Below are 65,555 nucleotides of genomic sequence, written 5' to 3'. Positions count from 1 at the left end.
CTTTACGGTGTTTGGTGTAGGCCAGTTGTGCACCGCGTCTACCTTGCCTTGGTCCATGGCGACCCCTCCTGGCGAAAGCACGTATCCAAGGAAGGTGAGCGTTGAGACGTGGAACAGGCTTTTCTCCGCATTCACGTAGAGTTGGTTGGCCTGCAGACGCTGTAGCACTAAACGCACCTGCTGGACGTGCTCCTCCATACTGTGGGAGTAAATGAGCAGATCGTCAATGTACACAATCAGAAACCGATTTATCATGTCATGGAAGAGTTCGTTCATAAAGGCTTGGAATACTGCGGGGGCGTTTGTGAGCCCGTAAGGCATCACCAGGTACTCGTAATGCCCTCTTGCCGTCAGGAAAGCCGTTTTCCATTCATCGCCCTCCCGGATGCGCACCAAGTTGTAAGCGCTACGGAGATCAAGCTTAGTGTATATGCTTGCCCCTCCTACCTGTTCCAAGGCCGCGGGGATGAGGGGCAGAGGGAACCGGTTCTTCACTGTGATCGCATTCAATGCCCGGTAATCGATACACGGACGGAGCCCTCCATCCTTCTTTCCCACGAAGAAGAAACTTGAAGCGGCCGGGGACGTGGAGGGGCGGATGATGCCCTGCTGCAGGGATTCCTCGACGTACCGGTTCATGGCCTCCTCCTCTGGTAGGGACAGCGCGTATATCCGACCCCTCGGCAGCGGTCCCTCTGGCAGCAGCTCGATAGCACAATCGCATGGTCGATGGGGAGCCAGCTCTGCGGCTTTTTGTTTGCTGAATACCTCCTGGAGTGTCTCGTAGCAGGGGGGTACTGCCTGGGTCTTTGTAGCCGTGGCTGCCTCCACCGAGGTGGCTCGGCAGGTGACGTTCAGACATCTGGACATACATTCAGGAGACCAGGTCAGTAACTCACCTTGTCTCCACGAAATCACAGGGTCATGGAGCACAAGCCACGGGTGTCCTAGGATCAGAGGCTCCCGGGGAGAGGACACTATGAAGAACCTTATGTCCTCCTCGTGCAGCGCTCCGACCCGCAGAGTGATGTTAGCCGTCTGGTGCATAATCATTCCGGTGCCCAGGGGCTGCCCATCCAAGGCGTTGATTCGGAGTGGAGGACGCACCGGGATGAGGGGCACAGATAAACGGTGAGCCAAGTGTTGGTCCATAAAATTCCCTGCCGCCCCCGAGTCCACCAACCCACGTACCTCCTGCTTCATTTTCCCCAACGATAAAACAGTAGGTAGGGTTAGTTGTTGACGTGACATGTTTAACACTGGAGACAGTCCTACCTTGGCGGAGGTGTAGGTCCAGCCATCCTTCTGACGGGGGGGTCGGAGTCGGCAGTTCCGAAGGAGATGTCCCGCCTCGCCACAATACAAGCACAACTGCTCCCTGATCCTCCTTATTCTCTCCGCTGGAGACAGGGGCAGGCGACCTAACTGCATCGGCTCCGGTCCCTCGTCGGCCAGAGGAGGTGTTACCGGAAAGGTGGGCTCTGATGGAAAACCGGCTCGCGGGGGTCGTCGGGACTCGAGGAGGTGTCCCACGCTAATGGATACTCGGATGTAATCGCCAAGCTGGGTGACATCCCCTCGGCACGCCAGTTCGGCCTGGAGTTCAGGACGGAGACCGCGACGGTAGATGGTCAGGAGTGCGGTCTCGCTCCACCCGCTGCCAGCGGCGAGGGTCCGGAACCTCAGGGCGTAATCTGACACCGTTTGCGAGCCCTGCCGGATTTCGCACAGCAAATCTCCCGTTGTTTTCCCGGTAATGGGGTGGTCAAACACCTCTTTAAACTGTGCTTGAAAATGTTGCTCAGACAGAAGTTCTGGGGCTCCCGCTGACCAGAGGGCCGTTGCCCAATCGAGGGCTCTTCCTGTTAACAGGGAGATGACGAAGTCGACTCTGTCCTTCTCCGTTTGGTAGTTTGCAGAGTGGTGGGCGATATACATCCCGCACTGCATGAGGAATCCCAGGCATTTGCCAGGAGAGCCATCATACTTTCCCGGCATAGCCATCGGGGCGGGTCCGGTGGATGCCGCAGGAATGGCGGGTTGAACCGCCGGTGTGGCGGACTGGCGTAGGAGCTGGCATAGCTCCTCAACTCGTTCCTCCTGCTGGGCGAGCCGAAGTTGGAGCTCCGATGGTTCCATTTGAATACGGGTGAGGTATTCTGTCACGTCTGGACCCTGGAAGGAGACTCGGACTCAGGATCAGAGCTTCCAATCTTTCTTTATTTTTAAAGGACAGATAGTAACTATGTTCCGGGACAAATCTAAGTGGGAATTCCGAAGACAGGCAGTAGGTCGGCAACGCGGGAGGCAACAGATGGTTCTGGTCCAGGGGAATAGGCAGGTTCGTGGTCAGAGGCAGGCGGAAGGTCGAGTCACAGGTTCTAAGGGGTTTAGGGGTAGATAATCAAAAAAGCGGTTCAGCAGAGAAGTGTACATTCAATACCTCACAACCTGCCCGCTGCGTCGGGCTGCTTTTATAGGTATTTCTCTCTCGCAGGTGTTTAGAATTCCGGTGATTGACTCCGGAGGACGCGTTCTTTGGCTCCCCCTAGTGGCCTCCTGCCGTCACGCTGGGGTTGAGACCTCACAATAGCATTGAATTTTGAAAAAAAAATCATAGCTTTGAAATTTGCAAAAAATAGTCACCACATGAAAATTACAAAAAGAAATTCCTGGCATTGAAATACCACCAAAAGAGCACAGGATTAAAACTTCGAAAAAAAAACAGAAAAATAGATCATGTCCTTGAATTAAAGAAGAAAAAAGTAATAACGTTGCAATTTCAAAAAACGTTACAGCCTTGAATTTAAAAAAAAATTCATAACATAAAATTTTTGACAAAACATCGAAGCATTGGCATTTTAAAAAAAATGTCATATAATTTAAATTTCCTCCAAAAAATAGCATTAAAATGAATAAGACAAATAATTACGGATTTAAATTTGTAGAAAAAAGTCCCATTCAAACTTCAAACTCAGGAATAAATCATTACGTCGGAAACAAATTGTTATTTTTACACAAATTCTAAGCACAGGTTGCTTAAGCAGCAAAATATTACGAGCAGGGATGAGATCACGTTCTGCATGCAGTTGGAGTCGAGCTTCTTTTTGGTGAGCGCATGCTTCTGTTTACTGGTTCCCAACCGGGACTGATTTAGTAATGAAGGCCATAAACAGGTGTGATCAGGCCGTAATCGGCTGATGAGGAGCTCTGGGCTGCGAACCTCCACGACAATGACCAAGAGGGACTGCAGGTTCATGGATGAGGTCATGTGTATCCAAACAGAGTTTAAGAGCTTCATCTGAATGCTGATGCACTAATGCACATGTGTGAGTGTGAGAATTTGTGAGTGAGGAAAAGTCAGAGAAAAGGAACGCCGATCCGGTGGCGCTCAAAGGCTTTTCCTTTCTATTTTTTTTCACCACAGACGTTAAGTGAGGAACTGACGTATTATACAATCCTATTTATCCGCGCCACTTATTGTAATATCCATTTGAGAGACAGCGAGTCTTACATGGAGAAGAAATGCACTCGTAAGATCTAGTTGAGTGAGACCAGAGGTTTAATAATACAATCTTTCCTTTTTACGAGACACAAAAAAATTCAGTTGTTTTTTTTAAAGACAAAGAAAATAATCGCACAAGTGCATGTTATTTTCCTATTTAATGTTTATTTTCTATCCAGATAAGATAGTCTTCATGCTGTTATTCCTTAATTACCTGTTTCTAGACAGGAACACATCATTTCCAGGAAAACAGTTTAAAACAATCAAATATGTAATGACACACATTACATTCCCAATCTCTCTAAAAATGGTTTCAACACGAGTTTAAAATTATACTAACGATTATCAAAACCTTTTACTCTAAGAAGGTATTTTCAGCAAAATGTACTAAAAGTGTTTAAGTGAGAAAGCTCATTGTATTGTAAAGGACTAGAAATAATGCTGAACTAGATTAACTCAGAATGGTACAGTTTCCTCAGTGTTAGAACATCCTGAACTTTATTCCATTGTTGTTCAATCCAACCTTTATCAAGGCAGACGGGGCTTCAGTCTATGACTCAAATAAGAGGTTCCTTTATTTTGAAAAAAAACCAAAAAGAATCTGACAAATGCACCTATTTAACATTTGATCAAATTCTGAACCGAGAGGAATCTGGAAAAGGGCCGCGATACGCAATGTTTTTAATTGCCATGGATTCTCAGCAGACGCCAAATTGCAGCAATTGACATGAGTTCAAAGGAGCCCGAGTACTTTGCACCTCATAAGCAGCGCTCGGGTCTGCGTTCTGGGGAGTTTTTCCTGAGCAGCGTGCCATATGACGCCACTTCCACTCTTTGGCAGCGCATCGCCCCGCAATCAGCGGCTGTTAAAAAGTTACAAAACTGAACCAGAAGTCGAACCAGAAGCTGAGCAGCATCTGGCACCGGCCTGCGTCTGGTGGAGATAAAGCAAAGAGAGTGGCAGGGGGAAGGCGTATTATATACTTTGGAAAGACTTGAACTGGTATCGTGAAAGATTAAAGTATCATGCGCTGCTTTTAAAAACAATTTCCTATATTTTTGAATGTTTAAAAAAAAAAGCCACACTGAAGTGCTGAAAGCCGCTCTGAGTTGGCACACACCTGCTGTGTGGATGAAGACCGGAGGACTAGATGAAAGAAATATGAAAACATCAGATCAGAACTACTGAGCTCCAGCTTTGACGTACAGGAAAACACCTTTCAGTTACCCCCCCCCCCCCCCCCTCCGCCAACACACACAGTCTCAATCCCTCCCTCTCTAGACTCTCCCTCCCTCCCTCTGTCCACCACACCAAACCCTCACCTATTTTTGGAAGATGATATGGGGGACCCAGATGTTCACGTCTCACTGGCCAATGGTGAGCGCGGAGGGGCCGGATTGGTGTGCACTCCCGATGCCCCTTCTTTTAAAAAGCTCCTCGCCTGCGACTCGGCAACTCAGCTCGCAGGAGGAACGAGCAGCATTGCTCACACCTGACTCGACCCGAGTGGCGCCCCCCGCCGCCCCCTCAGCACCGACGCCAACACGCAACCCTTTTCTTTCAATCTTCACTTATTTTCGTTTTCACTAAATATATACGTTGAGTCTTCGGAGGATCAGAGAAACGCGACCGGCCTGTGGGACCGAAGGTGTGGGACCATGTTGGGATTAAATAAGGTGGCTCTCCTGCTGTCTGTCCTGGCTTCAGTGGCCCTGGGCCAAGGTAAGTGAAGGGTGGAAATTAACTCATATCATTGCCATTTTTTATAAGAAGTGATGCTAGAAAAACAGGAAAAGGACTGTAAATGTAGACATTTTGGCAAAAACCCCCCACCAATTTGAACATGAATGTGGTTCAGAGTTGTGTCTTTGTGGTACGAACAGAGGGCCAGTGCGTGACTGCGCACACATGCGGACCACCTACACAACTGTTGGGTTGTCTGGTGGTGAGACCGCGTGATAAGGCTGTGCGTTGGGCATCGTGTGTTTGTGGGGGTGTTATTTTGTAGACCACCTCGGGTTGAATGAGCAGCACATTTTGGCACCGGGCTGATTGAAGGTTGAGAGGAGGAAGCTGGTGTAGTTTTAGAGCACAGAAAGCCCCGTCGACGAGGTTCAAAGGGCTGCAGGTGAATAGAGGAACACTGGAAGAAGAAGTCGGTGTCTGAGCGCACACAGTAGCAGTCAGAGGTCCATTGATTTGAATCAGAAAAAGTCCAAACGTCTGACCGGTGCTGTAGCGCTCCACTGACTTTTATCATCTCACAAAGAGCCGATTAAAACGGACTTTCTCTCTCAATTTAATTCACAGACTTTACTGCGGTTTTTAACTGTCAGCTGCCACGATACTCCAGTTCCTCCAGATAATCACAAACCCTTTAAAAGTCAACCCGCTCCTCCTGAGTGACAGTGGCAGGTTTTTTTTTCCAGAGCTGCTCCCCCATTAACAGAGTTTTTTCTCAAAAGAAGAGGAGCTCACGACATCTCGTCGGGCTGAGAGGCCTCAGAGTCGTAACTGTCTCGCAAAAGCTCCGCGCCATTTGCAGATGAGTAAATCACACACCGCTTTGGGAAGGAACGAAGACGGGACAGGCGAGGAGAGAATACCGGCCTTGAAAGTCATACGCTCTGTGCCGCGCTCCTTAAGCCGTGCATCCACATCTCGACGTACGTTGGTGCGTTGCGTCCTCGCCTCAACCCCCCTCAGGAAAATGACTCTCCCCACCTTTCTGCTCCATCACCCCCCCATCCCCTTGTTCTCCGTCGCTCCCCTCCACGCACCTAAGAGCTCATAGAACTGTTTTCCAGTTTGGACGCCCTCCAGTAACCAGAGAGCTTCCAATCCCCGTTGCACACCTGCCGGGGGAGAGCTAGGTGGCGTACGCGAGCAGCCGGGGTAGAGTCGAAGGGCAGTGGCTGGTTCTCCAGATGCTGACCGCCGTCTGCTCCAAACAGCGAGCTGTCTCGCCGGCTGAGTTTAATGGCCGAGACAGGGAGATTACAATGGATCAAAGGGAAAATTCCCCTTAATAACAACCTCCAAGCCAATTCACATTGCTCTTTTTTCTTTTCTTCTGTTTATTTGGACATTTAAGTATGAGTGAGCCAAGATATTATTTATTACAAGTCTAATGAGCTGTTTTCATTTGAGCTATTTGGAGCTACTGGCTCCGTACCTGTGCACAGGTGCAGAGGTTCACTGAAGGACATTCAGTCATTTTTGATGTAGAAATAATAATAAGTTGGGTTCTTAATAGCATCGGGTTTTGTAATACATTTATGATTGCTGAAATCGTGATGGATTTGCATCATTAGTTAATGTCAGGGGCAAAATTGCGGATTTAAATGAGCCACAGATGTTCGAGGATTCAGACTTTTGGGAACACCGGAGTAAAGAGAGAGAGAGCTGCAGAGAGGAAAAGCAGACTCCTCCGCAATCACACACACCTCTGGCGATGAATTGAGCCCAACACACAACAGCTTCCATACGGCACGGCAAACACACACACACAAATACATACACCCACGTCACAGAATTCAAGGGTGAAATACCGCTGACTGAAGCGCCAAATACTGTACAACACAAATTTACATCACGTCGAGAGGACCGGTGTGTTTTCAAATCTTCTCCCTTCTTGTGAGGATCTGGGAGATCTATTCAAGCGCTGTCTCTCAGCCAACATACACTCGGCCAAACCGTGCCGTACTTTAATCGGACTGAAACCCTTCTGGGTGAAACTCCATGAAGTCCTCTGTTTTTCCTCCATCTTCCTCTTCCTCTCCTCACCAGCTTATTTTATGACATTCTGGCAGTCAGAAAACGTCAGAAAAGTGCAGCCCGGTCGCCAGGAAAGTAGGATGTTGGCGTTGCCCGTCTCAGTCAGCTAAGTGAGTATAGATGAAAGTGGTGTGATGACGAACATATCAAGTAATAAAGTCAAATAAGAGTCCAAAGGGAATCAAACAGCAAAAGTAAATGTTAAGCATTAGTTAAATTAGAAAAGGGCAGTCGGTAGTTATTTGCGTTACGGTTGTTATTTTCTCACGTTACTTTATTACGTTATTTTGTTTCATTAATTTGTTATGTTACTTTGTTTTTTTACTCTGTCACGTTACTTCGTCTCGTTACTTCGTCTCGTTACTTCGTCTCGTTACTTCGTCTCGTTACTTCGTCACGTTACTTCGTCTCGTTACTTCGTCTCGTTACTTCGTCTCGTTACTTCGTCTCGTTACTTCGTCTCGTTACTTCGCTTCGTTACTTCGTTTCGTTACTTCGTTTCGTTACTTCGTTTCGTTACTTCGTTTCGTTACTTCGTCTCGTTACTTCGTCTCGTTACTTCGTCACGCTACTTCATCACGTTACTTCGTCACGTTACTTCGTTGCTTTGTCACGTTACTTTTCACGTTACTTTTTCACGTTACTTATTTGACATTTTCCGTTACTTTGTCGTGTAGTTACTTCATGCTGTGACAATTAATTCAACACAAACTCTGATCTTTTTTCTAGCTTTGACAAGTCATTTGTTGAGCCTTTTCTGCATACATGATAAGAGGCTGTACTCATGGAACTTTCTTCGGCTCGTCATGTATCCGTACCATGCAGAAAGATATAATGACAGCATTTTTGTTGTTTGTAAAGTGACACAAAGAGAGAGAGAGCGTTCTTTACAAAAGCCTTGATGATATTCCGGCTCACCTTTGTGTGTGCAGCCTGCCTGGCTGGATGTATAAGTACACAATGCGGTATTTCTGATCGAGCAACTGCGACGTAAATCGCGAAATCCAAAGATAGTCCTCTGAAATAAGAATTGCAGTTGTCACAACAGAGAGGGCAGGGATGACAATGAATGTCAAAGAGGCCACTGAAGGACCCAGAGTAATCCAGTGGCTCTATGGTCTGGGACTTGCCTCGTGGCTATATGTGGATCCGAGAGGCTAACCAGTCCGCCGATGCAGGTCTCCTCTCATACCTCAGGGCCGGTGCATTGTATCTTGTTACCGTGTCCACGGTTTATTGGTGTCACAGTGATGCTGGCTGAGGTTTATAATAAGGCTTCATGTCAAAGGTAGAACTTAGGGAGACAATCGATACATCTCCATGTGCATTCCACTACATTTGCTGTGAAAAGTCAACATTGTAAAGGACTTTATGTGAACAAAGCTCGAAAACCAAACCCAAGAAGGTGATACTGTCCTCAATAAACGGCCTCAGCCGATTCACCAAGTGCACCAAAACCACACATGCAACACATTGCATTCAAAGCCCTTCAGTGGCCAAAGAGGGTGTCGGGATGGAGGATCGATAGGTCAACTAACCATCGGACTCAAACAGGGTTGTTCCCTAACCACAACCACCTGCTTATTCACAGTGATGTCATCCCTGTGAAACCTTGGCAGGCCTTTGCCTAATAATGATTTGGATGGTTTGGTTTACTTTGTACTGTTTTTTGGATTATTAGTGAAAGTCTACAGCGTGCCCTGTGCTTTGGCATCAAGACCCCAAACTCCCCGAGCGTTTTATGTATTGCACTCTGTGAGACCAGGCTGGTTTATTACGGCTTATGACGATGAAGGTTCCCCAACCTGACTCATTTTCCAACGAGTCCTCCAAATTAAAAAATGTTTGTTCTCTTTGTTCTATGATGGAACATGAAAGCTTCTTTGGTTTGGGGGAATATCATGGTTTAAGTTTGAATAAGTATATATAGTTTGTTGCGGTCAGGCGAGCGTTGCCACCATAGTTACGGTAATAAACACGTGGAATACGGAATGTTTGTAGTCACTTTTTTAAAGAAAACTCCAACGTGGCCTCATGGTTAGAAACGGGCAAAAAAGCCTGCATTTCATTCCAGTTTGTTGTTGATCTGTTGTCCTAAACCACATTGCCTTCGTGCACCTGACGTCCTCCTTCACGAGGGATTTAGTAACTGGACTGTTGGTCTGTTGTTTTGGTGCTGAAACGATGGAGGTCAATCTCATTCGAACCCAAACCACGATGTTTCCTTTAACGTAACCAAGTTGTGTTCACTGCAAAACCCAACACAACCTTTAGTGAAGCACGTTCACAACTTAAAACTGATTCATTTTCACCCGTAATTTGTAACGGCCGGCAGAGACACTGTCACTCCATATATTCTGTGGAGGACTTGTTCACATTGTCTGTGAGAGGCCATATAAATAGAGCTGTGTCACAAAAAAACAAACCCACACAGAGCCCATGAACGAGGACAAAAGACGTGAAGTGTACCACTTTGAGGTGGATTATTGAGGAAATCATAAATTCTAACCTCGCTCCCTCTGGCTTGAAAAACGTGCTTCTTGATGAGGTGAATTTCCTCTCATACGTATGAAGCAGCGGCCCAATAAAATCCCCCAGCTTTTAAAATTCATAAAGTGCTAACATACCGCTCAGAAGCACAATAACGTCGGCGATTCCTCCACTGGAACCGGGCCAGTTCACACCGGCCTCAACTGAGCTCGGCTCACTACCCCCAACATGCCTTTTCACTTTCTAGAACTGTGATCACATGAAACTCTTAAGAATCATTCACTATTTAGTTTCCCTTGTCAAAACCTCTTGAAATGATAATAATGTAAAGTGTTGTTTAAAATAAACTTTCTTGGGAAAAAAAAAAGCTAATTAGCCTTTGGAATGTCTGTGTTAATTAAGTGAAACAAAGGGGTCATTTTTGTTCCCTCACCTCATAATTACCCAAAGAAATGTCCTCAGAGAGGAAAAACTGTCAAAATGTAATCAAATAATTCAAAAACTATTTGATTTACTAAACTAAACCTGCAAGCGGAGCCACATCTGCCCAGCAGGTCGGCGTGAGAACATGTGCTCCTGTTTACCCAACTATTCCAGCGGATGAGCGAATCGAAGCCAACGTGGACACCTATCAATGGTTTTTAAAGCCAGGAGCATAAAAAGCAACAAGCTGCAGCTATGAGGCTCAGCTGACCGTTGATGTTACCACTAAAACCAGTAATACATTTTTGGACAGAGGATCTTTGTTCTGTTGAGCTGTATCCATCTTTGCTAAATCCATCAAAAGGGTTGAGAAGAAATGTGCTGGCAGGACAATAAAGACCGAAAGTGAGCTGTAAAAACCAGCGTGGACGGATATCGATACTGGGAGTCGCTGCCCGTAAACACACATTCACACAGCGCACGCTACTTTTTGTTCCCGTCATCATCCGTCAATGACTTTCTTTTCCAAACAGCCCCAAATCAAACGAAGCTAAATTAAATGTGAAGCAAACAACTGGAATTTTTCAGAACAGCAACAACTGGAAAACTGCAGGAAAATCAATCATATAACTTCAAAGCAGGAGGAAAAACACTTCATGCTGCATGTTTAATAACTCAACAATTTACATTGAGGTGCCAGGTTGAATATCTTTCTCGTTTGCCTTATTTCAAACCCGTTCTGCGCATGTAAGTGAAGATGGTGTAAGAATGACGCAGGCACGCAGGCATGCAGCGTGCACGGTACGTGTATACATTGTAATCATTGACCATCGAGATCCAGAAAGAGATCCACAACAAACTGCCGCAGACTGACGCCGAGTGCTCGTGTGCCTTTGTGCGAGGTGACGGGCCGAGTTAAAGGGAAGCTGTCTGATTGGCCGCTGGTGAACAGATGACTGCACGCCCTGATTTGTCACAGCTGGAGCTTGATTAGCATCCATCGACTGCAGCTGTTTGTTGATGGATTAAGAGAAGAAGGGGAGACAGAAGGATGGAAAGATGTATGATGAAGAGGACGGGGGAGATGATTGATAGCGAGGAATGCGAGGTGTCGCCGAAGCACGAGGAAAAAATCTAGACAAAGAGAAGCAGATGGACAGAGGAGAAGTTAGAATGATGCAATCTTGCATTGAAATACAGAAAGAAATGAGAAAGGAAGCAAGTTAGTCTTAGTTTCAGTTGTTTCAGCGCATACAGGTCTGACCGAAATAAACAACGGTGGAAAAATGGGAAAATAAAGGGTAAAGGGAAGCTGTTTTGATAACATTTTGCGCTACGTCTTGCTCTACTTAAAGTCCATCGTTGTGAAGGATTTGACATCAACTTATCCATCGTCTTGACTAATTGTCAAAGTGGACTTTGCATCCTGATTCTTGGTGCTCAAAAACAGTCAAAAGGATTGGACAAAGTTGCCTCATTTTTAGATTTTTTAAGTGAAGATGTCGGCCATATTATCTGTTCCCAGAGTTATTATTCTTGCTTCTTTTTATATTCCCTATGATGCATATATATTTTACATGTGCACCACAGGAATATACTATTGGTTTTGTTTTATTTGTCATGTGTCTGTTACAGATGGGCTAAAAACTGACTGTCGTTATGCATCCTTGCGTTGCACAATAAAAATAAATGAAATTATTTGTTGAAAATGGAAACCGAAACACAGATAATGTCAAGGAAAAAAAGAGATGTCTGCACCAGTGGAGGGTTAGACAGCAAGTCAAATGAGAATGAAAATACTCATAGACGTGGATAAGATGGTTGCTAAATATATTGCGACTTACAGAAAAAAACAGAACTACTTCATGCGGCAGAAGTTGTTTTTTAAATCAGATTTGAGACAAACTTGGGGGTAAATGTTACACAAAGCGCTAACTCGTTGCTCTCCGCCTCAAATGATGAAATGGTTATGTATATGTTGGTGTCGCTACTAGAAAACAATAAACCACATTGTTTGCTGTCACAAGTGTTAGCTTACTTTCACGTTAGCTAGCTAGCTCTCGTCTAGCTGTTAGCTACACGGGCAGAATCCAGGATAATTAATCCCGGATATGGACAGGCGTGCATGCGTCATTCCATAAATCCGTACATATGTTTTAGGTTGCCGGTGAAACCCTGGACGTCACCGTGAGCCTTTGCCCGTTGGACTCCCGATTGGACGTCAAGGCGTCCTTCTTGGCCAAGATTCATAGTTCCACCTCCAGCATTTACTCGGCGGAAACCGTTCTCATTTTGCACGGCTGGGCTTTGACTCAAGGCAGAAACAAGACTCGTGCTTGTTCCTGTTCAATGTAGGAAGGTGTTAACTGCTTGGAAACAGTTCAGGTTATTTGTAACACCTGTAAAGCAATTGTTCAATAGCTCGACCAGGTACGTAAGCCTGTTCATATAAAGAGGACACGTGGGGCTTTGGAGTAATTGATGAGCAGTTATGAACCTAAACAGACAAAAATGATGGCGATGTTGACATCCGACCCTCTCGTGCCCCGTCCACTCCTCTCCCAGTACCCCCCCTCTGTTATGTAACCTGCATCCTATTACGATAACATTGATGTTCAGTGTGAAAGTTATTGTTCTTGCTCCAATAGTTTAAAAAAAATGTGTGAAGTTAAATGAACCTAGTAAACTCTTCCATATTAATCAAAATATTGAATAAAGCGGTAACAATTAGCCGACGTGGCTTAAAATGATTAATGGTAAGATTGTTGTTGAAATGATCTTAACTTGACAAGATAAAGAAAGTTATTTTTCTTTTTGATTGATAATGTAAAATGGTTTTTTTTCCCAACGCTGTTTGTCAAATGTAAACCACAGATAATTAAACAACTTGTACAAGACGTACTCCGAGATGTCCGAGTTGTTCGATTGGTCCGAATAACTTGTCTGTGTGTTGCTCTAAATCCAGATGTTTTTCTCCCCTGCTTGCAGGACTTGTGAGGACCAGGAGCCCGTCAGACAGGACCAGGAGAGTGGCCCTCAACACGTTCACCGACGCGCAGGCAGCAGGTACTGGATCCATCGGTAGCGACTGAGGGAGAGATGGAGGAGACGGGTGCACGTCCGGATTTAAAACAGGAATTTGGCTATGTAGTGTGTCCCGCTTATGAATGGGATCAGCTGTTTTGTGATGACTTACATTTTTTTAATGTATTTCTATGTAAGAGGGTTAGGGTTAGGGTTGTATTGGTCCGTCCAGATTGTTGTCCAGTCACCAGAGAACTTCAGAATCATACATCACTTTGGAAACACAAATATATAAGCTTGATGCAGATGCATTCTTTGGTCCCGAATCCCCGTTGTTCCTTCCTGAGGAAGTGCTCGGGTTTCAGAGCATGCAGCAGCCTAAAAATCGGACAATATTCCCCATCAGTTGAGGCATAGGGTTTGGAAAAGCACCTGGACCATGCAAAGCTCCCCCGGGTGCATGACCTCAGTTTCAAATTGCGGCAGCAGACCTCCTCTTAAAGTTTGTAACCCATCCCCTCTGTTTTCCTCCCTATTGCTTTCTCTTGGTTCTGACCCACGTCTCCTCTACATGTGAACCGGTCCCCTGCATCCACCCCCCTCCCTCACCCGCTTGTTTGTTTCTCCCTTCTTTTGATTTTCATCCACGTGTCCCCCCCAGGCGTGACAGAGTGGACGTCCTGGTTCAACATCGACCATCCTGGAGGCAACGGAGACTACGAGCGCCTGGAGGCGATCCGTTTCTACTACAGGGAGCGGGTCTGCGCCCGGCCCACGGCCATGGAGGCCCGCACCACCGACTGGGTGGCAGCGGCGGACACCGGGGAGGTGGTGCACTCCAGTCTGGAGAAAGGCTTCTGGTGCATCAACAGGGAGCAGGGCCGGGGCCGCGTCTGCTCCAACTACCACGTGCGCTTCCAGTGTCCCCCGGGTAGCAGCGAGACACACGCATGAATGCACATCTCCACCTGCGTACTTCGCAAAAAAATAAAATAAAAAAAAGGCGACCTCGCTCACGATGTGTCCCGTCTTCAATGTGCGTGTGTAGTGCAGAGCTACTGGGCCGATTGGAGCGAGTGGGGTGCCTGTTCAACGACGGTCTGCGACGACGTGGGCATCAAGGTGCGCCAGAGGAAGTGCGTGAACACCCAGCCCATGCCTCTCCTGCTGGTGCCGGCGTGCCTCGGGCACCACTCGGAAAGGAGGGAGTGCTCCAACCCGCCGTGCACCGGTGAGAACTAACCTTTCAATTATACGACGCAGTGGAACTGCCTGTGAAATAACGATCGGCGAGGTTTGGGAGGTCAAGGAAATGCCATTTTGCTTTGTGCAGCTTTGTAAAAGCCATTTATTGTACAGAAAACATTTTCATTATTATTGTGTACAAAACTTTCGGTATCCATTCTGACAGTTAAAATGGGTACGTGGCATTTTCTGCAGTATGGTTTGGTTCAGCAGCGTCTCGAGCAAAACTTTCTTGATTGAGCTTCTTGTATTCAGCAATATTTCAGTTACATAATCGTCTTTTTATACGATCCCATATAATTTAGTAACGAATAATCCCCCCCTACGCACAAGAGCGTTAACAGCTCTCGTTAGACCGCTTTGTAGTTTGAAAGGATTGAAAAGAATAATCAAGAAGGGGCCTATGAATGTGTCACGTGTTGCATTCCCTGTTTCTCCTTGTGTGTGACCAGCCAAGTGGGGTCCGTGGGGTCGGTGGGGCGCGTGTTCGGCGACCTGTGGTGTCGGACGCAGGGTCAGGAGAAGGACCTGTGTGAGGACCTCGGGGACGGTCCGCTGCACCGGGCGGCCCGTGGAAATACAGAAGTGCGGGAAGAGCCCGTGCCCAGGTACTGTACGCCGCGCGTGGGCCGACAAAGGTCTGACGTTTTCCTTTTTATTCATGTTTGTGCTCATTTCTCCACTGCCAACCCTCTCGACAGCCAAATGTCAGCTTGTGTGCGTGGAGGGCCGCCCCAGCGAGGACTGCAGCCGGTGCACGTGTGACGACCACGTGCTGCACGGGGAGGTGCGCGCGGTGACCGGCGTCCCCGTGGCGGAAGCCTGGGTGGCACTGGACAGCCAGCCCAAGGTGATCCGTGCCCTTACTGATGCCAAAGGCCAGTTCAGGCTCGAGGGAATCTGCTCCTCCAGCTCCACCTTGATCTCCATCCGGAAGGAGAAGTTCACCCCGGTCACGGTCTCCACCTCCAGTAACGGCACGGCGTGGTCCTGGGTGCGGGCCGTCCTCAGATCAGCCGGTGGGTGCGAACAAAAACGAAAAATTAATATTTATTTTTGTTGACGTCCTTTGCTTTTAATCAAGCCAAATACAAAACATCTTCAGCGTTCATTTAATGTACATTGTTGGATATTTCCTTGAAGAGCTATTCTCCTTTTTCAACAAAGAGTTTCTTGATTTCCTTTGCCATCGTTCTGCAGAGCCGGTGAATCCGGCGGTCGTATTCGCAAACAGGAAATTGTCAAAGCTGCAACATAAACAGTCTGGCTTATTGTAAGACTTCTCGTTGTCTGGAGCACTTACTTGTTTGGTTGCATGGAAACCAAATAAAAATAACCCAATGCTGCTTTTGAAAAAGTAACCCACGAGGACCCTCACAATCCTTTTTCATAAGCGCAGGAACCACGCTGAGATTAAAGTGCAAAGTCTGACTGGGTTTAATGAGGTCACATTCACACTGTCAGGAGGAAGGTCCTGAGGGTTTTGCTCTTTTCCACAGAGAAGCCGTACATTGTGAAGCACCCCGAGGACAAAGTGCGCCCCGAGGGAGGAAGGGTGATGTTCTGCTGCAAGGCAACGGGATCACCAGCACCTGACAAATACTACTGGTGAGAAGAACCATCAATCCCAGGAATAGTTATTAACAGAGCACAGTGAATACTGTTTACATGTCGTGGAATGTATATTTCTACTTTTGATTAAAGTTGCATGTTCATAATGGAGTTTATGCAGCTGCTAAATTCTCCCTTACCAGTGGAGCCTTTATCCAGCCTGCTATGCATGTGGCATATAGAAGGCTGACATCATCTGCCGGCTGCAGCTGAAAAACAACGTTGATGAGAGCAGGGAGAATCGAAACAGGGAAGCTGCCAGAACGATGAGCAGAACGAAGCTAAATCAGCGGTTTTACAGACTGTTTCCCTCTGAGAGATGTTTGACAAAAGGATAGCTGCTCATCGCACGCAAGTTGTACGCTGCCAAAGGACATTATTTCGGTTTACTCTTAAGGTTAATCGCTAACATTTCAGCTATCATCGCGAACGATTAAATTCCATTATATATTCTTTAAACCTTAAGCGACTTATTAGTGACCCCTGTGCTTAATACAGTTGAAAGGTCGGGTGAAATCCATAAGTTCATCACTTATAAACACCAACATTTTACAGGCATTCCTTTTAACAAGTTTGAATGTGATCTAATTAGTTTTAAAAAGATTTCTCTAACTATTTTTGTTCAGGTACCACAATGGAACTCTGCTGGACAGGAAGCAGTACAAGTACGAAGAGGACCTCGTACTGTGGAGCCTGAAGCCGGAGCAGTCGGGGCAGTACTACTGCAAGGCCAGCAGCTCTGCAGGCAGCATCAAATCCTCTCCGGCCCTCCTCGCTGTAATCGGTAAAGTCCTGGATCTCCTACTGGCACTGGAATGTGTCTCTCTCTCTCCTTCACCGTAGTCAGGATGGTTCCACTTGAGCATGAACCCCTTCGCATAGGACGGCACTTACCACTTCAGTCTGTTGGATTAGCGCATATAGGTGCAGGTACCCAAAAGGGTTTGCAGAGAAAAAAGAGTGCAATATCCTGTCTATTTAGTCTCAGTTGTTCTCACGGTTGAAACGACACAAAAGCTCCCTTATAGTCGGTTGCAAAGTGGTGTAATGTAATCGGTAATTTATCATCATCCGCCTGCAAAGGATCTGATTTAGTGTGACGATAGTGGCACACGGGGATTATAGCTCAGGGTGGCTGCTATCCCAGTGCTTTTGACAATAATGCATTAAGTCAAAGTTTTACACAAGATTCAAGTATAACCGCTGACAAAAAGCAAATAACCGCAATTTATTTTACTGGATGAAAAGCAGATGCCTTTGCACTTAAGCGGAATGTCAGCGCAAAGTAATCTGTGAGCCATGTCCGTGCATAAAGAGAATTAAATCTAAACCACAGTGTTGCCCGACTTGAGGGAGAGAGGAAAGACAGTCGATAGTGGGAGGTAAGGGGGGGGGGGGGGGGGGCAGTTTATTACAGACAAAAAAAAAAGAAAATGAGAAAATCATGGCTGCACTTGGAGAAAGTTTTTATTATGTTGACATTGGTTGAGGCCACGACTTCCAAAGCTGGGGTGCTTTATTGTGCGAGATGGCTCTCTACACAAAAACAAGTTCTAGGAGAAATCAGCCTGTCAATAAATCTTCTTTTCCCTCTCAATAACTCAATAAATCCTGTTTCTTTTCCCTCTCTGAGTCTGTAGTGACGCAGAGTATGCATTTCTACGTCTGCGTGCATGGGCGAGCTACACAACACGTATATCCTTCAGGTGCTTCTTAACCAGGTTGACGAAAGGGATTTCACAGCGCAGTGCTAAAGAAATCTTTAAAAAGAAAACGACAAATCCCTGCATTGCATAATCTCAGGAGACCCTCACAGCAGCCACTGCTCTGGTGCTTCTTATTTTGGCATTATGCATACGTTAATGTTTTAACTACATGTCATACAGATGACTCTAAGCCATTTTGGTGATCAGCAGTACAATAATGTTATTGGGTGAATACACATCTTTCTAACTGGCATCTGAATCGTTGGTGAATAAAGTTACTTACATTTTTACATTACATTACTTACATTACTTACACACATACATTTTGGATCTAATTCCCTTTCATGCAACTTTCAGCATTCAGCTTAGCCACTCACAGGTACTCGCATGCATATGAATTAATTGTGTGGGTGTGTGCTTCTATGCGTGAAACAGTCCTACTATATGTCCTATTCCACTCATGCAGTTATAAACAATGTCCCGTACCCTGTGATCTTATTATTAAATTTAGACCACTTTGACAGGCTTTTAAGTACAACTTCAACTTCAAGTCTTCAACATTTTTGCTCTGAGAAAAAGTCTGACATGTTGCATGTACGACAGCCAGGTCAGTGATATAATATTTTCATATGTGTTGTGTTTAAACCAGCCTGATGAGATTTATCGTCTTATTCACAGCAAAAGGAAAGCCAGCGTGCAATTCCACCCCCGAGACGCACCTAATCAGACTGCCGATCGACTGCGTTCAACCCGGGACTGACTCCATGCACTACAACGCCGGCCGCTGCCCTCACAACAAGTGCGCCGGCTCCTTGGACTTCGATATGCGCTGCAGGGACGACGCCGGGTTCTGCTGCGGGGTCCACGACTCGGAAAGTCGAATCATCGACTGCGGCAGCTACAGCCTCCCTATCCGGGCCGTGACCCAGTGCAGCTGTAAAAAGTGTCCACAGCCCACTGTGCTGGTCCGCGGCAGAGTGGTCACAGCTGACAACGACGAGCCTCTGCGATTTGGCCACATCTACATCGGCAAAGAGAGGGCGGGCACCACTGGCTACCAAGGAGGGTTCACTTTGCAAATTCCTCCCGATACACAGAGATTAGTGGTCAATTTTGTTGACCCCACTGAGAGGTTTCTCGACACTCCGAAAGTGTTCATCCTCGATAAGAAAGGTGGGTCCATCTACCACAATGTGAAGGTGATGAGAAGGCAGACTCCAATTGACATAAATGCAGGAGATTCCAACTATATCAGCCTTGGGGAAATAGAAGGCGAAGACCCCATCGGTCAGTTGGTTATTCCTCCCAACTCGTTCCACAAGGATAACGGGGAAATCTACGAGGGAACCGTGAAGGCCAGCGTCACGTTCATTGACCCGAGAAATATCACCACGGCAGCGGCGGCGCCAGGTGATCTCAACTTTGTGGACGGCGAGGGTGACATGCTCCCTCTCAGGACCTATGGCATGTTCTCCGTGGACTTCAGGGATGAGACCAACAAGGAAGTGCTTGGAGCTGGAGGTGTCCAAGTTCTGCTCGATACGCAGCACATCAAAATGCCAGAGCACATTCCCAAAATGAAACTGTGGTCTCTAAACCCAGACACGGGAGTCTGGGAGGAGGAGAGTGACTTTGCCTACACCACCACAACCCCTGGGAGTCACGGGCGGAGCAAACGAGAGGAACGCACTTTCCTCATAGGCAACATGGAGATCAGAGAACGTAGGCTCTTCAACCTAGACGTGCCTGAAAACAGACGCTGCTACGTCAAAGTACGAGCCTACATGAGCGACAAGTTCCTAGCTAGTGAACAGCTGGAGGGCGTTGTGGTCAGCTTGATAAATCTAGAACCTAAACCCGGATTTTCCTCTAATCCTAGGGCATGGGGCCGCTTTGACAGCGTCTTAACTGGATCCAACGGGGCCTGTTTACCAGCTTTCTGCGATGCCCAGAGACCCGACGCCTACACGGCTTATGTCACTGCGATGATGGGTGGGGAAGAACTTGAGGCAGCTCCCTCTACCCCCAAGATGAACCCAAACATCATCGGTGTGTCACAGCCTTATCTGGATAAGATAGACTACCAGCGCTCCGACCACGAGGATCCGGCTCTGAAGAAAACAGCCTTCAAGATCAACTTGGCAAAGCCGAACCAAAATAATATTGACGAGACAAATGGGCCGATATATCCGTACGCAAACTTGATAGGTTGTGAGAATGCCCCCATTGATGCAAATCATTTCAGATTCTTCCGAGTGGAAAAGGACAAGTATGAATACAATGTTGTTCCCTTCGAGGAGAACGATTTGACGACCTGGACGGGCGACTACCTCTCCTGGTGGCCTAACCCCCAGGAGTTCAGAGCATGCTTCATTAAGGTCAAGATCCACGGAGAGAAGGAAGTGATGGTCAGGTCGAGGAATCTTGGAGGAACACACCGAGAAACAAAAGGCCAACTTTATGGCATAAGAGACATTCGCAGCACCCGGGACATGCGAGAAGCCAACACCTCAGCGGCCTGTTTGGAGTTCAAGTGCAGCGGCATGTTGTTCGATCAAGCTGAGGTGGACCGTTCCATCATAGCAGTGCTTCCACAGGGGAACTGTCGCAGGATCGGCACCAACAACCTCCTCCAGGAGTACCTCATTAAACATCCACCGGTCGCTCAGAACAACGAGTCCCAAGGATTCACCATGTTGGCACCCGTGGATCCCTTAGGCCACAACTACGGCATCTACACCGTCACAGACCAGAACCCCAGGGTGGCCAAGGAGATCGCCATCGGCCGCTGCTTTGACGGCACCTCGGACGGTTTCTCCAGGGAGATGAAGACGGACTCTGGTGTGGGGCTGACCTTCAGCTGTCCGGAGAGGAAAGTTAACAGGGAAAGCCTTTTCCAACGCCTGCAGACGAACCCGGCTCAGACGCTGTCGCAGATGGCGAGGAGCATGAGGGAATCGGAGGGTTCGCAGGCGCAGGGGTCACCCACCCGGATGGTTGCCTACCCCTCAGAGCAGCAGGGCCGGACCCAGAGTCGAAGAGTCGCCTCTACGACCAGACGGAGAGCGCCCGTGCGCACACCGCAACGGAAATAGATGTTCCAAGGTATGTTTGAATAAGATATTGTTAAGAGCCTTTACATTGATGATAATATCGTATTTTCGTAAGATTTAAATTGTCCTTTACCTTTTTGATTTCTAGTTCTTCCGTCAAGACCGATAACGATGCCGATGAATCAAGGGAGTAAAAGTTGCCCGTCTGTTGAGGAGTCTGAACTCCCCCATCGAAAACCACGAAACGGAGGCAGACGGCAATTCAGCAGAATCAACAAGTGGTTGAAAGTATTCATTAGACTCACTTGAAGGGTTCGGTATATTCATTTCTTCCTTCCCTCCAAAAAGACATGCGTCATTTGACTGCGTGTAATGCGGTCACTAGCGTTTACTTAATTAGCTTTGGTCTAATTGTATGTCTGAATGGACTAAATTGACATTTGAGGATGCGACTTTGAAAGTTACGACTTGGTGGCATTTCAATTCCCCACACCCCCAGCCAATGTTTCGACGTCTCTTAACCTAGAGTTGAAACCAAACATTTAGGGACTAAAAATTCATCGCCGAGCCCCAAACACTTCATAATTAACCATCGTTTTCCACTGAACCTTTCTCCAAGACCAGAAAGAAAATAAGTCCTTTTTTCTACAAACCGGGCAAAAAAGACACATGCAGCGGAACGAGGCATCCCACCCGGCGAACAGAGGATGTTTTCAGTCATGCTTCTTGATGTTTCCCATTAGCCTACCACTGTGCCAACGGCGAGTCAGCCAAACGTCCTTTCACACCTACTTAGAGTGTGTAAAGCCGAGGCCTTCGCCAAGGAAAGCATGGATCTCGAGGGCTGGCAGGAAGTCCAAAGTGAGGATGGTCGATTGAAACGTATGACGTAGTTCCCTTCTGTCCTCCTCGCACATTCCAAATTAGCATTACCAGAGAAACCTTTCTTAAAAGTAAACAATCCCAAATGTGTTTGTTTTTGTTGTTGGTTGATGTGCTTGTGAGCTGCCTTTTTGTATCTTGAAGTGCAATAATGATAGAATTTAACTTAAGACTTCTTAGAGATGTAACCGACTAACACGTAAAATCGAAAGTGCTGCTGGGAAGTGAAGTGACAACGCCTCCAGTGCGAGGCCAGGTAGCGTGGTTAACAAATAGTTTAACTATGTAATCATTCTTGAACTCTCTGAACTGCCGAGAGTCTATTAACCTTTTTGTACTTTGCTGCATGACTCATTTGATTTGTTTGTATGTGACGTGTACATCACAGTAATCATTTGTTTTACTCAAGAGAGCCATTTTGTTACCAAAACCCACTGTATGGATCTTCCACATTAGAGCGATGATTAAAAAGAGACACAACTGTGAATTAATGGCCACGTTTTGGGAAATTCTGCTATCATATTAGGTCAATTTAGAATGTTGATACTAGAGATAGTGAGACAGATTATTAGACATAGATAACAAATCTTAGGCTATTTTAATTGCGGTAGGTGATGGTAAGAAACTTCCCTCTGTGATAAAACTGCCAAACTTGTTTATCTGCAAAATATAAAATCGCAGACCCACGGGAAGAGTTCTCCAAGCTGAACTAATCCCAAATCAAGTACTGTAAGGGGCACTGTGGGCCATGGAGAAAAGCCTGCGGTTAATTAGAAAAATAAATTCCATATCCTCCTGAGAACAATTAAAACAGTTTGACCCTGACTTTCACAAACTAGTTGATTGCCAGGATGCACAGGATGTGGTCAACATGCTATTTCAACAACACCCAGGGAACTCCTTTTAAGCCTGATTGCATTTATTATTCCCCACAGGCCACAGATTTATTATTTAAATGTGCTCAAATGTTGTCAATGTATAAATTAAAAAAACAAATATAGAGATGCAACGTCCTACGTCATTTGCTGTCCCGCATGAGATTACATTCTGATTACTCAAATTAGTATGCCAGTTCACGATAAACATTTTTTTTTTGTCCATGAAATGGACGTTTGCGAGAGTGGATCGGTACAAAACACACGGGCATTGTGCACCACTTTTGGGGATGTAGCCATCTAGCCATTACAAACAGGATCCTAGAATGATTGTCTCTCGTCGTGGTTACCGTACGTACCGCTGCCTAAACAAAGATCCCGTTGCGCTTTCACCAAAAAACTACTGTAACCCAACAGTTGTACTCGGATCCACATTGAAAAATTCCATTCCATGATGAAAACCCCCCCCTAAAACTAAGTACTCCAGGGTGACGACATGTGATGGCATCGCCGTTATCTCGGCTCTATACCGACTCAACAGTTCAGATCCCCCTGCAGCAGATGTATAGCGTCCAACCTGCATAGAAGAAAAAAGGAAAGGATGATTGAACCCAGGTGTTGGAAGAGATAAGTCCCATAGAAACGCTGCCGTCGTGACCTGTTGTGAGGTCAGCCGACGAGGCCTGACGTCTGTAGAGCAACTAAAGGAAACGTTAAGAGCAAAGACATCAAGAGAAATACGAGCGAGATTATCAAGAGATGGATTTCCATCACTTTCGGGGGACTGTTTGGTAAAGTACGGAAAGGGAAGGGGAAAATATTTGTGGTCTTTGGCCTCACGGTCCATCACTTACCGAAATCTCAGCCTTCAAAAGTGGTTGCACATGGAAGAATGCAGGGCCTTGCAGAGGACGCTTTGACGGGAGAATTAGCTTTTTCACAGGGTGAAGTTATCGGGGGAGTTTGAAGGACAAGGCAACAATAATAGGCCGAGTAAGCCATGGGTCGTGCGAGGCGCTGCAGGGGAAAGTAAGCGGGGCTCTCCAGGCAGTCACTGCGTCTTCTGGAGAAGTTTAAATAACCTCTGCAAAGTCTTGAGGATCAAAGAAAGTGAGTTTGAGCCTGAATCCACCGGATGAAACACGTGGAAAGACAATGTTTGTCTTATTGGGCTGGAGGTAGAAGCAGGAGTCGTTCATCTTACACAGGAATCAGTCAGTGTCGATATTGTGAAAACGGCCACATGGAGCTTCATGTGATTTAGTTTTACAACCATTTCAAAGGAATCGTTTTGGGAAATAAGCCTGAGCGCTTTCTTGCGGAAAGGTAGACGAGAGAATCTGTAGTTTCGGACAGTTTCTGTCCGTTAACGACGAGGTCGCCGCCAGCAGCCGCTTAGCTTGGCGGCATCGTCGCGGTAACGACGTCTGGGAAGTCGCTGTGAGAGAACAGTTTATGGTCTGACAAAACATGGTGAATGGATGCAGAAGGGGACAAGATTTCCGCAGTTGACATATTCTGTCCAATCACAAGGCTTGAATTTATGAGGATAAATGCAGGTTAACATTCTGTCTGAGGAGAGCAAAGGACGTGGAACTTTTGAAAAGCTTAAGCAGATGGTGTCTCTCTGTCACAGAGCCCCAGTGGGTGCATGCGATGCTAAAATAAATTTGTCTTAAATTAAAAAGAAGAAATAGTCCATCCACCAAAGGGACCAAAAATGTTTCCGGAACAAACAAATCAGATGAATCCTTTTTCTCTTCTAAACAACCCTGAGAGTTCCTAATTTATTCAGTAGTTCATCTTTGAACCGTTGCCACCACTTTCTGGAGTCTGCAGGGAGAGTTTGAACCTTTACCATAATTGTTCTCCTGATAATACTCTGTGAACACTCAACTATCGCATGGTGCTCCCCTTCTTGTTTCTCTGTGTAAAAATTGTGCATTGTATTAAATCTACTATTATTATATGAAAAATAAATTGTAAATAAAATACATTTTGTGTAAACTCCTGATTCATATTCTCTGTGGTGTGTTTTATATATTAAGGACACATACAAAAAACGATATTTAAATTCACTGCAGCTTTGCTAAGATATAATAATTTAATTTGAATCAAACAATACAGATACACTTTGCATGAGTCATAACAACATATGTATAGTTTACAGCAAATAAAGCGGCTGTTAACAGAACAAGTGATTGAAATTAACATAAAGTGCAGATCAATAATTCATATAAACGATAAGTTAAATGCTTTTAAGTGTTAAGGAAACATGGCGGCGCGCTATCACGTTTGCCGATCGTTTCTCAGAGTGAAGAATGTCAGAACCGCAGCCCGATCAACGTTTACTTTTACTTTCCTCCCGACGCGAAATAGCTGCATCCCCGTTGTGTGCGGCCATCACACCGCGGGGGGCTGAGCTTGGCAAAAAATACATCTGGGCAATTTTTCGCCAGTGGAATGGTTAGTGTAATCAAGTTGCACAGCAGGGAGGAAAATGTGAGAGCTGAGCCACACCGTCACTCACACGTTCGTGACCGGGCGCCGGGCCTCTGCCAGAAAATATAGTGAGCGAGTGCCCTCCCATAGCGAAAAACACACACACACACACACACACACACACAGCTAGAAAAAGTTATTTTTCTCCAGTCAATGGTGCCTTTCAGGTCGTGAACCTCCCTCCGGCGCCTTCGTGGCCGTTTCTTTTAAGTCCCATTGCGTCAATAATGGAGGAACCCGTCAGAAGGGGAAACGCTGATGGAGACGTCTCGACTCCTCTAAACGCTGCAACCCACGCGTATGTGGGTTTGTATTTTCTATTTTTTTAAACCTCTTCAGAAGAGGACATTCTGTTAGGAAAGTTTTCTGCTCACTGGAATGTGTCTAAATGTATTCAAAGAGCCACGATTCAGCGAGTGGGCGTGAGAGTTTGAGGCCTCGGGGGCGGCCTGTTGAAGACATTGAAGAGGGGCTAGTGGCGGTAACGGCCGTGAGGCCGATAAGTCGAGTTAGACATCACGCTGAAAGAATCTGTCATTAATATTTCTGCTGTTACGCGATCGAGCCAATGGATATCTAACAGGTCAGCTTGGATTTCAACGTCTACATGTTACTGGCAAAATATTGAAAGTCAATTCAACTGCAGTTACAAATCAGTGTCTTTGCATGAATTGTAATGATTCCTAAAGTTTACATATTACATTACAGGCCATTTAGCAGACGCTTTTATCCAAAGCGACTTACATTACACTTTAAACCCATGGCTTTTCACATTTTGCCCAGGGAGCAATTACGGGTTAGGTGTCTTGCTCAGGGACACTTTGACATGAGACATGGGGCAGTCAGGACTCGAGCACACCCGCTCTACCCCCTGCGCCACGACGACCCAAATATAACATATAACACAAAGTCTGCATTGTAAATCGCCCCCCTTCATTGCAGGTATGATGTTATTTTTGTCATCATGTTGTATTCAAAGCCACTGTAAGAGGAGCTAATTTAATACTAATACCTCTACATGACTCATACAAGTAGGAGAACCGGAACCACGATTCAGACGCTACTGTGGTGAAAACTCAGAAACAATCCCTCCCTCGTCCACAGGGGGCGCCAGAATCAGCACAAAATAAAAGTTCCCTGCAGTAGCTTTAAATGAAAGATTTGGAAGGATTTTCTCTCCGCCCAAAACAGATGTTTTGCAACACAACACAACTAGACAGGAAAATAAATAAAATCAGTAATAATATTATTTCTAGGAATAATTTAAAATCTAAAATGATCAAGTGGCAATAATAAAATACAGTATGCTGGTGAGTTCTATTACATTTTCTGAGAAGAGGAATATTTCTTGTTTTCGTGCTGCATTTTCTTTCGCCTGCCCGGTTGCTCTCTGTGTCGAAGAAGCAGCAAGAAAAACTCAATTTATTCTTTTTTCTTCAGACCAATCCTCTTCGCCGTCATCCTGAGCTCCGCGGAAAGCGGCAGGTGAGGCTGAGGAATGTTCGGGATTGTCTCGGTTTCCGCCGAAGTTCTTCAACTCTCCTTCTGCTCCGCGGGGAGCGGCTCCAGGGAGAGCCGGCCGGCGTGTTTCACGAACACGTTGCCGTCCTCCAGCTTGACTTCGTACACTTGTTGCTGTAGAAGAAATAAATAAAAAAGGGACATACGAGCATAGAATTTAAAATTGTTAAAAATAAAATGGAATAATCCTTCTTCTGTGAAAATCTTTTATCTTTATGCTTCTTCTGCAGCTTGTGTATAGGAGAAGGAACAGGCTATGAATGTGATGAAGGGAAAAGAGAAGGGCATCCGCATCCAAACAACAGAACGGGCGGGTTGGAGGACGCGGTTCCCTGACCTGTAAGGACGTCCCTGACTTCCCCGTCCTCAGGTCAAAGTCGTAGTCGTGCCAGGGACAGAAGACCTGCAGGACTCCGTCAGCCTCCTCGATGTCCCCCTCACAGAGAGGACCACCTGACGGGAGATTGTTAAACACTGTCAAGTTACTTTTTTTTAACGTGGAACCATTGACTGGGTTTGTATAACCATTGACTATGCGTGGAACCATTGACTGCGTGTGTGGAACTGATAAACCTAAAAATCTGTGAGAAGTGGAGGCCTGCTGAGAGTTCAGCAGGCCTCCACTTCTCACAGACCTTCCGGTAAATGAACTTCGTATTCTGTGAGCGGAAGTGACGTAGCGACGTGTCGTCACTCCATCCCCCGTGTTACCGTCAATTCACTTGATATCGTAATTCTATTTTATTCAGTGTCTGCCTCTCTTCCGGGGGCCGGGTGCGTTTTACCGGAATGTGCGCAGCGAGCGTCCATGGCGAAGAACTCGCCCCTCACGTGGAAGAGGCAGACGTCCGCGTCGCGGCCGAGCGAGCAGTACACGAGGCGGCAGCGCGTCGCGGAGAGCCGCGCCGCCGGGCCTACGAGTCTCCACGAGCCGCCCCGCGCCTTCGCCTCGTCGTCCCCGGAGCCGGACGCCATGAGCCAAGAACGGCGAGATTTCTGCCCGGGATGCTCAAAAAGAAACAACAACAACAACAAACAAATAACGCACTCGGGCGGTTTTTATCTCGGTGGAGAATATATTTCCATTTCATCCAGGCGGGCCGAGCGTGTGCGGCGGTCGAGCGGTGCGGGACTGAGCCGCCTCCATCCGGGCTGCAGCCGGAGAGGCGTGACGCGGTGTCACCGGGAAGGCAGCGAGTGTTCATCTAACGGGCAGCGCGGATAATTCAAACCAACCCCGCTGGTTTATTATCTCTCAGTTCAATCTAATCACTTTATTCGTATCAGTTTAATACGCAGCTTCTCTTAGAATAAACTGTGCTTCTCTTAGAATAAACTGTGCTTCTCTTAGAATAAACTCTGCGTCCCTTAGAATAAGCAAGAAGCTGAGGCAGCAGTTAGATCAACGGCCTTAAGATGTGTGCTTTAAGAGAACGCTCAGGTAAAAAACAGTGTTTTTAATACAATCAGCCATTTAGAGAAGTTGTGCTATTCTGCAAGTGGAAAGAAAACATCTCCCCCAAAAAACATTTTCTTACTTTTGACACGTGGAAAGAAAACATCCAAAAGACGCATCTAGGTATTTATGTTGATACTTATATTCAGCAAAGTAACTCGTTAGATATTTAAAACTTACTTTTTTCAGGAAAATTTGTGTTTACAAAGTAATTGTCTAAATCCGGTATCAAAAATCCCCTTTCGTAAAACTATACTCTTAATACAAAATGCAAGAATTTTGAACCAGACTTGTGACCATCATGTCATTCTCGCTACATGTTTGCACACCTTGACACACAACACCTCTTCTTTGACTAAAGTCATTTTATCTTTGTGTCAATGTGTCTTTTCATTTACAAACAACTCCACTCCGCAGACATACACCAATCCTCCAGATTATCAGTGAGTTTATTGTGAGCACTTTAATACACAGGGGGTTTGACTTCCTCCCAAAGACTGCAGTGAATGAGCATTATTACTTTTTATGTACCGTGCAAGTAGTTCAAAACCATTTGTTAATCATTGTTGTCACAGGACAGCCTCCATATGCGGCTGCAGACGGGTATTTGGCTGATTTTCTCCACGTTTCCACCGTGCAGGTTCTTAACGTTATTACGAGTTGTTCGTGAGCCAGTGCTTTTAGTTGTTGAGCTCGGATGTCAGTCGCTGCAAAAAACCCCCCATCCAGTTCAAACTGTGCAACCTTATCATATTAAAAGTTGATCAAGATAAAACGTAAGTAAAAAAAAAAAAAAAGATCTCCATCTACTCTCGTGCAGTTTAACCTCAACCTTTTGTTCAATATTTGGTCCACTGGTCTGACAAAGCACAGGATTGACTCATAATTAAGCAGCAGTGTATGAAACTGACCCTTCCAGTTGCATTGGAGTGGAGATTTCTTACCGCATGCAAATTCATCCAACTGGCAAATTGCTGGAAGCCCAAATACATGAATGATCTGTGTTTCTTCAACTTTTACTGGCTTTGTCTCCATCGCTTTACGGCGCCAGCAATAACGCCGCTAGCGGTTCAGCCGAGAAGTAATGCGAGTTGCTGTCTAGACCCGAGTGATGCATAACAGAGGCCGCTTGTTCCGATTCCTCGCTCCGACGAGCCGACTTGTGTAAGGCACCTTTTTTTCGGGGAGGAGCGACGGGAAAACGTGTCGCGAGAAAGGAAGAGAGAGAAAGTGCACCTGCTTCTTGTCCGAAGTCGGTTCCTCAGCGAGAGGAAATGTGAAGTTAAGTCACCAAAGAATAAAGAGAGCCAGTAGAAACCAGAAACCAGAGCTGAGTGATCAAAAGTCTCAAATATGTTCTTTAAAGGCCTCACGAGACTCAAGTTATTATCATTTAACTCATTCTGCCCACGGCTCCACTGCTACATGCCAACAGTTTGGATCAGAATATGAATATCACGCATGTCATATAATCCTTGTTTGGCTGCTTTAACTATTAATAACATAATATTTCAGGCTTATGGTTAAACGACACTAAAAACAAGTTTAAAAAACTAGTAATTTATGACCTATTTGAGAAATGTCATGAAAAGTAAACATAATCAGAACATAAGAGAAGTTTCATATGGGAAAGTTGTTTTTCTGAGGCAGGGTGTAACATCTCAAAGCTGTCTGAACTTACCAAATGATGATCAAATCAGCTCTATATGAACCAAAATAATAAGTTAACTAAAACGAGTGTTTAACAGATCATCATCACAGCGTTTCTTAGTGAAAACACAGAATAACAAACCCAATATCCCAAAATCACAAACCGCGGTCGGCCCCATCAGGGCTGGGCGCGGTGGCCAGAAATCCACTTCACGGCATTTAGAATCTCCGTATGTGACGGTTTTGCTCCGTTAAAGACTGTTTGTCGTGGCTTATTCATCGTTATAAAGTTCTAACCACGACTTCATCTCATCACACGTGAGAGAGCAACGGTATGAACGGGACGTGAGACATTCATACCGTACAGAAATCTCGTACCGGTATACCGCTTCAACCCGGGATACCGCACGGCCGATAGAACGGTTTCATTGGAAAATCACCAAAGGAATTTATTTTCAACAATTACTAATCAGGGGGCGGAGTCCTGGGGTTATGAAAGGGGTTTCTGAGTCAGTAAAAGCAGCCAGTAAAAACAGCTGTACAGTGAACAGTCGTTGCCAACGGCTGCGCTTTGGCGCGCTGAGAGGTGAGAAAACGGCGAAGCACACGCTGTGAATCACATTAAAGTGATTTTAGCTTATTCAGGGAGCGAGGGAGTAATTACAGACACCAAAACGATGCACGGTGGAACATTTGAATCGGCCGGCTGGATGGGATTCGTCAACAAAAAACGCTGCAGGCAGCGAGAGACGACGCCAGAACGAGGACGGCGTTGGATCTCTTTAAAAACCCGCTTCCACTGCTGGGCGGCGCAGCTGTTTGCGTCGGGCGACGACCATTGGGCGCGGAGAAGCGCCCGGCTCAGGCGAGACGTTGGGCCGCGAGCGCCCGTCCATCATTTGCCGCGTCTCGTGCGGGTCCCGGTGTCCAACGCACACATCAGCACCCCCCAAAAAGGCCGCACTGTGAGAACGATGAGGTCAGCAATGCTGCTGACAGGGCATTCGCCTCAAGGAAATACCCAGAATTCATTGCGTTCTAATGTTGGAAAACAGGCTTAACAGCAAGCACTCAGTCAGATGATTTATATGAATCTGTTCTGATCAAACTTAATAATATGTATGCACTTATTAGATCTGGAAAATGAACTCTGACCTTGCTGCACACTACATCAAATTCAGAGACTTCCAAGTTTACACAAAGTGACTTCAAAATCAGGACATTTCTGAATAAAATATACATGAGCCATTGCTGTAAATTTTGGATTAATTTTCAAAGGATCAGGTCAATATTTAGATAACAATTTATTTTCAGAACAATAGCCGACGACGTCACACTGCAGCTAATATCAAAAACTAGATTTTCTTCTTTGTATTTGTCAGCTTGTACAGAAATACTGGCCTGGCCAGTCTGTAATGTTAGTGTAAGGAAACAGAAAACATAGAATGGAGTACGGTGTGACATTGCATCACAACAGCAGCGGGCCTAATTGACCTTTCATGTGACGGCTAGGACAAAATAACAGAAACGCCCTCAGTGTAATAATCCCAATGACGAATGTTTTTAGGCGACAAAAATCGACACAATGTTGCCTTGTTGGCATCTTTACAAAGCGCAGGCCTTTGTGCAGAGCAGTTGTACTGCTGCCATAAGCTATTCTTCATATATATGTGTGGGTCTCTGTCTAGAATGCCTCCACACTTAAGAGAATGTGGGGCAATGTCTTTTTTTTTAGCAGCAGCCAGTTCTGCATTGATCCTTTTAGCCAATACTTGAAAAGTCGTTGGCCACTAATAAAGCTCCAGTGAAGGTGTGTGAATCCGCTGACTGTGGAGGCCACGGAGGGCTCCTCTTCCTTATGAGTGTTCATGGGGCCGATCTTTGATTGTCTGGCAGCGTTTATGGTCTCGTCAGGATCTTGGAGGACCGGACGGTGGCTCTGGGAACGATGTTTGCACCCCCTCGGGCCCGTAAAAGGGTCCCATTCTCTGGCTGTGATGCGCCCATGCGGAGCAATTATCAGGTCCAATAACATGGGACGGCCGCTCGCACCATCACAGAGACCGTCGGCATCCTTTCTCCAAACGCGGCGCTGCCTCAGGGAAAGGAAAAAGGGCAAACAGCGAGTTGTCCCCTCGGACCAGAGCTCGCTGCTTAATCTTAACTTATTATGGGACACCGTGTAGCCTGAATCGTGACCCTGCATCTTCAAGGTCGGCCGTTCGCTTCGCACTGTGGCTCTTTTTTTCTTTTAATACCTCTTATCGTTGCAGATTATTGGCGAAATGACGGAGATCGACTCTGAAGCTGTGATTAATGTTCCCTCCTGCTTTCCTCAGGATTGGCCTTTTGCGTGATGGATGGCGCTGAAATGTAACACAGACGCCCGCTGCTCTCAACGCCGTGCACATTTTCACAGTGTACTTTCTCAGCGCGTCGACATGCATCTGTCCCCAAACTCACTTTGACGTCCTCAATGTTCTTTAACAATGCCTCTCCGCGAGCACAAAGGTTAGTGGTGACATTTTGCTGTTCTCCTGGAAATGGAATCCGACGGGATGAACGTGGCGTTACACGGCAGCAACGTTTCTGAGAATGGGAACGGGGAAACAGGGCTGATTTTCCAAATGGCCTCTCTCATTAAAGTGCACTTCATTTGACCTGCAAGCATCTCGAACCTTAGAATGTTCTTCTCCAACCATTCTTTCGAGGGCACGAGATCGAGCTGCTGAGTCGCTCTCTTTAAAGACCCCCCCCCCTCACCCCTCTCTCTCTCTGAACCCCCATTGCATGCATGTCTGCAGGAGAGATCAGACTGCGATGCATTCCTTCCTGCATGTCCTCAGTCCTGATTATATCCAGACACAATACGCCTTGTTCCCCTCTTAGTAGACAGACAGTTTTGACATATTGTGGTGGATGAAATGGGATCAGGTATATTCTGTTTTTATTGAAAACCCTGATTGAGTTTATTGCATTTGGCTGAATGAGAATAACAACTACTGATTCTTGATGATTTCCTACTTGAACAGGAACTGCTGCCAAGGATGGTGACGTTTAGTTTTGTAGTTAAAGAAATGGACATGGCGAGCTTCGACCAGTTGGTCATGGGGGATGAAAAACAGTCATTTTGTGTGAAATCCAGAAAACAGTAAAAATCTTTCAGTCGACAGCAGAAACATTCAGCTCATTGTAGCGCCAGAGAGAAAGTCAGTGGGCCGAGTCATCAGGGTTCAACTTCAGCGGATCATCTCCGGTATAAAATATCACGGCTTGTTTTGATTTGTTTTGATATTTAAATCAGGGTAAATGGAAAAAAAGGGAAAAATTTAGAAATCTCCCTGGTTTAGAACAAACATAAATTTCCTGTTTTTTATGTAGTTTATTTTCTTTGGGGTCTACTGATTGAGTTTGTGTTACCCGCGCTGTCTGACATTCACATGACGCACCGGATGGTTTTACACCAAACCATCCGAGAAGCAGCCAATGCAAGCAGCTTGGAAAGGCGCAGGCACACCTGACAGGAGATTGGTCCAACCATCTGTCAATCAAGTCAACATTTGAACAGCAAAAACATCTTTTCCACCAAGAATTGCCAAGAAAAGCCTTTCCGTGGCTCCAGTTACTCTCCGGTTCTACGCTAACCCTCTTCAGGAGCCGCCATTGTTGCTCAGAACAAGCTGGTCTCGTCTTTGTGGCCGTTGCGACCGCGAGATCTTTGGAGGACGCCGATTACTTTTCATTTTCAGATTTATTGCCTCAGTAAACAGAATACGGAAATATTAGTTCATGGAATCAATCGCTAGATTCAACTTTTCTTCAATAGAACATGATGGTCGTGACTGAAAAAATGTGCCTTTTACCCGACTGAACAGAATGAACAACACTTATGTATTTATTATAACCAAACCACCTTTTCCTAAACCTACAATTAGTTTTCTTGTATAGCTTTTTGTCTGCGTGTTACAAGCGAAATTGCCTCTTGATGCTGGACTTTCTACATATTGAATTTAATTTTTACCTTTTTGAAAGATATACCAACAGTTGTATGAGGATACATTGCCTCTTATATAACAATGAAAGAATAACACACATTTCATTACACATTTAGATGTGCAGATGGACAAGCTGACAAATGAGGGAAATATGTCAAATAACACACAATTACGCACCCCTTAAACACACAGCTGGACCTTCTGAAATACATCAGAAATAGAACTGCATGTTGTGTTAGAAAGCATTAGAAGCTACAGTTGCCCCGTGCGACAGAGAGAGGAACAGTTGCCGTGGAGACGCGTTTAGGCCCTCCAGAACAAAGAGCACATTTTAAGAATATTACAGTCTGGAACAAGATAGATCAGGATAACGTAGTCCAACAGCTTTCTCACAAAGTAAACACCAGTTTTAATATACCCTTTTCTCAATAAATTCAGCCTGAATTACATTCAGGCATCAATCGATCTAACATGTTTCCCATATTCCATCAGAGAGGATGCTGTAATGGCCAGGAGGAGATGTAAAATGTCACTGAAGCAACACCAGCCTGGACGTGTCTATCAATCATCTGTTCAAGCAGCTCACACAGCGAATGTAGGAAAGCTCCGCTCTACAAAAGGCAATTTGATCGGCCGTGAAGGGAAAGGTGAGATCTGCGTCGGCCCGGCGGCTCCCAACCAGCATCAAACGGCCTGTTCAGCCGGAGGAAGGGAGCAGGCAGGACTGGTGGAAGAGGGGTTGGTCTGTAAAGGGGGGGGGGGGGGGGGGGGGGCGGGGGCTCTGTCCATCTGCGAAAGTGAACATCCAGAAACAAAGGCCTCATGGAGCTAAAGTCAGCGTGTCCGTCACACGGCGTTTGCACAAATGGGGATGTGTTTGAAAACATTGTTTTCGTGTGAAATGCAACCGCACAATATTTTACATTTCCCCGGAATGTCATGCGAGGGCTGTAATTTCCACTGAGGTTTGGGGGTTTGAGGGTTCGGGGGTTTTGGGGACCTGCACCCATCTGCCAATATTATGGGCGTTAATAGTGGTTGAGCGCGGCCAATTTTATGCTTCCAACTGACCGAACTGCGGCCATGTTGTGAGAAATGAACACACAACCGAGGATAATAATAAATTCAGGTTTTTAAAAACAAAACAGTCAGCAGTTTAGTGAGCCAGATACAAAACCATACCTCACACTACATCCGATCCTGATCCCGGAGGCACCAGCGCCTCAGTAAACAACAGTCATTTTAGAAGTTTTTTTTTTTCAAATGTCCTCACTGTCTTTGCAATAAGAAGAGGACGGTAACATCTGGGGCAGAATCTACCCCAACCTCAGGCACCTCTTGTCTTCCACATGTTCTTTTCTCTTCATCGCTGGCAATTATAATAAGCTGCACTTGCTAAAAAACTAGGTCAGGGCAGTAGCTGCATGGTTGGAATAACCTGTGTGTTGCCCAGAGATCCGTCCATTAGGCGACGGGTCCGTTAGAGCCGCACTGGAACTCTAAATGAGGTGTTGAGTGCCTTTCCAGTCAAAGATCTGCAAGGCCAAAGGTCCAGCGATCGTCCAGTTTAATGCTTTCGAAAAGAAACTGAAGGGAATGTGATCCAGAGATTCCGTCCGTTCAGCGCAAATTATTGAAAATAAGCCCCGAAAGAAAGATTTTACCTGATATTAGACAAAATTGTCAAGTCGTTACAGTCCGTTTCCATCTTCAGCCATGAAATTGCCTCCACTTTAACCTTTAACCATATTTTCTTTCTCTGCAATCACTGGAGACCAATATAACTGAATAATAATATAGCCGAATCTGGGGGGGGGGGGGTTAAAAAGATGACTCAGGTATTATGTGTTTTTCATGGGTAACAGGAAGTCACCATTGCACTCGTTTTCGGAGTTGGTTATTGCAGAAAGTGAGTTCATTCCCGCAGCCCTCAAAGAGATAACGTGCCCTGATTCTCCACAGAGGAAGTGCTCTAAGATACTAATCTGTACCAGTTGCCAACTGCCAAGAAGATGCAAGATCATTCCAAACCCACATTTATACAATTTGAAATGGCAGTTGTGAATATTCTTTTTTAAAAACGGGAATTGAAGCCGTCTCCTTTACTTCTCAGGAGGGTGGCGTCCCCCGAGAAAGGAGCCAGTGGTTTGAGCATCTGGTAAGGATCCCCCCTGGACGCCTACCGGGGGAGGTCTTCCAGGCGCGGCCTGCTGGGAAGATCCAGGACTAGGTGGAGGGATTACATCTCCACACCGGCCTGGGATAACCTTGAGATCTCACAGCTGGTAGATGTGCAAGTTTGGGGTCCCCTGCTGGAGCTCGTTGCCCCCGCGACCCGACCCGACCCCGGATAAGCGGTTGGAGATGAGAGAGATGAGATAATATGCAGTGTGCAGCTTCACAGCAACCTTCATGAGTCACGAACATCCTGCAGCGATTATGTGCTCTGTGGGTTTGTGTTTGTGAGCTGCAGCAACGGAGCTTTTCTGCATCGAAATCATCATTTGCACCAAATCATCATATGTGCTGCAGGAATGAATGAATGCTGGCATCCAAACACACAAACAGTAGGTAATCGTATCAGTATCTTTATCAGGAGTTAAGATAAGGTAATGCTTTATTAATTCAGCAGCGTTGAAATCTACAAAAACAACTTGCCTGAAGTGGGATTCAAACCCACACCTCCAAATGGAGACCTCTCCTTACAGAGGAGCTAATGCTGTTGTATCTTACATTGCAGTACAAACAGATTCAGATTATAGGTGTTCATTTATAGCTTGAAAACCGGACATGACACAGCATGTTGTTACGTGTAACAACGTGTTACGTGTACGGGGTATTTTGGAAGCGGGTCAAGGTGCCTGAATGAAAGTCTGTGGTTAACACCTGCTGATGAGATCGCAACTATTTGTTCTACGGTATCAAATATATCAGTTGCTACTCATTTCTGGAATCGGAGCTTTTAGAATTGAGACAAGACATCCTCACTTCTGGTGGTGAGTAGTTTATTTATTGCCAGTATCCCTTTCTCTATTTTCGTTCAGATCAGTACACTATCAAATGTTCAATGAAAGGCAAAGTAATGAATGGCGACCAAAAAAATGAAAGCTGAGAATTGTTTGGGACATCAAACGATTTGTTAATCAAATCAGTCGCCTCTGACATGCAGGCAGCTGATGCCGAAGCCTTAATCTTCATGTGTCAGGCAGGAAGGAGGAGGACTCGGACGCAGAGGGTTCAGCTGATATTGCTTTTTATTAATAACAAGAAAAAACTGAAAATCTCTCTTAACGAGGAAACAAAGGTCGCGATCAAAGTTCAAAAGGAAAAAACTCAAAATCTCTCTTAATGAGGAAAAAAGGTTGAGATCAAAATTCAAAAGGCAAAAACTCAAAATCTCTCTTAAACGAGGAAATGTAACAGGGATCAAAAGGACGTGACAAACGTTATCGGACTTGACTTGACTCGTGACGTGAGGGCTGGTGTGCAGGGCAAAACAACAAGACACACTGGCACAGGACAAGGGGCGACGCAGACTATAAGTACCCATGAGGGAGTTGTGGGAACAGGTGGACACAATCAGGAATCAGGGGAGACAATCAGACTGGTGACACATGAGGAAGGGCAAGGGACCTGAAACGAGAGGGAGTTAGTTTCCAAAATAAAACAGGAAGTCAAAAAACAACTGGAGACAGGACAAAAACGCAACTTGACATACAGGTGTGACATCATGTAATCTGCTGTAACCCTGAAAATACACTTCTGCAGCAAAATGTGATCTAGGCGTCTTTTTTTTTAACACCGGCTGCAATTTTGTTTCAAAGACACTAAAAGCGCCGATTGACAATCACGCGATCATCGTTTCGTGTTTAAATGCATCCTGTGAGTCCACAACAAAACCTCACAAAAGCCTCCTCAGCCGTGTGGCAATGAGATGGCGAGCGGAGCAGCACCACCTCGGGTCTCCCATCACATCATCTCCATCAGCTCCCGTTTCTACTTCAGCGTCTCCTCCAGGTTCCTTCCCTTGTTTCTTTTTGAGCATCTGAGCTGACCCAGATTCACCGGCCAAACGGAGTCGGAGGGAGGTCAGTAAACGCCAAGTGTGACAGTGAGGGATAGCTGCTATTAAAGGAATACTTCACGCACAAAATTGCCGTTGGCATATAATTACTCCCTTATTTCCCTTGAATTCTTAGGAGGAAAACTTGGATCAAAGAGCAGAGAGAAGTCTATAATATAATACAACTCTTTCTGTGTACTCCAAGTCTCATTTACCCGGTTGTGTGCGCACCGCATCCAAAACCAACACATGCATCAATGCTGAAGCCGTCGCACTCAAAACCACTTCTGCACAAACACTCTAACCCTTTTCGAAAAGACGTTTTTGTGAAGAAGAAAAAAATAAGTTTCTCTGTTTTTCTGATTCACAGTTGACTTGTGCGGGTGAAACAAAGAAAACGGCGGAATTTGGCCTGAAAACTTAATTGCTGCACAGCAATGAAACTACTCATAACAGTGTGTGTGTGTGTGCGTGTGTGTGTGTTGTGCCTTTTGACCTGCAGTTAAACAGAAGAAAACGCTTGCACATTTGCCGTTGCGCGGGTGGTCTTTGTGAGAAAATGGGCCTCTAGAAAAACCGCTGCCCCAGCGGGCGTGTTGGGTGTCCAGTAGGCATGTTGGGTGTCCAGCGGGTGTGTTGGGTGTCCAGTAGGCATGTTGGGTGTCCAGTGAGTGCGTTGGGTGCCCGGCGGTCGTGTTGGGTGTCCAGTAGGCACGTTGGGTGCCCGGCGGTCATATTGGGTGTCCAGTAGGCATGTTGGGTGTCCAGCGGGCGTGTTGGGTGTCCAGTAGGCATGTTGGGTGTCCAGCGGGCGTGTTGGGTGTCCAGTAGGCATGTTGGGTGCCCGGCGGTCGTGTTGGGTGTCCAGTGGGCATGTTGGGTGTCCGGCGGGTGTGTTGGGTGCCCAACGGGCATTTTAGGTGCCCAGCGGGAGTGTTGGGTGTCCCTCTCTGCGTCCGATCCCATCATCAGATAGCGAGTGCTCGTCTGTTTTCTCCATGAATAAAACTTTGCGTTTCCAAATACCTGCCTTTTGTCCTCCCACTGACTGCCAAATACCCTGAATACCCTTTTCCCATCTGGTGGACCAATCTACTGAAGGTCTCCTGTGTAAAAGGGAAGCATGGGAAGCTAACAAAAGGCATTTGCATTAACAGATAATGGCTTTTTTCCCCTTATCTTTTTGTTTCTTTACACGAATGGTAAACATTTAAAACGTCCACGTTGCAAGACGCAGGTAAGACGTTCTCCACTGAAATAGTACAATGTAACTATGGTATTTTGATTCTCATTATAAAGTATCACTGATTGAGTGCTTATAACTATAATGATACGGTGCTGTAAGCTGAATTCTATGATGTATTATGGGCCTCAAAGAGTGTAACTAAAATAAACGCTGGTTAACAAGAAGCACCATCACACCAAAACCACCTCTAACTTCCACATCTGGCACCTCCATCATTTCCCTCGGTGACACCAGCGGGAATGCCTAAATATCAGTTTACCGCCGCTCTCCGGTTCGATCCGCGGTTCGCTCTCTGTGAGAGAAAAGGGCTGATGCATTCGTCTTCTGCCGCTACCTCCAGGCCTGGCGTGCACCACGAGAGCCCGTCCAGCACCCTCACAGGCCCGTTTTTGTTTCCACGTGGTTTTCTCTCTCTCTCTCTCTCTCTCTCTCTGTGGTCAGAACACTCAGACAGACTGATGAGGAGACACTGCGAAGGTATTCTGTGTTTCTGCGTGCACATCTGCGAGGAGTGGACAGGCGCCGTTAGATCCCGCGATTCCCGGAGGCCCCCCGAACGCCTCAGTCGGGCTTCACGCGGTGAGAACATAAAACGGCTCTTTGTTCACGTAGGAATCAGAGCTCCGGCGACTCTTTTGAATTGTCAGGTTTGTTTCTGAAAGCTGAAAAGCTGAGCTGCGAAAGCTGTTGACCGTTGAAAGCGTCTGAGCGATTACGAACCCGACGGTTCGCGGCTGCAGCAGCCCGGGGGAGCGTTTTGGTCAGAAGTGTGTTTCACGAGCTGCGATCCAAGTGCTGGTTGAGCCCTTGGGATCGACTACAAGGCAACGCGCACTTGATGTTTGTGCAAAACGAACGCTGCCACAGATTCAGTGGTTGCCCGGCGACAGTTCATAAGAGATCCCCTGATCCCCGTGATTAGGGTGGGCTGAATGAAGAGGTCACACGGGGTCATGGATGCATGTGACCGTTGAGTTGAGTCTGGCTGGATTTGGAAAGTTCATATTTCGGATGGATCAGAAACCGATGCACAGCTAGTTGCTTTAGCGAGTGAGTGTATTTCGTGTCCTTTTCAGAGGCCTGATGTCATAAAAAGCTTTTAGCTGCTGGTATCGTTTTTCTTGTAAAAAATAAAAATAGGCCTGACTGTGTTTTGCTGGGAAATCTTCACTCCTCAACATAATGAAAAGAGGGTAAAAGAATAAAATCAGCATTCTGTCATTATTCAGGTTTAAATCCGATACGTCTGAATATGAATCCCATGTCTTGAGCACATAGACGCCATGTGTTTTTCGAATTGAAAAGCTGAACAGAAAAACACCCACACAGTCGACATAACTGATGTTGTTGGAAGCTCAGTCAAAGGATTTTCCTCTTTTCCTTCTCCCTTTTTCAGTCACCGGCTTTCTATTTATATAATTACACATTGTTATTAACCGACCGCTCGGTCCATCATTTTCATCGTGTAGGTCGACGTGTTTTTGACAGAGTAGCACCGCTGCCGGCAGCCGAGGCTCGTGAGCAACACTGCAGACAGGAAATGAAAGATGCACGTGGACGCGAGGAACCAGCTGATGTGCCGGAGTGATGAAGCTGTCAAACAGAAGCAACTCGAGACGGTTTTGAGAGTTCACAATGAGGAGATGAGAGTTCACAATGAAAGGGCAATGTCACAAACACGCGTGGATATTCATTTCTACATTCTCGTTTTAATATGGATGCAAACCGGTGTGCAGGTACTGTGTCACTGTCATGGAGGCCTTGATTAGGCATTAAATATTGAGTTACATGTGGCATAGTGATGACTCATTCAGCACATCTTTCATATCGTGTTAATTATTACCGTTGACCTCAATTTCTTCTTCTTCTTCTTCTGCATCAGTTCTTCTTGTGCATCAACAACACAGAAGTTATGTTTTTCCGTCGATGGAAACAAGATTTGCTTTCCTGATTGAATCACAATCCCCCCCCCAACACGCCTGCGCGCTTCATGTTCTCTGCGGTTTCCTGCTCAGGCGACGGTCGACATCAAGATAGCGACGAGGACGGCAGCTCGACGTGGCCTGATGTCACATCCAAGAGCGCGGCTCCCGTGAGAAATGGTGAGTTTGGGGAGATCGTTTGAGCGATTGCTCGGATCGAAACAAAAGTTTTTTTTTTTTTTGTGAGCTGCCTTATCTACCAGATGTCAGATAATTCACTGGGAAAATAGGGTTAATTCAAATTAATGTGTTAAGTTTTCTTCTGAATCAAATAGCAGACGACCAGAATAAGTAAGTAAGCGCATTAGTTTTTTATGGACCCACTAAATGTGCTGCGTCTTAAAACTCATGAAGGATCACATTTGATTAAAGTTTGGTTTTGTACACATTCTGCTTCTAAATTCTACATTTTCACAACTTAGTTGATGATTTAACAGTGAAAGTTAACAAGTTTAATCCGGTTATGCGAAGCAGGAACAGGCGACAGATTATTATTATCAGAATTCAGGACAAAACCAAACCGAGTAGATTACGCGTTAAGATAATTCATCACCAAAGACATGGCGCTTAATTATCATCACTCCACGATTATTATATTCTTAATTATTTGGATTTTTTCACTTTCCCATGTTGCTCGTATCGTGCTATAAACAAACAAGATACACACTTGTGTGTTAATGTGCTGCACTCAGGGCCAGTGACATTTCACGGAAAGTATGGTGGCTGGGAGGGGACTTTCCACCAGGATGCCATCGCTATTCCTAATTCATTATTTAAGTGCACCCGTGATGTTTTAAGTTTCAAAAACCTCAAACTTCTTGTGAAACGTTAAATATCGTTGAAATGAGTGAGATCGAGATCCGGTTGACAAAAAAGCGCCAAATGCAAAACCGCGTCATGTGATCACGAAGCCCAAGAAAAGATTGTTTGTGTGACACGAGTCAGCTGACATCAGGACGAACGTCTGTAAACCTTGAGTCCTGGGGTTTGATCCGCCATCCCCGCTCCAGGAATGTCCGTCTCTCAGTCTGCCGCCTTTTATTTGTCGTCCCTTTTCCCTTTTCTTCTTCATGAACATGTAATTTGCGCCGTGATGGATGTTTTTTTTGCGCGGCTGTTTTTCACATTCCCGCTTCCCCTCGTTGCTGTGCCGCGATGGGGAAACCAGCCGGCCGCTCTCAGCGACGGGCCTCCTGCGATTCCCATCGCTGCCCTGGACTCCAGGAGCTCAACCCCCCCCCAAAAAAACCTGTTCAATCCCCCACCTCCTTCTCTTTGCTCCCCCCCTCCCCTCCAGCACATTAAATTGTCCTTCATAACGTGGGGGGGGGGACATACTTGAGTCTAGACTGAGGAGGCGTCCGTGGCCGGCGAGCTGCACGTTTCGGGGGGTCGGCGGTGGACGCTGCGTGGCGGCCTTTGCCGCCGCCGCTTCGGTCGTCGCCTTGAGCTAATGCCCAGCTCCCCTTCCCTCTTCGCCGGGTAGCCGCTGTGAGTTATTATCTCAGGCTGGAGCAAATATCCCCGCTGAGCCCCCCGAGCTGTGGACGCGCGCACGCGCGTACGGAATCGCGTGCGATTTATGTTTTGATTGCATTTTTATAATAAAGAAATCCCCACAGTGCCTCACGCTCACTGACTGAAATATTGTTTTACCATGAAGCTGCTCAGGAGCCGCTGATGACTTTTTCATTCCTCCGGTCGCTCGGGGGGGTCAAATTTCCCCTCCCACAAACCGCACTCTCACACAAGCGCTATTTTTACACGCCGCCTCATGATAACGTCGTAATAATGTTACCTTTTGGTAGCAGACGCGCTTCTGAGGCTTCGTAGGGACACCGGAGGCCGCGAGCTCACCGGGCGGATGAATTATGAGCGATGATGTCACGGCTCCCTTCAGCTGCTGCACCATGTGACTCAATCAGAAGCCGGTCTGCGGTCGCCTACGCAATTAAGTGGTGGCGTGGTGCTCGATGCCAAATGAATGGAAACAGGACTTAATATATTAGACGGATGCTTGAGTCTCTGCTCGAAGGCGTCACTTAAAGAAACCTCAGTCACGGAAAATGAGTTCAGCCTTCGTGCAGGTCGCGATATGCAACACACCGACATATCGCACGATATTGGAACGTTTGCTTGCGATATTCATTTCACATTTAACATTTAACGACTATTTTATTGTCATCAGTGGCATAAATGGTCTAAAGAATTGCAATAATATCGCATATCGCAATAAATGTTGGTGCAATAATTGTTGGTGCAATAATTGTTGCACAATTATTGGCCGCACATTGTTATAACGTTCATGAATTAGATTAACACATATGCACCATCACCCCCCCCCCCGACCACACACAAGGCCCGACACCAATCGGCCTGCAGGAGAAGCCTTTTTGTGTTTGTGTTTGCGCGCTGTCCTCGTGGTTCACAAACCACGCTGACGCGCCTCTCTCGATCTCGCGCGGGGAGGTATTTAGGCGCCGATGTTGTCAGCGACGCACGCCACTGCTGCTCAGCAGCTCATCTGGACTCTGATCTCAACATGCTCGCCCGCCGCGAGCTGCTCACGCTGACTCTCGCGCTGACGCTCGCTGGTCGAGGTGAGTTCTGTTGTGTGTGTGTGTGTGTGTGTGTGTGTTTTTTCCATGCACATTAATGTGCAAACAGTGCACGGAGGAAAAGGTCTGTTTATATCATATTGTTTATCAATTTTAAAGGAGGCCGGTGAGGTTAGCGGGTCACCGGCTCTGCCATGTAATCTGCCTTTACAAAGCTCCTAATGTTCAGTCTCAGAAATGTATTCATGTATTACTGAGGACAACGGTGTCGTTGTACTGGAATACATTATGAGTCGGTTTTATAATATTGTGCTTAACCTCTCAATACACTGCAGTCCACATGAAAATGCCAAAACCATCAACTTAACACCTGCACGCCACTCTGTCAGAAAGACCCGCGTGTCTAATTTAAAAAGTTACATCAGAAAGCTCAGTGAGGCCTAAAGACAGCGAGACTGCGGTGGAACTATCAAATCAATCAATGTGAGAAGAAACAGAGAAAATAAGTAAAGCAGACGTAGACATCGCCCAGAGTGAGTGACGACGGATGAGTGTAATATAAAAGAACCCCCCCCCCAGGCGACGCAGGTGGAATCGTCGGGGGCCACGAGGCGGCGCCGCACACGCGGCCCTACATGGCGCTGCTGGAGCTGCACATGCACAACGGCCAGCACAGAAGATGCGGCGGCTTCCTCCTCAGCGAGGACTTTGTGATGACCGCGGCCCACTGCCGAGCCAAGTCAGTCCGCTCATTGATGAGGCGCAGCGCCGCCTCAAATCTAGATCAAGCTATTTGACAAATACGATGCAATTGCGACATTTTTTGTTGTTGTTGTTGGGATCATTTAATTTCCTATTTGATTCAGGTCCCACAAGGTCTTCCTGGGAGTCCACGACGTCCACGGTAAAGGAATACAGGTCCTGTCTGTTGCGCAAACGTTCCAGCACCAGGACTACAACGCGACTGATTTCAGAAATGACATGATGCTTCTCAAGGTGGGGGAAATGTTTGCATTTACAAGCGCTGATGAAGCCATTTCAGGTGTTTTTTACAGGATGGTTTTTCTGCTTCTTTTTTTTATCTTTCTCCGTTCCTCCAGTTGAGCTCCAAAGCGATTTTCAACAAAAACGTGGCACCCATTGCTCTCGCAGACGAAGGGAACGTCTCTTGGCCAAAGACCTGCCTGGTGTCCGGCTGGGGAAAAACAGAAACAGGGAAAAACTCCGTGGTGTCTTCTAAACTCATGGAGGTCAAGGTCAAACTAATTTCCTTCCGGCCGTGTGACGAGTCCAACTTTTACTGCTCCGAGGGAGAAAAAGGACCAATCCAAGTACGTGTTCGGCGTAGCGTCACGTGGACGAACGAATGTCAGTCATCGATAATTATCGGCATGACTTGTGTCTGCTTCCAGGGAGACTCTGGTGGGCCGCTGGTCTGTGAGGACGGAAAGGCGTACGGTGTCTTCTCCAACGTGTTCGAGCCAAAGTCGAAGGACCCCGCCATCTACTGTTTTGTTAAGATCCCTCTCTACAGAACTTGGATCGATGGCACCATGAAGAAGGCGCGCGGAGGCTCCGGTTCACGCGACGACTGATTCAATCGGCCACAGACGGGTGTCGAAAGTGTGCATCATTTTTTTTTAATGTCTTCTTGATTTAGATTTCTAATGCGAGTTGGGTAGATTTCAGTAAGATGATTCATCTGCTTTTTTTAAAAATGCAAATGCTATTGACTATTTTGTTTTTATTTGATTTGTGAGTCTTCTTGTCGAGTCTTTTGAAGGAATAAACTGTTGCTCTCTCACCATGTTCTGCGCGTGAATAGATCCACAGCGAGACAACACCGCCTCCTTGAGGACGAAGCGTGTCGGTGCAGCCTGAAGGGTTCAGTTGGGGGGTCCACCCCGCATCCCCCTTTTAACGTGTGACACGCGTGTGCGAATGAATCATGTCGGCTTTCAAAGCTCCACACACACTTTTAAATAAACTGGCCTGTTGGTTACCAGCGACGAGAGAATTTCATTGCTATTCATTGGTGCTGCAGTATTGCTGCACTGGCCCCCTTGTCTCGTGTCCCTCGTCCCGTGTGTCCCGTGCGGGTCTTGTGTGGCAGAAACAATGGCTGGTCAATCAGGTGCAAGTCTGATAACTGATAAACAAACCTTATTAATATGTTAAATTCACCACCAGCTAAATACACTTTGGACAATGTTCTTTTTTTGAAAGATGAAAGGTCACAGCGACTGGTTTGTTCAAACACGTTACTTAACTTAAGTCACCTCTTGTCTCCCATGTTCATACATTTAACTCATAATAAGGGGCCCGTGCGGCTCATAGTGGGGGCCACCTTGTTGAAATGACCTTTCCTGACTGTGCCTTTGAGCCAGTAGCTTCAGGGCCTTCTAACGTGTCTTTGCATGGCGTCGGCTCGAAACCTTTCCCCCCGAACGAAGGATCAGCGGTGCGCCGCCAAAAGATTCAACTGGCTCGAGTTTACAAACCTAAAAGGATTCAATAACAGTTGCAAAGTGAATTGTGCTGTGAAGGGTCTTCCCTTTTTTGTTCCATTCGGAGGGGTGTGTTCCTTGTTTTTAGAAGCTCCACCCAGGTCGGTCATCATTGCGTCCACGCCGAGGCATTTTATGAGCTCCATCAACATTACACCACGTTCAGTGGTTACACCTCGACAAAACTCCCCTTTCACAAAAGAAACCTTCAAAACAACCCCCCCTCTGATTGTGAAATTCAAAACACGAGAAACCGAGGCGATGCAATGCCGCGCTTCCTGTGGCCTTAACGTGAATAAAATACCACAGAGAATTTAAGAGATAAGCGATGCCTGACGTGATTGTGAATCACCCCGTCGTTCTTGCAAAAAACGGAAACGACGTGTAGCGCGAGCGACCCGAAGCAGGAGAACGGAGAACTCCGGGATCCACAGGAGGCCGCGAGGCTCGCAAGTAGTTCTAACAGACGCACTTGATCCGGTACGGGTCTGATGCGTGCACGCTCCTCCCGAAGCTTTAGGAATCGAACTCTTGCAGACAAATTCACATCTCACAACAAAAGGGTTTCATCAGCATTTCGTCGCTTAGAATCGACGGTTACAGCACCCGGATGAGCACATGAATATATATATATATTTATAGGTAAAATGATAGATAACCAAGCTGAGATGTTCTGCTCTTTCACACCTCGCAGCAGAGGAAATGGTTCAGGATGTTCATCTAAACGTTGATTACAAACAAGATAAACGGCGAACGCGACTAAATAATCAAGACGAGTAAACTGGAATCAGACCTGATGTGCCAAAAATAAAGGTTTTGTATCCAACCAACAGAAATGGAAAGAATTTGATTAAATAAGAGTACATTGAATAGAATAGATGAAAAACAACCCTTGGGGTTGTGTCCCTCGGGAAGCTTGACAGCTTGTCCCTCGCACAACTTTTAGCCACACGTTTGGATCCCGAGGAAAGTCGGCCTTGCTAACTATCAGAAGGCCGAATTTCTGTCCCTTCGCGTGTCGAGGCGTCCGTGAGCGACGCGCTGAACCGCATTGAACAAACTTGGGTGAGGAGGGACGTTCAGACGAATCTACCGGACTTCCTCGCAGCGCTGAAATACAAGGATTTTATCGCTGAGGTGCAGCAGGCGTTGACTACGGTGCATTCACGAGGATCGTGCATCCAGATGTGTTCTGATGTGGAAGGATCGCAGAAGAGCGGCCGCTCAGATGTGTGGAGGGAGGAGCTGCACCTCAGTTAATCAGTTACTACATTAGTCATTTCTGGCTCCAAAAGGCCTCGATCAGCAGGTTGTTTTGTGTCGATAGAATCAGAACTCTGATGATTCATTTGGTTGACGTGGTTTTCTAATCAGCAATCAGTTTCCACGAAACATGTTTTTCAGCGCTACTGAAAGTCCTGCATTCTTAAAGTAACGTAAGAAAGTAATGTTTTTAAGTCAGAATGTACAACTATTTTATATAGTTTTGGACTAACTACATGCAGAATGGCACAGATCTGATTAGTGATGGATTATAAGTGTAACAGTGGGTTTTGTTTAAATGACTTTATATTCTGCAGGGTTGCTCAGTATGTAAGCTAATGTATTCTTTGATGCTTTTGCACTGTAGTAATAATAATATTGTGTAAAGATAATAATTATTCATGAATAAATGAGTAAAAGCAAACTCATGCCACCACAATGTTACAAATACAAAGTCACTTTCCATCTCTGATACTCCACATGTTTGTAAAGCATAAAGTCACAATGTACCAAAATAATCTACACTCACTACGCACTATTTTTTGCAGCTGTGTGGGGGGGATGACGGACGCTCCCCTCGTGAGTTTGTGGCTGTCAGCCACATCCTTTGCACAGAAGCCCTTCCTTCTCTCCCCGACGCAGGGAAGCTCTTTAAAAGGAGTCGGCGAGCCGCCGCTCTCGGCTCTCAGCATGTTGCTCCCGCGCCACCTGCTCCTCCTGACTCTTTGGCTCGGCCTCCACGGCCGAGGTCACTTGGCTTTTTTTTTCTTCTACATCTTCCAACTCCTCACCCGATCTCATTCAATCCGTTGCCATTGGTCATTTTTTTAAGTTTTGGTCAGGCGCGTGATGTTTGCATATGTTCTTTGTTTTTTTTTCAGCGGAAACCGGGGGAGTCGTCGGGGGCCACGAGGCCGCGGCGCACAGCCGGCCGTACATGGCGCTGCTGGCGGTGACGAAGGCGGACGGTGCGACCGGTTACTGCGGCGGCTTCCTTTTGACGCGGGAGTTCGTGATGACTGCGGCCCACTGCCAAGCCAGGTCACCGCAACGCACTGCGCCCGGTGGCGACCGGTGCATTCTGGGAACTAATTCACCCCTTACAAACGACAAACATTGAGTTTGAGGAATATGCTCCATTGTGAATTATCACATGTGTTCTTATTTTTAACTTCTCTGTCATTTCAGCAACTACACGGTGTACCTGGGACTTCACAGTTACCGAAAGAAAGCTACAGCGCAGCAATTAAGTGTGACTAAATCACACCCACATCAGGACTACGACGACAGTGACTTTAGCAATGACATTATGCTTCTCAAGGTAAGAGCAGACGTTTCCGGGCTTGTGTTGCACTACGCCACGGGGGTTGGTGTTTTCTCACGTGCACGTGCATGTATTCAATCCTTCCATGTTCCTTAAGTTGAGCACCGAGGCAGAAATCACCACCAGTGTGAAACCCATTGCTTTGGAGAGGGCGGACGTGGCCGGTCCCTGCCCGTGTGCCGTGTCCGGCTGGGGACAAACGCAGATGGGCGGACGAGGCATGTCCCTCGTCCTCATGGAGGCCATCGTGAAGCTCACCGACGCCGAGGACTGCGCGGAGCTCAAGAGTTACTGCTCCAAAGGAGCGACGGGACCCGGGGAGGTACGTAGTGTTTCGTAGAATTAACGTGGATCGAACAAAACAAAGAAACGTTGGTAAGCGACGACGATCGATCGGTGTCCTCGCGTGTGTGTGTGTGTCTCCTTGCAGGGGGACTCTGGTGGGCCGCTGGTCTGTGGGGACGGGGGTGGAAAGGCGTACGGAGTGATTTCCAGCTACAATAAACTTTCGCAAACATATTATTATACCAAGATTTCCAACTACGTGGAGTGGCTGGATTCGATACTGAAAAATGGAACCCGATCCGGCGTTTGAATCGCACGGCTGATGACCGAAATCACAATTCACGCCTTTTGCACTTAACGCCTGGACTCTTTTTGCTTCCCGCAGATTTATTGGCGCTGTTTGATACGAATGACGCTTTTGGTTGAATGAAATCACCGAAAATGCAGGTTTCTTTCAAGGCCTTTCATGGCACACAAATTCAGTGGTATGAAACCCAAAAGGTTAAATAGCATTACTAGATATAGTATATGTATGTCATACACTGTACCGCTCTAAAATGCAACAATAAATAAAGACTGTTTTTCTTTTGAAACACGACTCGGTGGCTTTCTCACCATCTCTTTGTGCACTTGTGTGTTTGAGCCTGACTTGAATGAACAAAAAGACGACACTGCCTCCTTGTGAACGAAGCTCATCGATGCAGCAGTCACGGCTGAAACGTGTGAACCTGAGCATGTCCTCCATTTATGTAACTACAGATCACTGGAGCGCACTTTTTAGTCATTTCTGGCCAAGACGGTCACTTTCCAATAACGCAAATATGTTTTTATGGGCTTCTTTGGGCATTAAATGAGTTTAGACATTTAATAAGCCCGCGGGATTTGATTACAGCTACCTATTTTTTTTTAAAACAAAAAGTACTTTAAATAAATCAAAAAATCAAAATGCCTGGGGCAAGACGCAAACCAGGACCAGGACCAGGACTGAAAAAGTTTTAGATGTATAAATAATATTCTAATACATTTTCTCGACTGTGTTTTCGGACGGGCTTCCTGGTGGAAAAATAATAATAAGATCGTCAGAAATGTGGCCAACGTGAGAGGTACCAGAGGAGCAGCTCGGCCCGATCCAAGTTCAATGAGGTCGGCGCGTGAAAAAAATACTATTTTTCCTTTTTTTAACCTCACCAAACGAATGAAAGCCGAGTCTGATGTGGAGGACGTAGGTTTTATTGACTTACCCGAGATATTAACAACAAATTGAACACATGTCACCATGCAACGTTGTCACGGTGTGGGTTTTATTTTGTAGTTTCCTGCCTCTTGTGTCTCTGGGTGAACTTCACTTCCTGCCCTGGTGTGTTTTCTCCTGTGAGTGTCCCTGATTGCCTCCTGCTGCGTCCAGTCACCTGGACCAGCGCATTTACACCAGGTGTGTCCCCTGATCTCGTCGCTGTGCGTCAAGTGTTGTTAGTGTCGGAGACTTGGTTTTGTTTGCCTCCAGGCGGAGATTAGTTACGTGCTAAGTACTTTTGTTTTGGACGACTTCTGTCTTCTGCGATTCGATCCGGTTGGATCAAGGCCTGATTTGGTGGGATTACACTGATCACAGTCCAAAGAAACCTGCACAGCTGCTTACTTTGTTTGGACGGGCAACTCCTAACGTGCATGAATAGAAAAATAAGACACTCCTCCTCATATCTCCAAGGAAAATGCTTGTGGAACTGAAGGAGAAACAAGGAGGACAACAAAGACAAATAAAGTGAGCGTCTCCTTTTTAAATAAAATCCATGAATAGGCCTCGAGGGCTGCATTCTAATGCGTGCTGAAGGAATTGCTGCTGGAGGGAGGAATAGTGCCTCAGTTCAAACTTCTCACATTTTCTGTTTTCTGCAAATATTCCAAATCCAATGGATGAATCCGATTGGTTCACTTCCGAGTTGACCCACAAAACTGTCCTCTGTCCTCATTATTATTAATATTATTACCAATAGTTTATAGGGACATCGTGAGGTCGCCCACACATTCCCCTCTCTATCTCGCACACACACACACACACACACACACACACACACACCTGGCTGTAATTGTCCAAAACTCATGTTTTTATCCAACAAAATTACCCGCTTCCATCCGTATTTGTTGACATCTAGCCTTTCAAAAGGTCATTAAACATGGTGACAGGTATTCAAAGCTTCATTCGGGTTCCTCAACAGAAGCTTAGAAAAACCGTGACAGCCCTGATACCTAAAGGCCCGGCTTGTATTTCTTTCGACCTTCTTCTTGGCTCTGTGCACGTCTGCTGTCTGATGATTCACTGGCACCAATATTTCTCATTATTTTTCTCTTCATCCTGGTGCGCAGCAACGATCACATGTGTGTGGGTGCACATGCTTTCGCTCTACTACGACCTGTTGGCTGCTGGTGCTGCTCTCACCAAATATTGCCAGTTTATTTTTATTCCCGTATCTGATTGGGCCGCAGCCAGAAGGTCAATACTTGTGTCTACATGGAATTGGAGTGAATTGTGAGTTCTCCGTCCGTGCGCGAGAGATTTCTCTCATCTTTTTTGTCTCATTGCCAAACCAAAAATACACAACAGCAGCAAGCATGTGCACACTGTGTGTGTGTGTGTGTACAGTGTGCACATGCTTGCTGCTGTTGTGTCCATCCCTTACTCATAGTACTATAAACCCATTTGGAACATTTTGGCAGTTGGAAATCGCCTGCGTTGCATTCAGATGAGTTCGCAGCCTCAATGACTCAACGTGAGGAATCTTCTGGAGATGTGGATCTTCTAATGGCCTCCACATCCCGGCGTCACTGAATAATTCAGAGGCTGCTGGGCAGCACCAACGGGCTGATATATATTTGTCTCAAAGCTCTTGTTTGTCATTTCCTAAAGTGCTGCATCCTCAGTAAAAGATTTGTCAATCCCCAAATGACCCGACTCGTGCTTTTTCGCTCAGAAGGACCTTCTGAGTAGCAGCCTGTTGCGACGACCTGAGTGCAGAATGTACATTTCCGTGCGTGGAAGTGGCTTTGACGTAACCCGGGAGTCTGGAGGGAGATTCGTCCTTTAGTTTTGACACAAATGCACAAGGACATTATTTCGTATAAGGGTTTTAAACGTCTCATTAAATCCGAATTAACAAGAAAATTCCATCGGCTGCAAAGGAAAGAGGATGTTGCCTCGACGACGGTGCGGTGGGCCGTGGTTATACTTAATGTACTTGATACTCGGGTATAAATATTCAGTTAAGCTTTTGAGCAGTCGAGCGGTGAAGGACGATCTCAGCCCACTTCTGACTATTAAGGCTGACTTTAGATCTGGTGCCATTAAATTAAAACGAACCCTGCTAAACGCTAATCCCACTCTGTAATGGGACGCATGTTGAACATTTATCATACTAAATGAGGTTCGGGGCTTTTAGAGTCTCTACAGAATTGCAGAAAGGCAAGATGAGGACTTTTCAGGACGTAACAAGCTACTTTGGTTACATCAGCGGGACACTCGGCACACGTCCCCCCCGACTGCCGACATGAAGGAGAAACAAGGAACAAGTACGTTTACCAAAGGGCTGCACAACTATGAGATACTTACTTGTGCTTTCACTTATTTCAATAATAATGTTGCTTTATTCGAGCCACAGTTATTTGTTACTGTTCTTGTCCATCAATCACGTTAAATAAAACACAAGACAAGCTTATAAGATAAATTGCGTTAAACCAGAACTACCAAAACTACATTGGTATTGATTTAAAATCGAAACAATTTCTTCCGGTTGCATATAAAACAGTTATATTTTTATAAAACCAATGTGGAAATATGCTCTTTAAAATGTTGTTGCTTGTGATGTACTGATCGTATTTTAAATGCATGTATTTTTCTATAAGCAGGCGTGCATGCTTATATTTACAGATTAAATTTATTTAATTCAAATAATTTTGTTTATTACAAATTAGCCTCGAAGGGCTTTACAATCTGTACACATAGAACATTGAACAATAGTGTGTGTGTGTGTGTATATATATATATATATATATATATATATATATATATATATATATATATATATACACACACACGTGTACATTGATGGCCTTGGTATGAAGGGGGACCTTGTGCAGAAGGTTGAGCAAACCGACGCTGTTCTATATTAGGACACTGGGTGGCAGCACTGTGTTTAAATAAATCAAAACTCACAGGACCCTTTGGTGTAATTGAACTCGCTGCATAGTTGGTTTCAAATGTTGGGTTGAAGAACACCTGACACCTAATCTGTTTACTGATGCTACAGACCAGGTGCAGCAAACCTTTGAATAGGACTCAGCACAGAATGTAGCAGGGCTGGAAAATGTGTAAAAGAAAAGGATGGATTACATCGACAAACCCGTTTTTAATCAAGTCTCAAAGGCACACAGAGAAAAATGCATTGATGAAGTTGTATTAACTATTATAACATGTTGTACAATAGCTGCAGTCAAATATGCTGTTGTTCGATAGCTGCAATCAAATAATACACTTAAATATATATCATTATAAATGTTCTGTGTGGAGGCACTCAAGATGTTACGAACCGGTCGGGTTAAAAATAGCAGTGGATGCTGCTGTAGTAAGCACCCAAACTCCTGAGCTACCCCCTTTTTCTACCGTAGCAGCACCTCCTACACACGAGTGCATCTCATGGCTTCCTGTGCAGCACCACATTTTTCCACTGTGGTAGATGAGCGGGGGGGGGGGCAACGAAGCGCCACTCACAACTTTAGTCAGGTCAGGTGAAAACCTGCAAAATACCGATTGAGATACTTGAAGAGAGAAAAATGATGTAGAGTACCAGTCGAGAGACACAATGAGAAGATGTGTCCCACCTGACTGACTGGTGCTGTGTACATACATATGCATATGAGTCAATGTGTATATATGGTTGTATCATATGACAGAAGGGGGCACTGTAAGCAAAGCTACTGCAGGAGGCCTCGTGCAGGAGTCTGGACCGGAGCTTCACTGACTGCAGACGACAGGTTCTGTGTTTCCTGCACTCGACTCTGTTTGTTGTGGATGCAGAGGCTTCGGCTTCGAAGTTTTGATGCTTCGCTGGTGGAATCAGCCTGCGATGCTTTAAAAAAAAAACCCTGAAATGATAATTTCATCGCGATTATCTTTTTTCTTCTTCTGCACAACAACGATCAATGCACATTTAAACAGCGTCGGCACCGTGGAATCCACGCCAGACGGATGTGTGAGTACCTGGGTTTCCTCCACCGCGATGCTCACACATATACATTCAACAACACAGGCCTCAACTGAAAGGTAACGATGCAAAGAAGCTGCCCGTGTGCCTTTAAGAGGGCGAGATCGCATTGTTATGCCGGGTTTGTCCACAGGCCGACTGTGGAGGTGGACAGATAGTGGTTCTGAGGGGGATGTGTGGAGGAGAGAGAAGGTGTGGGTGGGGGCGTGTGTGTAGGAGTCTCATAATATGAGTCTCCGGGGGCCGGTTATGGATTAGAGAGAGGAGGTGCAGGGGGGGGAGGAGACACTGCGAGGTGGATTAGATGTCCTCTGGATGCATCCCGCGTTCTTTATCGCACGTCCAAGGAGGCTCGGATTGATCCCGCGTTGCCCCCCCCCCCCGGCCTCCAGAATGCTGCTGGCGGCCGAACACTCGGGGGCCAAGCCGCCCATTAACGAGCCAATAATTTGTGTCATCATGTGAAGACTGCAGCTGGTGCCACTGATGCTCCTCGCACGTCAGGTCTGGGGACGGAAAGGAGTCTCAGCGCGGCTCATTATGAAGCCGGCCTCTCGTCCTTTGTCTTGGAAGGCTTGGCCTGGATCGCGTATTTATTCCCTCCCCGGCTTCCCGTTTTTATTCTCAATACACACACACACACACAAAAAGAATCAATGTATTAAGTGTTCTCGAGTATGCAGAGTGACGTGCCGCCATTCCCACTCGGTGCCTTCGGCTGTGATTACAGCTAATTTGAATGATTGAAATGCTTCCATAGTGGAGCTGGAGTGAAGTGAAGGGCTCACGCAGATGAAGGGGGAGGAGGCGAGAAAGGCTTGGCTCTACTCCAGGTGGAGGGGGTGAGTCATTCCCTCAAACAGACCGTCTATCAGTGTGCGTGTGCGCGCGCGTGTGTGTGTGTGTTTGTGTGTGTGCACGTTGTCCAAAGTGTTGTCGAGAGAATCAGATAAAAAGTGGCAAAGAATGAATGCCGCTGTGTACATTGTGCGTGTGTGTTTTTCTGTGCTGATTAATGATTAATCTGCGTTCTGCAGACTTCTGACTCACAAACTCAACGTAGGTTGGATTCATATCACATTAGTTGGACCGGTGTGTCATTTATCTGATGTTCTGATGTTTTTTTTTTTTTTTGAGCGGCTAACCAATCGGTTCGTCGAACGACTCTCAGCAGAGGTGGGAAAGTAGCCAGGTGGCTAACGCGTTAGCTTCTGCCAACGCCTGCTCAGGAGAAAACGCTGATGATGGAAGTTACAAACGGATGCTAGCGGGGCAGATGCTAACGGGGCAGAAGCTAGCGGGGCAGAAGCTAGCGGGGCAGAAGCTAGCGGCGGATGCAGCGTTAGCCGAAGCTAGCGAAATCCGTCTTTTATTTTCAGTCAAACGTGTCAGAAGGTTCTGTGGGATTCATTCTGTTTGTATCCATTCATGTTTTTCAGTAAACCGCTGCATTACATTACATATGTTTTAGTTTTTGTTTAACTTTTCTCATATTACTCAGCATTAAACTACATAAGTGCAACAGGAGTTTCAGTAGATTTAAATAACGATTTGACGCTCTCTTAAGTTAACGTGTTACATCTGTATTCCTTATTGCATCTGGGTCCTGCAGCGTAGCAGACGCCACTGCTTTAATTTCCGTTTTTTTTTCTTTTTAAATTTCCGATGCTTTCTTGATTCGTCACTGGAGACTCATTCACGGACAAAGTGGCAGGTGATTTAGCTCCGAAGCATAAAAACACAACCAGCCACCCACGGCAAACGTTCAGGCGCTCACGGGTTTCCTCCATTGTTCCAGTCGCTCGCGAGCGGCTTCTTATCAGAAGGCACAGACACACACATCTCGCCGTGTTCGCAAAGGTATTGGCTCCGAGCAACTTGCTCGCTTGTCATCCATCAAGGGAGGGAGTGTGGGGGGAGCGGTGGGGAGAGGGGGGGTGTACACAAAGAGGACATTCTGTTCCAGACAAAAGCGAGCAGGCCGGCACGCAACTCCGCCGCCTTCTTCCGCCCCCGCCTTGCCCGTGGACCCCGGCCCACCGGCCGGTCTCCTCCTGACGCCTCTGCCAGACTGTCTCCGTTCTCATGCGTTTTATTCAGCCGTCCGTCCGTCGACACCGGCGAGGAGGCGCAAAAATAAAAAGTTGTCGTCATGGAAACCTGCCGTGGGTTTCCTCCTGTCCTCTCATCAACCCCCCCCCCTCTCTCACGTCAGCAGACTCAAACACGAGGAGATACGAGCAGTTCTGTAAAGTTCAAACCACCACATGGTGTATAGAATAAAACTTGTGGTCATGTAACAAAGATAAGACGTTTTCTGCAGGTAAAACCTTTTCCATCCTGAGTGAAACAATTCCAGTCACATAAAGACCGAGGAATCTGTTTGTTGGTGTCGTAGGAAAAAAACATGATGGATGTCATTGCAAAAACCGCCAAGTAAACACTGCACAGAAAAGGCAAGCGAGCGATACTGAGAGGCTTAATGAGCCAGATGCTGGCTTCCTTTCACAGCTTTCTCCCATTTCAAATAGAAATTTGCATTTCTGTCACATCACATATTAGCAGCGTAGGGCAGTTTTTTTGTTCACGATGAAACTCCCCCCAAGCAGCTACTGATATAATGAAACCCAGATGTGATACTGGGGGGGGGGGAATACGGAATAAGGCCCAATTCGCTCTGTGTGTGAGAGTCTCCGAGGGTCCCGGCAGAAGGGCCATGGGTCCGTTGACGCAGTGCACGCTCACATCAAGTGCGCTGTCTCACAGCTGCTCTGATGAAGAGCCTGATGAAGATTGATGCACCGGAGAGGGATTCATGTCTGCGGACGGGACACGCCGCCATGCGTTAACAGGTGGATCGTAATCAAAACCCCCCCCCCCCCCGTGAAGCCGGCGAGGGTTCGCTCCTCTGGGTGACCCCTGCGAGTGAAGACGTGTAAAAAAAACAACAACACTGAAAAGGGTCCTCGAGGACGAGACAAGGAAACGTCCCCTCCCAGTTTACCAGACAGAGCAGCAGCTGCGGGACGTTGTTGCGTTGCGTTGTCCCGAGGACGCCGGCCTCGCCTGTCATTTCCCAAGGAAAAACACACCCCTACGCACCAACGCTGTAACGCAGGTTGCGGTGGGTGTGTCCCCCCCCCCCACCTCCCCCATGACAAGCTGCTGCCATGACAACGGTCGGTCGGGTAAAGCCGTGCGGCATGAGCCTACATGTCGGCTGCTAATGAAATCATCCCTCTTTTCTTCTCTCTGCGGAACAGGAAAAAACGGAGCGAGGCCCCCGTGTCGTGTCCCCTCCCTCCGTACCTCGTCCTCATCATATTTGTTGCCAGGCTGAGCAGGCGTGTGCGTGTGCGTGTGTGTGTGTGTGTGTGTGGAATATGCAACGTGAGCGTCTGCATATTCCAGTCAGGTGTCTGGTGACCCTCAATCAATACGCAATCAATGCACCAGATGTAATTGTTCAGGCGCTGATTGCCTCTCGGAGCTGCTTCACCTGAAATCTGCTCTCCACCGTGCCGGTTGGCAATTTCAATGTGGGGGACGACGGGGGTAAAGGGTTGTGGCGTTGTTGTTTTCGGTGCGTTGCTGCTCCGGGGATCAGGCGGCGTGCGTTTTGAATGTTGCCGTGGATGGATGCGCCTGCACATGCCGACTTCCCGTCCTGATCGTGTGAAGCATCGAGCGTGATTGGCATGCGGGGAGAGAAGACGAGCCCAAAGAAAACTGAAGAACAAAGTGTTTGTCAAATTAGTCGATCACCCCCCCCCCCTCCCTCCTCAAACACTGAACGTATTTGATATGATAATTATGTTTATTTATCTTGCAGCTACTTGCTACGCTAATTAGACTTTAACAAGCGTATTAGGCCGAGGTCTGTATGGGAGGGAGGCTTCCTTGTCATGTTGTAGAAGTTGTATTTTTCTCGTCGAGACGCAATCAGCGAAGAGGAATTGTGCACAGAAACAATCAATCCTCTATGTTTGAATCAGCGGGGCCGAGGGTCCTAAAAAAAAAAGATCACTTTTCTCGCGCGGTAATGAGGTGCTCCCTCATTTAATCACCGCGTCTTTATAAAATATATATATATATATAATTTTTCCTCCTACCGTTGGAGTTCACCCTGCTCTAAATATCTGATGCAGACCGGCTGAATGAGAAGGTACATAGCTGGCATTTAAAAGGAGTCACCACCCCCTCATCTGCCCGCCGCTCATTGTCAGCATCCTGCGTGGCCCATAATGAGAGCGGGCACGCCCAGGCCGTCACACATAGTCTGTGTCCTGGTTAAATGCACAACACCTCTCATCGGGGCGCTATGATTCACTCTGATTCATGCCAGTGTGTCTTCTCTGTGTCCCCACTGATCAGCCGGATGACCGAGGGGAGGAGATAAGGGCTGCATGGAACACGTGTGTGTGTGTGTGTGTGTGTGTGTGTGTGTGTGTGTGTGTGTGTGTGTGTGGGGTGTGTGTGTGTGTGCCAGGCGTGCAAGTGGTAAATTGAACAAAGAGCGGAAGAGATGGAGAGATTGCAAGTGCGCAGCTGAGGTGCTAAATTTGTCTGCCCACTTTGAAGCCCACTTTTACAAAAGGAAGAGAAGAAGAAGAAAAAAAAAAAAAAAAGGCTCACTTGAAGGAGGCAGCGAAGATGAATCAACAATCATTTCTTTCAGAATAACCCTCGGCGGTACATCTGTGATGTGTGTGGCGGCGAGAGTGCGTGTTTCACACGGGCCATTTTGTGCGCAGCGGCAGGTGCAGCTACTTAAAGCCACTACGACGAACTACTGTGATTCTGTGTGGAGTCTGGCGCCCCCTGTGGAGAAAAGCGGTAGTGTCTCCGAGCGCCAGGTTTCCCTCAGATTTTTAGAAACCTCTGATTTTTACAGCGTTGAGGGGGGGGTTGTCAATCTGCCCCCTGGCACACCTGCTTCTGTCTGCCCCTCTCACGCGTACTGCAAAGATGTAAAAGCCAAACCACGAGGCCACAAACGGCCAACGTCGTTCGGCTACTGACTATTTAAACCCGCGTAACTCGCAGGGACCCGTGTGCGCGTTTGTGTCCGTAGGCGCTCTCAGTTCTGTTGCACGCCAGCTCCCAGTGGCCATGTGGGCGTGTGGTGGGTAGCTGGGAGTTACATTAATAGCCAAAGGGCGAGCAGGCAGGGCGGGTGGACACAGACAGGAAGGGGAAATACAGTTTGCTGGTCGCCCACCGCTTCCTGTGCGTCTCCCACGCTCGCGGCCCCCGGAGCCGCCTCCAGAAACCAGTTTGTTTTGCTCGCAGCGCGACGGAGATAACGCAGAGCCCGAAAGGTAAACACTGCGACATGAGGAATGCGTCCACACACAAACCCGGCAGCGGCTTTGTCACCGTAGCTCACGGGCGCCGGGGGGGGGGGGTGGAATGACCTGCCCACGCTGCCCGGCCCTGTCCCCGCTTTCTGCTTACGAACAATAGACGTCTCTTAAAGTGACGAGGCGTCTCAATCTCATCCTGTCACTAAAGGATCTGCGTCCGCTCACAGTGCACACAATGCGCAACGCAACCTTTACCCGGTCTGCAGTGTAGCTTCCCCTTTCGGAGGAAACGGGCGAGTTTGGCAGTATCGAGACGCATCCAGCAGAGGTCCTTCTCGTCAAGTGTTGTCGGCGTCCCCCCCCTTCCCTTCCCGTCTTCAAGCGGTGAACAGGCGCCGAACGGGCGAAGCACGACAACTCAGGTAGTCCAGCGTTTCAGCATCAACAACGCGAGCGAGTGAGAGAATGTTGCCCAGCGCACACCCGCTGCCGCTGACAGATCGGCCAGCGAGGAGCCCCCCGCCCCCCCGGTTTGCAGACACATGCTCTGGTAGGAGGCCCCCCCCCCCCCCTCCCCGCTGCCCTTCTGGGATCCCACATCCCCATTGAACTTTCCACCCACTCACCAAGGAATGCAGGGAGAGGGAGGGGAAGCGGGTGGGGGGGGGGGCGTGAGAGGCCGAGATGGAGGGAGGCACAAAGGGGAAGAGTGAAGAAGAAGGAGAAGAAGAAGAAGAGGAGGAAGGACGGTGTGCCGATAATAAATGTCCCCGGTGACACGTCGGTTTGTGTGGCGCTTGTTGCGAGAACAGGGACGGGAATTCGACAACAAAGGAAGCGATGACACATCATGTGGGTTCGCCATGCAGAAGAGGCCCGTTGGGGGTTTCCTCCCCCCACCTCCCCCCACCTCCCCTGCTTTACTGAACAGGTGAGGAATGACATGGACAGGAAAGGGCGTGAGAAGAAAAACAAGGGCGCACACAAGCCGCACATACGCGTGAAAACATTCACACAACACTCGTATTCATGTATATAAATATAATTACCCCATTACAAGCCTTTGCGCCCTTTCAATTGTGTGACAGGACTTCTTAACCCCCCCAACCCCCGAATCCCTCGGCTGCTCGTTTCACCTTGTTTGCCGCCGCCCGTTGGCGATGCCCCTCCTCGCCGTCGCCCCTCCTCGCCGTCGCCCCTCCTCGCCGTCGCCCTCCATCCTCCCTCCTCCAGAAAAGGGCCCTCGGCGCCGCGGGGTTGAAGGCTGCTGCCGTCGGCGCGCCCGGCGACGCTGCTCTCTCTCGCCGAATTAGGAATTCCACGGCGTAAAGTGGCGGCATTGTTGATGAAAGGTTAGCGCTGTTTTCGAATTCCCCACCCGAATGAAAAGGCCCTCTTGTAGAAAAAGGAGGGATGACATTTTGCTTCCATCTGCCGCGAAATGCCAGAACGATCAAAGCCAAAAGGGGGGAGGGGGGGGGTAATACGCACGGTGTCGCACCTTGGCGCTCTTTGTTAGGTTATCAGCCCACGGACCTCATAAAACGTCATTACGCCCCTCAGTGGTAATTCTGTGAATACCCCCCCCACCCCTCCGTTTAATGATAAACATTTACATGGTGGCAGTGAAAGGTTTTCAGGGGGTCTTTGCATTAGGGATTAGATTCGGTGGCTGAATTAGTCTGTTCAAGGGCAGAATGGAGGATTGGAAATTCTGTGGGTGGAAAATGAAGAGATTTCATAAGAGGAGGCAGGTGGTGGTGACACAAGACATAAAAGCGCTCTCTCTCTCTCTCTCTCTCTCTCTCTCTCTCTCTCTCTCGCTCCCTTTTTCAAACCCACCTGTTTGAGATCCGAACGCTTTCGCGAACATTTCGCAAATGTTGCATCCTATTTATTTTCTTTAACGGCGTCCGAAAGGACCGAGCGGGAGAAGCCGGGTCACCGACACCATCGGGTCGGCCCGGTGCGCGCTGCCGCCGCCGCTGCCTCCCCCCCCCGGCCCCCCCAGAGGGCCCGAGCGCCCCTCCTCCGCTAGCGGCGCCACACAAAGGCAGGTAACATCAGGCCCGAGGTTCAGTCGTAAGGAAGGATTATCAAAGGAACATGATGTCGAAAGGTAAACTACCCCCTCCCCCCCCCCCCCCACCTTGGCTGACGGTGCACAGGTAAGAAGAAAGCCCCCCCCCCACCCCCCATTCCTTTTCGCACCGCCAAATGCATGACACACGTGCGAGCTACCACCTTCATTCTTTCTCCCAGACGTCTTTCGTCTGCGACGGGAACGCTGGCGAGCGTAACACTTAAAAAAAATAAATAACAAAGAGCCAACTGGAAACGTTCCGCCGTCAACAGACAGCAGCCGTTATTGTTGCTATTACTCAGTCACGCGGCGGCGCAGGAGACCAGAGACGGCTGGCGACCTGGCCGCTGATGGGCGCCAACTCGTCTCCTGTGAGAGGTGGAGGTGCTCGAAAGGAACGGACACGTCGCACGAGGGAAACGTCCCGTGTGAGAGGAGAATTGTGTTCGAACGAAGGAGGCCCGACGCCTCTCGTTTACCCGAGAACAAGTATTGTTTGGTTGGATCATTAGATCAGCTCGCCCGCTCTTTGGGGCCCCTTTTTGCCCCGGATGCAAATCTACACAAATTGCTTCGACTGGAAGCCGCTGTGCGATCGGGACCTGAGAGCCAGGATTACTTCCCGGATACGATCGGTAGGAAACAATCCTCGCTGGAATCAGACCGCAGGATCTGTGGGTTTTGATGGCACCGAGGCTCTCCTCCCTCTGCCGCGCTGAGAGATATTTATAGTCAAACAGTCGCACTTCTGCTCAACCAAGACGGCGCAGAAGGCGCGCTGCTCCGATTCAGAAGTTTTACTTTTAAATGATTCACACAAAGCCGCAGCTTGCAACCGGAGACGCTGCTTCCACTTTGATTTCTCCTTTTTTTGTGCAAGAGAAGGAGGGGTGAGAAGCTGTGAGGGGGCGGGCGGGCGGGCGACGAAAGTCAGCATTCCAGCCGGGCCAGAGCGGAGGTTGCGCGGGTGGAGGGCTCGGGCGGAGGTGGAGGTGTGGGCGTTGTGGCGGCGGCGGCGGCAGTGGAGGGACGTGGCAGAGCGGGGCAGTTCCTGATTCCACAGCCCTGAGCTCACCACCTCAGCCACTCCCGCTTCTCCTTGACACCCACGGCTTCCCCCTCCACCCACCCGACACCACGTCTCTCCATCCGAGGTGTTAACTCCTCCTTGCTGGGCAGTTCCAGAGCCACTGGCACCACCGGCGGCTTTCAAGGAAGCTTTGGGAGGAGGAGGAGGAGGAGGTGCAGGGCGTGCTGCTAAGGATCCTTACTGGAAGGGAAGGCGGGCGTGCCAGTAAAACCCAAATGATTCACCTCGCAAATGTTTGCAACGCCGCACGATCCGCCTGGCAATTAGCCGTGACCCGGCCCGACGCAGCGCGGGATCAATCGGCGAGGGGAAGGAGCGACGCGAGGGCGAGGTTCAGTCAAGCTGCGCTAAATCACGGATGTTGGCTACACGAGCATTAAAAAAAAAGACAAAAAACAACAACAGCAGATTAGTGACTAAAGCCAGATGTTCCCGTCGTCACCCTGTTGCACGTCGAAGGCTTGTCCACAATGGAGCATCATTGCAGCAAATAACAAGACTCGTAAGCCTGATTGACAGGTGAATAGCAGAGGACAGGAAATTACGACACACACACACAAACGGCGCAGTGTGTCGCTGAGGAGAAATAACATCCTAATAAGGGTTCAGGAGAGCAGGAGCATGACGTCGGAAGGCCTTGCTCAACCAGGTGTAGAACCAGGGCCGTGCTGTTTGTACACAAGCTGTGCGAATAAGAGACACTGGTCCGCCTTCAGTCGTCAACGGACGCCGGCCCTCCCCGGCTTCACTCTGCAGGACCAGGCGGTGCATGATGAAGGGCGCCATCACAGTTTGGCAGCTCTGGACTCTGCTGCGTTAACCTCTGCCGGCTTAATGTGCTCTAACGCGCTCGAGTTCCATTTGAACTTCCGACCATCCCGCCGCCCCCAGCGGGCTGATGGGAAACGGCCGCCTTCAGAGCGTAATGAGCAGAGGGGAAAAAATATCGAGGGCTCCTCCAACGTTAAGACATCAATGGGACATTCCAGTTGTGTGGAAGCTAAAATAAAGCCTTTATTTAGAAAAACGTTCCATTTCTTTGACGTAGTTATTGACTCTTACTTTTCTTTTGCTAAAGAGAGAAGGTGGTTTAATGGCGTGTGCTTCTCTGCCGCCGGGTGAGCGGCGCTGCGGTCCACACATGGAGGACGTCAACGTAAACACACACAGTCAGTGCAAAGGAATGCGGGAGGCATGCAACAAAAAAAAAAACGTCCAAATGAGGGGAGGCGAGGGGGGAGAAGAAGGGGGGAGAGAGTGAGCACAGAGACAACTGGGCGACAAAAAGTGAAAGAGAGGAAAAGCGGGAAGCTGTTAGAAAGTTGAGAAAAAGAGTGTGAGAGGACATTGATGGAAAGATGGAGAGGGGCCTCTCGTGGGGGGAGACAAAAAGGAAAAGGACTTAAGTGGTGGAAGGACAGAACAGAGGCCGTGAGGAGTGGGAGGAAGTCGATGGAGGGAGCAAAACAGGGGCCACGGGGTGGGGGGTGGGGGGGCTCAGCCTGGAGGAGGAGTGAGATAGCAGAAGAAGAGGGTGAGATTTAGGGAGGGAGGTTCAGTGGAGGCCAAAGGTGGGGGTGGATCGTTCATTCGGAGTCGGATGGCGTGAGGAGGGAAAAGCCATGAGCGACTTCAAAGGGGCCTCGACGGAGACGGGGGGGGGCCACGGTGCTGTAATCCTACGGGAGGTTAGAGGCCTCCGCCTTCCTGGTGCTGCTGATACTAATTTAGCCGGCAGGGCCCCCCCCTCCAGAGCCCCCCCCCCCCTTGAGAGGGGCCAGGTCGTAACCGGAGGAGCTGTGAGTGACATGGCGCAGGGCAGGACGTTTGAAGCGGTCATCACTGGCCCTCGGGACGGGTACGCGCAGGTTCTGTCCTGCTCAACACGCTTTTGTTACCAAAACCAACAGCTGGCATGTGGACGTCGTCGGCGCCCCCCCCCCCCACCCCCCGATCCGCCACCGGGGAAAACGAGCACACGTGGAATGCCTCGCGCGGCCGTCCGATTGGTCGAGGGGAGAAGAAAGGAAAGCGGGCCGGATAAGAAGGCAACGCCGCGTTGTTAGCGCGAGCCGTTAGCGCCGCTCCACCGAACGGCGGGTCTCAGTGGACACTGGGGATGGGGCTAACAGAATCGGACGCGCGGGCCTTTTACGTGTCGCGCCGCTCGGCGTTGACGCAACGACCGCCGACAGACCAGAGTCTGGGCCTTTTGAAAGTGTATTTCACATGTCGTGTGACAGAAACGAACACGGAGCAGCGTTCGTTACAGGAGCGCCTGTGGCTCCGCTGTGTTGGCGCCGTGACTCAGGGGGCAAGACGTGTCTCGGTGCGTCCGCGACTCCCACAGCGATCCCAGCAGATGCCTCCGACTGACATCACAGTAACACACTGCTCGCATTCAGTGAAACTTGGGGTTTCATGTTCGAGTGATTGCGTTTTACGTTTGCGTTTTACATCACCCACCCTGAATTCCTCCTCCGCCGACACGTATGGAATTTACCGCATCTGGCTCCCAAACGAAAGCGTTAAACGCGGCCCCGGGGGCTCCGCGGGAGGAGACGCTCTTGCGACGAATGCCCGTCCGTCGCTGGACAAGAAACCCCCCCGACAACTGTCGCATCTCCGCGGCCGCGTGGAAAAACGGCCGCGCTGCGTGTGTGCAAACAGGCCGGAGATTAAGCTCAGAGGTGAGGTACTAAAAACCAAATACAAAATAAAAGGGGGAGTCGACTCACAGGCGTCGTCGTGGGAAAAAAAGCGGCGTGGCGGTGTCTCACAGGGGGGGGGGGGGGGGGAGAAGCAGGGATTATCAACACGGCAGCGCGGAGGCTGTGGGCGTCTGCAGGAATTACAACGTAGGAAGTACAATTAAAA

The 65,555-nt window shown here is 47.6% G+C and overlaps 4 protein-coding genes across 5 annotated transcripts; 3 read left to right on the top strand and 1 right to left on the bottom strand.

The window, feature by feature from the left end:
• The first annotated feature begins 4,874 nt into the window (after positions 1 to 4,874).
• cilp2 (cartilage intermediate layer protein 2) lies at positions 4,875 to 24,606 on the top strand. The gene is made up of 10 exons (XM_040184846.2): positions 4,875 to 5,228; positions 13,185 to 13,262; positions 13,882 to 14,151; positions 14,269 to 14,451; positions 14,918 to 15,073; positions 15,167 to 15,484; positions 15,965 to 16,073; positions 16,703 to 16,860; positions 18,461 to 20,887; positions 20,984 to 24,606. The coding sequence occupies exons 1-9, from the start codon at positions 5,165 to 5,167 to the stop codon at positions 20,875 to 20,877; spliced, it is 3,753 nt and encodes a 1,250-aa protein (XP_040040780.2). The 5' UTR covers positions 4,875 to 5,164; the 3' UTR covers positions 20,878 to 20,887; positions 20,984 to 24,606.
• Positions 24,607 to 24,682: 76 nt separating this feature from the next.
• Positions 24,683 to 27,968, bottom strand: LOC120824197 (3-phenylpropionate/cinnamic acid dioxygenase ferredoxin subunit). Its single transcript, XM_040184847.2, has 3 exons — positions 27,401 to 27,968; positions 26,953 to 27,068; positions 24,683 to 26,729 (listed from the first exon to the last, which is right to left on the bottom strand). The coding sequence occupies exons 1-3, from the start codon at positions 27,588 to 27,590 to the stop codon at positions 26,628 to 26,630; spliced, it is 408 nt and encodes a 135-aa protein (XP_040040781.1). The 5' UTR covers positions 27,591 to 27,968; the 3' UTR covers positions 24,683 to 26,627.
• A 12,946-nt stretch (positions 27,969 to 40,914) lies between these two features.
• On the top strand, positions 40,915 to 45,368 carry LOC120823386 (granzyme B). 2 transcript variants are annotated; one of them, XM_078108639.1, is made up of 5 exons: positions 40,915 to 41,127; positions 44,145 to 44,304; positions 44,432 to 44,561; positions 44,666 to 44,896; positions 44,978 to 45,368. In XM_078108639.1, exons 1-5 carry the CDS (start codon positions 41,016 to 41,018, stop codon positions 45,158 to 45,160), a joined length of 816 nt encoding a protein of 271 aa, XP_077964765.1. In that variant the 5' UTR covers positions 40,915 to 41,015; the 3' UTR covers positions 45,161 to 45,368. The 2 variants fall into 2 exon arrangements, with proteins under 2 accessions (XP_077964765.1, XP_040039229.2); XM_040183295.2 differs by lacking the exon at positions 40,915 to 41,127 and adding an exon at positions 43,409 to 43,607.
• A 2,528-nt stretch (positions 45,369 to 47,896) lies between these two features.
• Positions 47,897 to 49,542, top strand: LOC120823382 (granzyme G). Its single transcript, XM_040183292.2, has 5 exons — positions 47,897 to 48,083; positions 48,217 to 48,376; positions 48,524 to 48,656; positions 48,757 to 48,981; positions 49,090 to 49,542. The coding sequence occupies exons 1-5, from the start codon at positions 47,897 to 47,899 to the stop codon at positions 49,252 to 49,254; spliced, it is 870 nt and encodes a 289-aa protein (XP_040039226.2). The 3' UTR covers positions 49,255 to 49,542.
• Positions 49,543 to 65,555: the final 16,013 nt, after the last annotated feature.

This window comes from Gasterosteus aculeatus, chromosome 8 (genome assembly GCF_964276395.1).
Source record: "Gasterosteus aculeatus chromosome 8, fGasAcu3.hap1.1, whole genome shotgun sequence".
NCBI lineage: Eukaryota > Metazoa > Chordata > Actinopteri > Perciformes > Gasterosteidae > Gasterosteus > Gasterosteus aculeatus.
The sequence above is the reverse complement of the archived record's forward strand: the minus strand, read 5'-3'. Positions and strand labels throughout refer to the sequence as shown.

Bases quoted from the DNA above. Each gene is read 5' to 3' on its own strand.
- LOC120823382 (XM_040183292.2), top strand. From the start codon at position 47,897: ATGACGGACGCTCCCCTCGTGAGTTTGTGGCTGTCAGCCACATCCTTT. The intron at 48,377-48,523 runs GTCACCGCAACG...CTGTCATTTCAG, and splicing joins GCGGCCCACTGCCAAGCCAG to CAACTACACGGTGTACCTGG. The intron at 48,982-49,089 runs GTACGTAGTGTT...GTCTCCTTGCAG, and splicing joins GAGCGACGGGACCCGGGGAG to GGGGACTCTGGTGGGCCGCT.
- LOC120824197 (XM_040184847.2), bottom strand. From the start codon at position 27,590: ATGGCGTCCGGCTCCGGGGACGACGAGGCGAAGGCGCGGGGCGGCTCG. The intron at 27,069-27,400 runs GTAAAACGCACC...ATCTCCCGTCAG, and splicing joins CGCTCGCTGCGCACATTCCG to GTGGTCCTCTCTGTGAGGGG. The intron at 26,730-26,952 runs GTCAGGGAACCG...TTTCTTCTACAG, and splicing joins AGTCAGGGACGTCCTTACAG to CAACAAGTGTACGAAGTCAA.
- LOC120823386 (XM_078108639.1), top strand. From the start codon at position 41,016: ATGTTCTCTGCGGTTTCCTGCTCAGGCGACGGTCGACATCAAGATAGC. The intron at 44,305-44,431 runs GTCAGTCCGCTC...TATTTGATTCAG, and splicing joins GCGGCCCACTGCCGAGCCAA to GTCCCACAAGGTCTTCCTGG. The intron at 44,897-44,977 runs GTACGTGTTCGG...GTCTGCTTCCAG, and splicing joins GAGAAAAAGGACCAATCCAA to GGAGACTCTGGTGGGCCGCT.
- cilp2 (XM_040184846.2), top strand. From the start codon at position 5,165: ATGTTGGGATTAAATAAGGTGGCTCTCCTGCTGTCTGTCCTGGCTTCA. The intron at 14,152-14,268 runs GTAGCAGCGAGA...GTGCGTGTGTAG, and splicing joins GCGCTTCCAGTGTCCCCCGG to TGCAGAGCTACTGGGCCGAT. The intron at 15,074-15,166 runs GTACTGTACGCC...CCCTCTCGACAG, and splicing joins CGGGAAGAGCCCGTGCCCAG to CCAAATGTCAGCTTGTGTGC.